The 55,326-nt window shown below is 45.0% G+C and overlaps 4 protein-coding genes across 6 annotated transcripts; 2 read left to right on the forward strand and 2 right to left on the reverse strand.

The window, feature by feature from the left end:
- Positions 1 to 3,184: 3,184 nt before the first annotated feature.
- On the reverse strand, positions 3,185 to 17,131 carry LOC103049949 (uncharacterized). 2 transcript variants are annotated; one of them, XM_088151242.1, is made up of 7 exons: positions 16,751 to 17,131; positions 15,440 to 16,009; positions 12,251 to 12,380; positions 11,392 to 11,474; positions 10,286 to 10,412; positions 9,023 to 9,112; positions 3,185 to 5,559 (listed from the first exon to the last, which is right to left on the reverse strand). In XM_088151242.1, the coding sequence occupies exons 2-7, from the start codon at positions 15,851 to 15,853 to the stop codon at positions 3,254 to 3,256; spliced, it is 3,150 nt and encodes a 1,049-aa protein (XP_088007368.1). In that variant the 5' UTR covers positions 15,854 to 16,009; positions 16,751 to 17,131; the 3' UTR covers positions 3,185 to 3,253. The 2 variants fall into 2 exon arrangements, 1 of the variants encoding a protein (XP_088007368.1); XR_015798006.1 differs by lacking the exon at positions 3,185 to 5,559 and having other exon boundaries at positions 11,392 to 11,596.
- A 10,266-nt stretch (positions 17,132 to 27,397) lies between these two features.
- On the reverse strand, positions 27,398 to 38,202 carry LOC103063465 (zinc finger protein with KRAB and SCAN domains 3-like). Of its 2 annotated transcripts, XR_015798007.1 has the most exons (6): positions 36,898 to 38,202; positions 36,496 to 36,625; positions 35,540 to 35,622; positions 34,446 to 34,572; positions 30,704 to 33,771; positions 27,398 to 27,977 (listed from the first exon to the last, which is right to left on the reverse strand). XR_015798007.1 is itself a non-coding variant. In XM_088151259.1 (4 exons), exons 1-4 carry the CDS (start codon positions 37,327 to 37,329, stop codon positions 34,372 to 34,374), a joined length of 846 nt encoding a protein of 281 aa, XP_088007385.1. In that variant the 5' UTR covers positions 37,330 to 38,202; the 3' UTR covers positions 33,800 to 34,371. The 2 variants fall into 2 exon arrangements, 1 of the variants encoding a protein (XP_088007385.1); XM_088151259.1 differs by lacking the exons at positions 27,398 to 27,977; positions 30,704 to 33,771 and having other exon boundaries at positions 33,800 to 34,572.
- A 269-nt stretch (positions 38,203 to 38,471) lies between these two features.
- On the forward strand, positions 38,472 to 48,898 carry LOC103063929 (uncharacterized). The gene is made up of 6 exons (XM_088151189.1): positions 38,472 to 38,536; positions 42,341 to 43,247; positions 44,042 to 44,168; positions 44,498 to 44,580; positions 46,458 to 46,584; positions 47,991 to 48,898. Exons 1-6 carry the CDS (start codon positions 38,472 to 38,474, stop codon positions 48,896 to 48,898), a joined length of 2,217 nt encoding a protein of 738 aa, XP_088007315.1.
- Positions 48,899 to 48,976: 78 nt separating this feature from the next.
- LOC148214454 (uncharacterized) lies at positions 48,977 to 53,066 on the forward strand. The gene has a single exon (XM_088151432.1). The coding sequence runs from the start codon at positions 48,977 to 48,979 to the stop codon at positions 50,384 to 50,386; it is 1,410 nt and encodes a 469-aa protein (XP_088007558.1). The 3' UTR covers positions 50,387 to 53,066.
- Positions 53,067 to 55,326: the final 2,260 nt, after the last annotated feature.

Here is a 55,326-nt window from a genome sequence, read left to right on the forward strand (position 1 = left end):
CTTTAAAGCCCTTCATGGCATGGGACCAGGTTACCTGGCAGACCGCCTCTCCCCGATTACATCTGCCCGTCCATTCAGGTCTGGCAGAGAAGGCATGCTGCGGGTCCCGTCTGCCAGAGAATTACATTTGGTGGGTCCCAGGAGGTGGGCCTTCTCTGCTGTGGTGCCCACCTTGTGGAGTCTTCTCCCCTCAGAGGTGAGATTAGCTCCATCTCTAACATTCTGCAAGTCTCTCAAGACCTGGCTATGTGATCAGACCTGGGGTTCCCTGGGGACCGGGTAGATTTTGCGATGGCTCCCTTATTAATTTGATCTCTTCCTATTTTGTGTGTTTTTTATTTGTAATTGTTTTTATGTATTTATTCTTTTTAATTGTAGTACGCCACTCAGAGTCACCTTGTGTGAGATGGACAGCTATATAAATATGACAAACAAACAAACGACACTTAGATCCCTATTCAGGTAGGGATCAATGTATGTACTTACACTTAATGCTGCAAGATATATTGGCCCTATTTACCCATTAAAAACTTACTTTAAGGGAGTATCACATTCTAAGAATAATGTATAAATCTCTTCGGAAAAAACTGAATCTCTCACACTCTGTCTCAACTTAGTTCTGAGGAAGTTATTTCTCAGATTTTTGTAGAATTGAAAAACAAGCTTCTTGGCAATTTACTCAGTGTTATTTATTTATATTTCAAATTTGTCAGCCCCATCGCACTGTGGGGTGACTCCGGGTGGTTTATAGTAAAAATAGAATAAACTCAGCGCATTATCAAGGTGCCAGCCATCCCCAGGGTTGATTGTATTTTTCCTCACCCCAGGCAAGTTGCAGAGCCAAGTCTTCAATTCCCTCCAAAAAATTGGGAGGGTAGGGGCCTGCCTCACCTCTGGGGGGAAGAGTCTTCCATAAGGTGGGGGCAACAGCAGAGAAGGCTCTCCTGCTCTCCTCCTAGGACCAGCCAGTCAACATTCTCTCTCTGACGGGATCCGCAACACACCCTCTCTGCCAGACCAGGTGGGACAGGTCAATGTGATGGGGGTAAGACGGTCCCTCAAATAACCTGGACCTGTGCCATGTAGGGCTTTAAAGGTGATAACCAACACCTTGAATTGGACCCGGAAGCAAACTGGAACCAGTGCAGCTCCCACAGCAAAGGTGTTACATGTGCCCTCCTTGGGGTACCCATGATTGCCTGCACCGCTGCATCTTGAACCAGCTGTAGCTTCCGGATACTCTTCAAGGGTAGCCCCACGTAGAGCGGATTGCAATAGTCTAAACGAGAGATGACCAGGGCGTGAGTGACTGACCGGAGGGCCTCCTGATCCAGGAAGGGGCGTAACTGGTCCACAACACGAAGTTGCGCAAAGGCCCTCCGGGCCACGACTTCCACCTGCTCAAGCAGGAGTTGAGTGTCCAGGCCCCCCCCCGCACAGATTATGCACTGGGTCTGTCTGGGACAGTACAGATTTACTTGTACAGTTTGGTACAGATACAATTGCTGCTCTGATGTTTCACAGAGCTTACAGATTTTGGAGAAATTAACTCTGGTTTCTAACCCAGTACAGGTAGTGTTTGGGTTACGACCATTTGTTTAGCGACTGTTCAGTTATGACAGCGCTGAACGAACAGTACATATGATTGGTTCTCGGAGTTCTGGCCATCGCAGCATCCCCATGGTCACATGATTGTGATTTCAAATGTTATCTGCTGGCTTCCCACAAGCAAGTCAATGGGAAAGCCAACCGGAAGTTGGAAGTCGCAATCGCGTGAGGTCCTCGCTTAAGAACGGCAACCTGGACTCCTAGAATTGTTGTTGCTGAGCGACGCAGTCACATGATGTTGTGCTTTACAACCACATCGCTTAGTGATGGGAATTCTGGTCCCAATTGCTGTCATAACCCAATATTTACCTGTAACTCTTTTTAAAGAAGTTGAAAGTTATTTATCTGGCCTCTGGAGTAAACAGCTTACATGTCCTTTCATTGTTTAAAGTGGTTAGATAACTACTTTAAACAATGTATTAGATGAGATTAATGTATTTAAAAATTGCTTCTGGTATACCGAGTGCTTCAGAGAATGTTTAAAAAGAGTTGGTTGTAACTGCCTTCCTGTTGGATGCAATCCAGGAGTGAGACCATCAGCTCTTCCCATATTATCAGCACGTTTTGGGCTGACATGAACAAGGCTGGGTCAAGCATTGTGGGTTAAAGATAGAGATGATGCTTGTGGTTGTACACCCAGTACTTGGAATCTATTAAGATGAATTGTGGATTTTGGGGGGCACAAGGTTTTGCTAAAAGAAATATACACGTAACTAAAAGATGAATCTACATCTGATTTGTACCCATCAACAGTGATAGGGATTATCTGTCAAGGTTTGAATTCATTTTTCTTTCTCCCCCAACAAGAGCAACGAAGGTTCTGGAACAGAAGGTTTCGGAGTTATTCTGTCTATAATAAAGTTTGCCAGCCCTATTTTTCTTTTTTATTATGCTGGTCATTCTGAATTTATCTCATTATTTTTGTTCCATATTTGTATACCTCTGTTAATCAGTCTGATACACTAACACTTAACTACATATCTTTTTGTCTTTCTTAATCCTTTCTGCTAACTTGCACTTTTAGAATATACCTAAGCAGCTATTTTTCCTCTTGCTTCTAACTACTGGTAATTATCAAGGTGGGAAAAAAAGATCACCCCAAAATCTTGTTTCACAAGTTCTGTAAATTAAAAAAGGACTTATTTTCTTCCTATAACATCTTTTATGTTTTCTATAACCATTATTATGGTATAACCTTTATTACTTTTTACACTCCCACATCATGCTTTGTTGTAAGATAACTAAAGGTGTAAATAGCCCGAGTTGCTCCCATGTGACATAGTTTCCTGCACAGTGGTCAGGAGAATCCTGGTCAGTTCTGGTATCTTTTGGCCAGTATAACATGAGCACAACCAAAGCCCAGATCTGCTCCAAACAGAAGTGATCAGGCAAGCCAGGATCACTAAAACTGAGACAGCTTTTCAAGTCAAAATACTGTTGCCCACATCCCACATGCAGTGTTCTGACACTCAAGGAATGCTTACTTTGACGCCGCTTGGCCATTTAGAGACAAAGATGGGAATTAAATTACAAAACAAATATCTAAACTCAGGCGTAAAGCAGTCAGCAGTCAAGATTCAGAAAAAATATTTTTTTAAATTTGTATCAGAAAAAGAAGGGAGCAAACCAAATAAATGTAGTCTTTCTATGGGTTCTCACCTGAGTGGATCCTTGCATGTGAAGTAAGCTGATTGCTCCTTCTGAAACTCTTCCCACATTCAAAGCATTTATATGGTTTCTCCCCTGTGTGGGTCCTTTTATGGGAAGTAAGTTCACCACTTGTCCTGAAACACTTTCCACACTCAACACATTTATATGGCTTTTCCCCTGTATGGAAACTTTTATGAAGAGTAAGTTGATTGTTCCACACGAAACTCTTCCCACACTCCATACATTTATAGGGTTTTTCCCCTGTGTGGACCTTTTTATGGGAAGTAAGTTCACCACCTGCTCTGAAACACTTTCCACACTCCACGCATTTATATGGTTTCTCCCCTGTGTGGACCCTTTGATGTGAATAAAGAGAACTGTTACTCTTGAAACTCTTTCCACACTCAGTGCATTTATATGGTCTCTCCCCTGTGTGGATCCTTTTATGAGAAGCAAGAGAACTGCTACTACTAAAACTCTTTCCACATTCCATACATTTGTATGGTTTCTCCCCTGTGTGGACCCTTTGATGTGAAGAAAGAGAACTCTTACTCCTGAAACTCTTTCCACATTCAGTGCATTTATATGGTCTCTCCCCTGTGTGGATCCTTTTATGAGAAGTAAGAGAACTGTTACTGCTAAACCTCTTTCCACATTCCATACATTTGTATGGTTTCTCCCCTGTGTGGACCCTTTGATGTGAAGAAAGAGAACTGTTACTACTGAAGCTCTTTCCACACTCTGTGCATTTATATGGTTTCTCCCCTGTGTGGATCCTTTTATGAGAAGTTAGAGAACTGTTATGATTGAAACTCTTTCCACACTCCAAGCATTTATATAATTTTTCACCTGTATGGACACGTTTATGCCTACTAAAAGACGAATTATTAGAAAAATTCTTTCCACATTCCATACATATATACGGTTTCTCTCCTGTATGGATCCTTCTATGGGAGATAAGAGAACTGTTACTATTGAAACTTTTTCCACACTCAAAGCATTTATATGGTTTCTCTCCTGTGTGGATCCTTTGATGGTAAGTAAGGTGATGGCTCCACCTGAAGCTCTCCCCACATTCCCTGCATTGATATGGCTTCTCCCCTGTGTGGATCCGTTTATGCTTAGTAAAGGATGAATTATTAGGGAAATACTTCCCACATTCCATACATTTATAAGGTTTCTCCCCTGTGTGAATACTTTTATGGGAAGTTAGGGAACTGCTTTTCCGGAAACTTTTCCCGCACTCAGTGCATGAGTATGGTTTCTCCCCTGTGTGGGTCCTTTTATGAGACGCAAGGTAACAGCTCCACATAAAACTCTTACCACACACCATACATTCATATGGTTTCTTCCCTGTGTGGACTGTTCTATGGCAAATTAGGTAACTGTGCCCTCTGAAACTCATTCCACATTCCATGCATTTATAAGGTTTTTCCCCTGTGTGGAGACTTTTGTGGAAATTAAGTCCACTACTAGTGCAGAAGCTCTTTCCACACTCCATGCATTTATATGGTTTCTCCCCTGTGTGGAGCCTTTTATGGATAGTAAGTCCACTACCTGTCCAGAAGCTCTTCCCACACTCCATGCATTTATATGTTTTCTCCACAGTGTGGATTCTTTTGTGGGAAAAAAGCAGGCTTCTCTTGCTGAAACTCTTCCCACACTCCAAGCATTGATATGGTTTCTCTCCTGTGTGGATCCTTTTATGGGAAGTGAGGTCACTGTTCCACCTGAAGCTCTCTTCACACTCCATGCATTTATATAGTTTCTCCCCTGTATGGATCCTTTGATGCGAAATAAGGTTACATTTTTGACAGAAGCGCTTTCCACACTCCGTGCATTTATATGGCTTCTCCCCCGTGTGGATTCTTTTATGGCGAGTAAGGTTACCGGTGGTGCTGAACCTTTTTCCACACTCCATGCATTCATGTGTTTTCTGTCCCGTTTTGACTTCCTCTTGTACAGAAATAGTCAACGTTGAGTTGTAACTTTTTTCATTCTCCCTGTGCCGATTCTGTTCTCTTTTAATGTGGGTTGTGTAATGTTTTTTTGAATCTGATCTGCCTTTGAATATTTTCACACTTTTTGTGAATGATTTTCTCTGTTTTTCTTCGTGAACTTTTTGCGCAAGAACATCTTGAATTTGGGCACACTGCAAAGTTGAGCTTTTCTTTCTCCCATTTGTTGACTGGTTTCTCTCACTCATTTCTGGTTCTCCTTGATTTGCAAACATCCCTTTTCCCTCTTTATGCATGAAAATTTGGAATGGTTTGTTGCAATTTTCATTCTTACTTTCTTTACCTATTTGAGAGAAAAAGAACAAAAATTGCAGCAAGGCTGGGAGGAGGAAGGAAAAATCATTCTGTAGAAAGTGCTGACCAACATATAATAATTTAATGTATTGTCGAAGGCTTTCACGGCCGGCATACGATGGCTGGTGTGGGTCTTCCGGGCTGTGTGGCCATGTTCTGGAAGTTTTGTTTCCTAATGTTTCGCCAGCATCTGTGACCGGCATCTTCAGAGTGCAGGAGCCCACCAGAAAAATACAACAAGTGCTAAAATCAGCAAAAGACAAAAGGGATCCCTTCACCGCCGCAGGAATATACTGCATACCATGCAGCTGCGGGCAAGCATGCATCGGGACCACAAAATGCAGCATCCATAACAGGATAAAAGAACACAAAAGACACTGCAGACTACAGCAGCCAGAAAAATCTGCAGTAGCTGAACATGCTCTCAAGCACACTGGAGACAAAATCCTATTTGAAAACACAGAGATACTGGACAACACCAACAGCCACTATACCAGGCTATCCCGGGAAGCCATTGAGATTCACAAACACCAGCACAGCTTCAATAAAAAGAGGAGAGTCTAAAAATCAACAAAACCTGGCTACCAATCCTGAAAAATACAGCCTGCAAAAGGTCAACGAACTCAGCTCAACCACCAGGACATGTGAACAGTTCACACAATGAACTTGCTAATCACCCCCAGCAGCCCCTCGTTAACAATTCAATAGAAGAAAAAACCCTGCCTAATCCCCAGGAAGATACACACAAATTCTGACACCAAAACAGCAGCCACTCGTTAACCCAACCCCCCCAAATCCCCCTCCCTTCAGATCTCTATAACCCACAAAAGGGTCACATCATCCTGGGCACAGAGAGAACTGCTCCTGTCTGTGCTCCTGCACTCTGAAGATGCCAGTCACAGATGCTGGCGAAACGTTAGGAAACAAAACTTCCAGAACATGGCCACACAGCCTGGAAGACCCACACCAGCCTTCCAACTAAATTTAATTTGCTTCCTGTTCCACATGCCTTTTGCTATTCTTACTCCTACCTGGCCATAACCTCATAGCTGGCCTATTAATTCCAAATTACATGTTTGTCCAACATCCCAAGGGTCACTAGTACACAGGAAAGCTATCCAAAGTGTCAAAGAAAGGGAAAGAGAGATGATAACCAAACAGCTGGTATGAGAAAACTCCAAAAGTTCAAAGGGCCAACAAGCAGACATATGGCCCAAAACAAGCTGAGGTCATTGTGATAGACATTAGTGTCAGTCACTGTCAGTTAAATTATCGTCTCTTGGTTATTCTGTCATTAATGAGATTAAGCTAAGCATTAACTATGGAAAATCCTAAATTTCAGAAGATAGTCACATGACCTGGTTTCTCCCCTTTGTTGCTTCATTTATAGGTAGACCTGCTTTGCTAATCCTTTTCTCATATTCCATGGATTTCTATGCATCATCATCTGTGCAGTGTGAATTCTTTGATACTAATAAGATCCAAACTCATTTTTTCTATCACTTTTTAACCATCTATTCCACTCCTCTCCTCTCTAAAAGCTCCCCCACATATTCATCTGGTTTCTTCCTTTCGTTTTTTTTCTTCCAAGTATATTAAGTAGGGGCATCATTTACACTGTGCAACAAATGTTCCCAATAATTTACTATATTAACCCTTCAAAATGAGAAATAACAGGCAGTCCTCAACTTACAACCACAATTGGGACTAGAATTTCCATTGTGTGACCACATCACTTAGGAACAGCAATTCTTGCAGTCCTGGTTGCCCTCATTAACTGAATTGTACCAGCTGTTAGGCAAGGCAACTTTCTGCTGACTTCCCACAACCAAAGTCAGTGGGGAAGCTGGCCGGAAGTTGCAAATCCCTGGATGGCAAGAAGAAAAGTGCTGCGGGTAGGGGAGTGAGGGGGGTGCGCGAGGGGTGCTTTGTGTCGGGTAGGTTGCACAGCGATGCACAACTGGCTGGCGCAGCACGAACAAACAGGGGCTAGGGAGGCTGCACAAGTGGGGGACACTTACCCAGCAACTTGCAACCCTCCCTGCCAGCTTCCTCAGTGACTTTCTGGGAATCCAGCAGGGAAAGCTGAAAATGGCGATCACATGATCATGGGGTGCTTGGCAATTGGTGGTAAGTGCAAACGGGTAGGCAAGCGCCCAGATTGTGTTCACATAACTGCAGGGGTGCTGCAATGGCTGTAACTTCAGGGACCAGTCGTAAGTCCCTTTGTTCAGCACTGTTGTAACTTCAAATGGTCACTGAATGAATGGTTGTAAGTCGAGGACTACCTGTATAGTTAACCAGTATTATACCTGCATAGCACCCTTCCCGACCTGCACAGCACCTCTTGTGCACCCTTCCCAACCCACGTGATGCCTCTCGTACACCCAACCCGCATGGGACCTCTTGTGTACCCCCATGCAAACTTCCTGACCCATGGGGCACTTCTTGTGCACTCCCACGCACACATCTTGCGTGTATATTTTTCCTCCCCTGTGTGGTTCTTGTTATGAGAAGTAAGAGTCCTGCTTTCACAAAAATTCTTTCCACATTCTATAGTTGGTCCCTTGGGTGGACCCTTTTATGGGAAATTAAGGTTACAGCTCATCCTGAAGCTCTTCCCACACTTTATGCATTTATAGGATTTCTCTCCTGTATGGAATTTTATGAGAAGTAAGCTCACTGCTTGTGCTGAAGCATACAGGTTCCCCTCCTGTATGGATCCCTTTATGAGGACTAAGGAAACTGTTCATACTGAAACTTTTTCCACAGTCCATGCATTTGTAAAATGAAACGTCTACAAGAAAACAATCAGAGAACCAAGGACTCTACAGTTCAACCCTGAGCTATATATATATATATATTCTCTTCTATTTATAGGATTTTTCCATGACATGCATCCTCCTTTTATGGGAGGTAAGTCATTTCCTTGACTTGAAGTTCTTTCCACACATCATGCATGCATATTTTAATCCCCTGTGTGGCTCGTGCTATGGGAAGTAAGCTCACTGCTTGTGCTGAAGTTCTTCCCACACTCTATGCATTGAAAGGGTTTCTCTCCCGTGTGGATCCTTTTATGAGAAATAAGGGAATCACTCATATAGAAGCTTTTTCCACAGTCTATGCATTTAGAGGGCTTTTCCCCTGAATGGATTCTTTTATGGTTGTTAAGACTACTTCTCCACCTAAAGCTCTTTCCACAGTCCACACATTTATAGGGTTTCTCCTTTGCATGGACCATTTTATGAGGAATAATGCTACTGTTATTGCTGAAGCTCTTTCCAATTTTGCAGTGGTTACTGAAATTGGATTTTGCTTGGAATATTTTCCCACTTCCTTGACACATTCCTGTACTGCTTTTACGTTAGGTCAGGAAGTGATCCATTTCTGCACATTCAAGCGTGGATTTCTGTAAGATTGGTTTTTCTCATATCTCCTCCTTCCCCACTTACCTGCAAAAGCCTCTTCTGGTATTTCAGTTTTGATTATTTCTGATGGCACTACACTTGGCTTTTGGCAATTTTCATTCACCTGCTCATCAACTGCTTGAGGGAGAAGAAAAAGAAATCAGAAAACTCTACAACATACAGTTTGCCACCCCATGCCATTCCCTAGCCTGTATCTATTCCTGGGCATCTGCAGGGGGAGCAAGAGGGGAAATGACAGCATGAATGCTATTTATTAATTGAAAAGATTGGCATGGCCGCTCATCTCATGTGATTCTGGGTGGTTAACAACATTTTAAAACAAGAATACAACACAAAATAACAACCAATACAATGTCCTTCAGCCCAGGTCTTGACATCATGATGTGGCATATGCCCTTGTGTCACATGTGATGCACCTAAGTTGTGTGAGGGGAAAAAGAGCAATAAATAAAGTAAATAAATAAAATTGCTCTGTGGATTAAAGTTTTCAGTCATGGACAGGAAGCCAGACAATAGATGGACAAAGTAAAGTGCTGATAGAAGGAGTGTGACAGGAGAAATGGAACAGGGAAGCGTGTTAAAATTAGCACCAAAGGATGGTAGCATGACCTGGGAGTCATGCTTCTGGTTTGCGGTTTTTAAGGATAAAAAGGATTGCAAGAAGGGGGTTCGAGGCCACACGGCTAACCTGTCTTACCTGACCGCTTGCTCGTGCTGGACTTCATTGCAATGGGATCTTAAGTAAATATGTTATGTTTTGCTTCTTGAACTAAGATCTGTTTATTGAACCATACTTGCTTATTGAACTAACATCTAATAAATACTTTAGAACTTGGAAGTGGTCTGTGTTCTGGTGTGACTGTTTCTCGGGTCTGATGGGGTTTTTCCCCTGACAGTTGCATCTGATGCCACAACATGCATGACATTGCAATATCATTGTGTAAGAAAATATGGCGCTGGTTAGTGCAAGTGAAATAAGCAAAAACATCCCCTCCCTATTTATCTTCCCAGTAGCTGTGCAGTATTGACACAGGCCCCAAAGAAGATCCCAAGACTGCCTTTTCAGACTGACTGGCCCTTTCCAGACCGACTGGTCACCAGACTGATCTCTTTCTTCTAAATGAAACTGTGGTACTCAGAAGACTGGCTGTGGACTGGAATTAAGGTAAGAGGGAAAGAGAAAAATCATTTTAGCAAGACCTGCACAGATCTCCTAAGCTGTAAATAACGGAAAACCATCTAGTCACTTCCCACTCTGACTTAATTTTCCTCCAAAGGATCCTTCACCTAAAGAGGCCACACTCCTAGACGTCTCCAACATGACTTCTCGGTGCAGGGCTTTTTGGCTGGAATCCAGCAGCGACCACTCTTCACTGGTGAAATGAACGGCTACCTCCTCAAACGACACAGGACCCTGAACAAGGAAGAATCCCTATTAGCAGACCTGAGAAGAACTTGCAAGATCTCCTTTAATCTGCAAATCCTAAAAGCACAGAGTTATAATGCTTAATTGGACATTTCCCCAGGTGGACTCAGCATGTTACGTGATAAAACCATCCCCTGATCAATCAAGGGGTGGTTACACACAGCATCCTCTCAATCTAGGCCACGTAGCATGGCAGGTACTCCCTGAAGAAGATGAACATCTGTGGTAAAAAATTGTGTATGAATTGTATTCCTGTCTCCTGAAAGATTTCATGTTATTAGTTACAGAAAATGGGGCCTCAGAAGGTTGCAACTCCAGATGCCCCCAGGTGATCTTCTCAGGTTAGCAGGTTCAGTCCTGGTTAGTCAGGGGATGAGGGACCAATAACTCTGTTATCCCTTTCCTAGACAAAACAGTTGAAAAGGCTGGGAAGAGGCCAGTACACCGCTTCTCTAATGCAGCCAAAAACCAGCATGGATGTAGTTGTTAAAAGCCAAATTGGAGTCATGGGTGCCAAGTGGCATTTTTTGAGTCCAACAGTATGTAACCCCAAAATAATTCAATACATTTCCAAAACAGTCTTGAGAGGTAGGAAGAGTGTGACTGATCACTAACTTAAATCCTAATTTCCCTCTCCCATTGTGATGGAATGGACCTATGAAGGCCAGGCTCAGGGAGATAAGCGTGTTCTTAGCCCCCAACAGAAGTGTGGGAAGTTCAAGAAGATGAGGCTGGCATCTCCCTAAGGAATTCATGGTGTTGTGGCTGGCTGACTTGGGAACTTGGGTTCAGTCTGGTGAGATTTCTGTCTTGAGGTTGAAGCTAATAAATGCAACAGAACTGTATTTGCATTGTCTTTTGGAGTTCTTTGGGCTCAACCTGACACCCATATCACTCAGGATCAGCAGTATCAACTGGAGGTTTCCAACTGCTCCCCCATATTAGACCCTAATCTTTTCTTTCCTACCTGAGCTGGAGGTCTAGCCACTCTTTCAGCTCCACCAGTGCGAGGAGATGATCCAATGAACAACAGTGACTCCATTTTGTTCCCTGGGAAGGAGAGAGATGGGATGGACGAAGGCTTGTTGTTGTCACCAGAAATGGAGCTGACAGGAGAGGGATTAACTCCATCTCTTCTAGCTTGAAGGCACCACTTAACACTTCTTCCTGTCCTGCAGAGGAAATCTCCATCCGTCAGTTCTACCCTCTGCCTTCGGGAGCCATCCACAGGGTCCATCTTGGGAGCCAAGAATAAAAGGAGAAGACCACAACCACACCATGCACCCCAATTGGATCTTTCTCCTAGCCTTTTGGGCAGGAACTATACAAGGAATTATACTCATGGCAATCAAAGCATTCACTCAACCACAGCAGATGCTCCCCTAACCCCCACAGCCTGAAACCATTACTCTCCATGTTTATGGGCAACTGATGAAATTATGTCAGCCCAGGACAGATGGTGTTGGAGATGGTCCAGCACGGGTATGTGTGAAAATTTACTAGAAATTATCTATCAAGAAAGGCCAAAGACAGATTGCTCCCCTCCCCATCTCTGAGGACAAAGAGAAGTAACTCAGGATAGAGGAGTCAGAATGCAACCCAGGGTGTCCCCCAGAAGTCAGTCTTCTGCAAACAGGGAATCATCTGAAGGTAGTACGTGGACTGAAAGGACTTCCTTTGTGGGACTTAAGCCTTCTAGCTTGAAGAGGGTGAGTTAAGTTTTCCTTCCTGAGTCACCTTCTAGTAACATGAGAAGATAAAGAGAATTAAGAATAACTAGAATCTCTCTGGGAAACCTCCAACCACATAAAAAGATGTTCCCTTACCTAGTGAGGCATTCTGACATTGACCTTCCTCCTTGGAGATTCCTCTGAGACACGACACTTGAGAGGGATTTGCGGGATCCACCCTTTCCTCAGGACAATTAGTGCTCACCTCCAGGAAGGGCTTCAGAACCTGAAATACAGGCAAAGAAGAGGAGTTAAAGGAACAGGACATAAGATTTACTGGATTTTCATTTTTAGGCCACAACATTGCAAGCCCTCTTTGTCTATCAGTGGGGATGAGAGAATTGCTCCAAATATGTCCTCTGGAAGAACACAGGAACAATTTCTCTAATGACATTCTCTAAACATCTTGTTGTATTATTAATCCCCAAAACCCTGTTAGGGAGACATTTAAGAACTCAAGCACATTAAGATCCTGTGGAAGAGCAGGCTATTGAGAAACTGTTGCAGGCACCTGCATGCCTTCTTCCTCTCTTATTTCTGCTCCTTCACTTCTGCCTTAGACTGAGCTCTTGTGGTTACTCCCACTACCTTAGCCTCCTCCCTGAAGCCTTTTGTTTGAATCCAACCCTCAGCAATTGGAAAATCTGTTCCAATCACTAGATTACATGGTCATTTAGGGGTTGTGCCTACCATCATTACCTGTTCATTTCCCTTTGCCTGTATTCTTGCTTTAACCAATAGGATCATCTCAGCCTGCACAAACTTGTAAGAGGTTCTTTTCCTATATATACTTTTTTTTTTTTTTACTAAGTAAGAATGTACTAGCATCCTTCTACTCCCAGTATCTACTAAACCTCTGATTGTTGTTGTTGTTGTTCAGTCGTTAAGTCGTGTCCGACTCGTGACCCCATGAACCATATTGCGCCAGGCCTTCCTGTCCTTCACTGCCTCCCTGAGTTTGCTGAGTTTCATGCTCATTGCTTCAGTGATGCTATCTAACCATCTCATCCTCTGCCGTCCTCTTCTCCTTTTGCCTTCAATCTTTCCCAGCATCAGGGTCTTTTCCAAAGACTCCTCTCTTCGCATTAGGTGACCAAAGTATCTGAGCTTGAGCTTCATTATCAGTCCTTCCAATGAGCAATCAGGGTTGAAACTGTTGCTGGAACCCTAATTTTGTTCTCTAGAGGTGCTTGCTTTACTGCAGACATTCCCTTCTTCCTCTGGATTTTACAATCTTTTGCCAAATGTTCACTTTTCCCACAGTTGTAACAACTACAGGCCTCTATCTTCCCAATGTCTTCCTTTCATTTGGGCAAGAGCTAAAGACTTCTTTACACCTTTCTCCTTCAATCCTTCCTGTTCTTTTATGATTTCTGCTTTCTGAAACAGGCTTTCTTATTCTCATTTCTCCTTCTGTATCTCCCTCCCAATCATCCTCTGCTCCTTTTGCTGCCAGGTAATCCTCAGCCAATTTTACTGCCCTTTGCCCTGTTTTTGGGTGATGTTCCCTCACCCAAAATCTCACTTTGGTAGGGAGTATATGTAGAAACTGTTCTAAAATTACTTCTTCTACCTCTTTCTTTGCTCCTTTCATCTGGCCTCAACCATTTCCTACCTAGGCCTTCCAGTCTTGCACACAATTCATGAACCCCTTAATGTTTGTCATATGTGAGACTCCTAAACCACTGCCTATAGGTATAAGGAGTTACATCATACCTGCATAGGGTTACCTCTTTAATATGATAACAACCCCTTATTTCTCTAGCTGGAAGACTGCTATAAGCTCTTAGAGCTTTTCCTGTTAGGCTAGGGGCTAACCTGGCCACCCATTCACTCTCAGGCCATTTACAAGACGTAGCAACCCTTTCAAACATAGTGGAATAGGCTTCTTCCTCTGTTAATTTAGGGATTTTGGTACTTTTGGGACCACTTCCCCTCTCTACATGTTCTCAGGAAACCCTAGCGGTGAATGTGTCCCTCCTGGAGACTAGACCTCTTTAAGTAGGACTATCAGCCCTCTAAACTCTTCCCTCCTTGCCTGTCACTTTCTTCCCATTCTAACCTATCCTTCCTCTCTGTCTTCCTCCAGAGCCGCTCTTCCTCCTCTTTTTTAATCGAAGGCTTTCCTTTTGCTGTTGCCTCAACATTCCTGATACGATATTGGCCCAGGTATCTGGGCCCAGCCCCTTTTTTGGCTGTTCTACCTTTTCCTTTGGTTTAACTACAGGCTTAGGCTGGGCACCTGTCTCTATCGAAGTAGTAGCCTCCTCTGTTTCCAAAGGAGAATCAGCCCTTTCTACCTTTTCCATCCCTGCTTGTTTGATGTAGGGTCTAGTGAGGGGTCTGGTTTCTGCAGAGCTCTTGCCTGCAAAGTCTGCAGTCTGCAAGGGCCAAATTCCCTTCCTTTAGCAACTAAGATTTGTTTTCTTCTCATACACAGTACTTAATGAGTCCCTTGAGTCTGAGCCAATCCCACTTCTGCCACCAATTGTCACATGTTCTTTTTAAAATTTGATTGATTCAGACTCAAAAGATCCACCAAAAGCACTGGATCCCAGACACTTGGATTTTTATTGGGGAGATTTTATTTTGAAAAAATCAAAATACAAAAGTGAAATATGAAACTTATAAGTCTATATGTGTTTTTTATTGCCTCTGTACTATATTCTATTCCATTATTATTTCTATATTACTGTACTAATTACTACCTTAACAATTACAATTAGATTTTAATTGTGAGCAGCCCAGAGTCAGCCTCTGGGGGAGATGGGCGGCATATACTGTACATTTAATAAATAACTAAATAAATAACTATACTCTATTACTATCCAATTACTGTTACAGGATTTCTTCTGTACTCATTGTATAACTCTTCTGTAACAATGTTTTCTTCTTACAAACACTGTTCTGCCTTAATTCCTCTCTCTGGAATTCGGTTTTCTTCTTCTCTGTTACTGGCCAGCATGTAGAGTACTTCCACACTGTGCTGTTATACTTGCACTTTTCCTTGCTCTGCCTCTATATTTTTTTCCTCTGCGCCATCCAGTCTCTGTGAAGGAAAAATGCCTTCTTTTATTTGGCTGCTTTTTCTCTGTTTCTGCTCCTCCAAAACACATCTCCTCCCTTACCTGTTTCAAGGTGGCAGCTTTTATAAGCAACTCTGCCATACTGACACTGGGGAGAAGGCTCAAACAGGAGGGGAAGAAGGCAGCACAGGGACCTGCAACTGCTTCCCAACAGCCTGCTCTTCCACAGACCATATTTCCCAAGATGAGCATCTCTCACCTGGCCCCCTTCCTGCTCCTTCTCTTCTGCCCGGCTCAGGAGGAAGCCTTCGGCCAGGGCTACTGCCTGGGAGCTGGTCTCCGCCTGGCACTCCCGCACCCAGCGCTGCATCTCCATGGGCAGGACAGCTAGAAACTGCTCCAAGATCACCCGGTCTAACATCTGGGCCTTGGTGTGTTTCTCTGGCTGCAGCCACCCCCAGCAAAGGCGGTGAAGGCGGCTGCAAAGCTCTCGCGGCCCCTCGGCCTCCTGAAAGGGACTGTTCCTGAAGCGCCAGTGCTGGATCTCAGAGCTGAGGGCTTCCTCCTCCAGGATCCTCTGCCCGGTTCCTGCCCAGACCTCCCCACAGTTCCCGGGCTGAGCAGCAGCACAGCCTTTTCCCACTCCCTTGCACGCTGGCTGGTTTGCGTCCATGTTCGGTCCGTTCCCTGACACAGATCCAGAAGGGGCCTGCGGATCTCCTGGGTCTCCAAAGGTCTTTTCAGTCCTAGGATCTGCATGAACTGCACAGAGAGGCCGGGAGAAGTTTTTCAAGCCATCCAGCTCTCAAGTGACCTCCAGCTTTGGCATCTGAGGTGGAAAGGAAAGCAAACTTCAGCAATTACACAGACTGTTCTCACTTAGTAACTGATTGCTTCATCAAAATCAAGGCAAAGTAACAGTTTGGAGGGGGGACAAATCAAGAGATGTTTCAGGCTCAGTGCAACGTCTGTCTGTCTGTCCCTCCCTACCTCCCCGCTTTCCAGAGAACACCAGCCCTCATTTTGGTGCAGCTCAGCTCCACTGGCAATGGAAAAAGTCTCGGGGGTCTTTCAAGACATTTGAGGCACAGAATTGGACCTTTCAACCTCCTCCCAAAAGAACTTGAAACAAGACTGTTTGGTGGACAGCGCCAGGCAGGAAATCCCCTTTCCCAGATTCTCGTTTGCTACAAACGGTGGGAAGCAAACCTGGGTTATGCACAATGTGAGCACGCTGTATCTTTCGGCTTCCTACCCTCCCTCCTTCCCTCCCCCCAGTGCTGGACCTCTTGCATGCGCAGGCCAGGAGCAGGAATGGGGGAGTCTCCCCCTCCCCCCAAGCCTCGGGATTCGGAGTCCAGCAAACCCTTTCGGGGAGTCCTGGGTCCCCCCCCCTCTCGCCACCGGCTCCGGGGCTGTTTGCAGGGGAGCCGCACTCTCCCCCTCCCTCTGCAAGAAACGGCCGGGGAGGCTCAGCCCACGGGTGGAAGGGGGCAGTTCCCCCCCAGGGAGGCTCTGGGTCGCGGGACCCGTCCTGCCCGACCCCCAAAGATTCCCGGGCGCAACTCACAGCCGGTCCTCCCGAGCCAGGCAGTCGGGGCGGAGCATGCGCAGTGGCGCTCGGCGGCGAGGAGCGCGCCCCCTGGCGGGGCCTGCGGGCAGTGCCCGGGCCTCTGGAGGGGGGGCCCGGAAGGGGACCTCAGAGCCCCTCAGGCCGGCCCCGCTCCGGGCAGGACGCGCGGGGGAGATCGAGCTCCGCCAGGCGGCATCAGGCAGGAGTGCCCGGACCTTTCGGGGGCTCCTGGCAGGCGACGCACCGCAGAAGCTGAAGCCCTCGAACGGGGCCCTCCTCTGCGCGCCCCCCCGGCGAAGACTCTGAGCGAAGCTCCTCACGCGCTGCGCCCTGGCCAGGCTCTGCCCTGCGCGGGCCCTGCGAGCATCCAGAGGGGCCCCTTACGCGGCAGCTCTTTCCCATCCCGACGTCCATTTATGGGTCGCCCCCCCGGACTGGAAGGCTGGCCCCGCCGGGCCCTCCGCCGCCTTCCCGCGGAGACCGGGGGGTTACAGCGAGCGAGCGAGCGAGCGAGCGCGGAGTCCTAGAGCGGCCAGGCGTCGGGCGCCGCCCCGCCTCCCTCCCGGCCGCGGCCCCGAGGGCGCGCGCATGCCCAGTGCCCCTCCGCCGTGGCCCCGCAGGCTCTGGGCGGCGGGCGTCCTGGGGTGGTGGGGGCGGGGGAAGGCGGGGCGCGGGAAGGGCTGCTGGGGGCGGGGCGCCGAGCCCGCTGGCCCCGTGACCCTGGCGAGCCAATGGCGGGCGAGGAGCGCCTGTCAGGTTTGGGCGGGAAGGGAGCCGCTGCGTCGGGCGGCCCGCTCCTCTGCCGGGCGCGGGTCTCCCTCGGGGGCGCCGGGCTTTCCGGGGCCAGGGGAGGCCTGCAGGGCGGCCGGCCTCGGGGGCCTCCCGGTGGCCTCCCTTCCGATCCCGACAGAGGGGGGCCCCGGACCCTTGGCCCGCGCAAGAGCCTGCGAAGTCCATTTACGCGGCTGTCCTGAAGCGCTTCGTTCCGCAGAGACAGACTCTCCTCCGGGGAGGGCGGCACCGCCCGCCTGGGCCCCCGGTCTGAGGCCCCAGGGCGGGAGAGCAGCGTGGGCAGGAGCGACCCCGAGGGGCCTCCTGGGCCCCTGAGAAGGCGCGCCCTGGCCAGGGATCGGTGGGCCTTGCGCGTCCCCTCAGGCCCCTGGAAGGCGTTTGGCACTTCCCCGTGCGGCTGTGGGATCTCCTGGTGGTCTCCCAGTTGGGCCCCAACGGAGAAGAGAGGCTAAATTCTTGTTCCAGGCTGGGGCTTTTGGAATAAGCTCCCCTTTCTCAGCTCCCTCCAGGCAGAGGGTCGGAGAAAGAGCCATTCCCCGAAACCCACCGAAAAGCAGAATGGGGCACTGCGAGGGAGAAGAGGACGACGAGCTGCCAGGCGGATGGACGCGGCTGCGGTGGCAGTGGGGCGCCATTGGAAAACCTGAAGGACCCAGCGAGGGACGGATCGCCTTGGACAAAATCTCCCTATGTGGCCGCTAAGAGCTGACCCTGACTTGAGGGCACAAAATCAAAATCCGATGTCAAACCATCCGTTGATCTCTGTCCTGCATCCCAGCGCTGTGGTGACAAAGCCTTGGAAAACGGCCTCAGTTTTAGCCCTTAAAGTGGGCGAAAGTTGGCTTTTCGTTACTTGAAGCAAGGATGTCCTCAACATCCTACCCCATGCTTCCAGCTTTGCAATCAAGAAGGCTTTGCAGCTAAACTCACCTTAGGCCATCAAGAGGATCACAATACAGGTGAAACTCAAAAAATTAGAATATCGTGCAAATGTTCATTTATGTCAGTAAGGCAACTCAAAAGGTGAAACCAATATATGAGATAGACGCATTACATGCAAACCGAGATATGTCAAGCCTTACTTTGGTATAATTGTGATGATTATGGCGTACAGCTTATGAAAACCCCAAATTCACAATCTCAGAAAATTAGAATAGTGTGAAAAGGTTCAATATTCTAGGCTCAAAGTGTCCCACTCTAATCAGCTAATGAATCCATGACACCTGCAAAGGGTTCCTGAGCCTTTAAATGGTCTCTCAGGCTGGTTCAGTAGGAATCACAAGCATGGGGAAGACTTCTGACCCGACAGTTGTGCAGAAAACCATCATTGACACCCTCCATAAGGAGGGAAAGCCCCAAAAGGTAATTGCAAAAGAAGTTGGATGTTCCCAAAGTGCTGTATCAAAGCACATCAATAGAAGGTTATGTGGAAGGGAAAAGTGTGGTAGAAAAAGGTGCACAAGCAGCAGGGATGACCGCAGCCTGGAGAAGATTGTCAGGAAAAGGCCATTCAAAAGTGTTGGGGACTTTCACAAGGAGTGGACTGAGGCTGGAGTTAGTGCATCAAGAGCCACCACACACAGATGGATCCTGGACATGGGCTTCAAATGTCGTATTCCTCTTGTCAAGCCGCTCCTGAACAACAAACAACGTTAGAAGCGTCTTACCTGGGCTACAGAAAAAAAGAACTGGTCCAAAGTCCTCTTTTCTGATGAGAGCAACTTTTGCATCTCATTTGGGAACCAAGGACCCAGAGTCTAGAGGAGGAATGGAGAGGCACACAATGCACAGTGCTTGAAGTCCAGTGTGAAGTTTCCACAGTCTGTGTTGATTTGGGGAGCCATATATTCTGCTGGTGTTGATCCACTGTGCTTCATTAAGTCCAGGGTCAACGCAGCCGTCTACCAGGAGATTTTGGAGCACTTCATGCTTCCTTCCGCAGACGAGCTTTATGGGGATGCTGACTTCATTTTCCAGCAGGACTTGGCACCTGCCCACACTGCCAAAAGTACCAAAACCTGGTTCAATGACCATGGGATTACTGTGCTTGATTGGCTAGCAAACTCGCCTGACCTGAACCCCATAGAGAATCTATGGGGCATTGCCAAGAGAAAGATGAGGGACATGAGACCGAACAATGCAGTGGAGGTGAAGGCCGCTATTGAAGGATCCTGGTCGTCCATAACACCTCAGCAGTGCCACAGGCTGATAGCATCCATCCCACGCCGCATTGCGGCAGTCATTGCTGCAAAAGGGGCCCAAACCAAGTACTGAGTACATATGCATGCTTATACTTTGCAGAGGTCCGATATTGTTCTATTTCCAATCCTTGTGTTATTGATGTCATGTAATATTCTAATTTTCTGAGATTGTGAATTTGGGGTTTTCATAAGCTATACGCCATAATCATCACAATTATACCAAAGTAAGGCTTGACATATCTCGCTTTGCATGTAATGCGTCTATCTCATATTGGTTTCACCTTTTGAGTTGCCTTACTGACATAAATGAACATTTGCACGATATTCTAATTTTTCGAGTTTCACCTGTAAATGTAAACCAGAAACATAAAGAGATAACACCTCAGGCTTTCTTGCACATCTTTGCTTTTTAGTCTAGATGAATTTCTGATCTATTCAAGTTAGAGAACAAAAAGGAGGGTTTTTTTAATGCTATTCAAGGCAAAACTTTTAAGATCTCCAGGTGCAGTTTTTCCTTGGATTGTAGGAGTTTCTTCAGATTCCTCAATAAAGAGAGTTGCCAGAAGATAAATTCTCATTCTTCCCTGTGTTGGAGATGTGCAGAAAGGAGACAGTTTTGTGGCAGAGGGTGGACTGTAATCTGGGTCTCCCTGTTCCTTGCCAGACATCTTTGTCACTGCATCGCAGAAGTGGGCATTATATTATAAATGGGCATTGCACTATAATGCAAATACTGTATCTCCATAACTGAACATGTGTTAGTACATTCTACAGCCAGCAAGATTGTTTCTGACTGCAGTGGAATAGAACATTTTAAATATTTTTTTTTTAATTTCAAAATTAACCATAAAAATAAAACAGCATTAATCTCTATTAATGCTCATGATAAAAGAAGCAGTTTTTGTCTCTTCTATGCTGGAAGGAAAACAAAGTAACAATGTCTGTGCATTCCATCTTAAAAACAGGCAGGCCAGATGTAGGCTTGATATTATCTGGGGTGGAGTGAGTCTGGTACATTGTGAGACACCATGTTACCTTGGTGTTAAATTGGATCGAACATTAACTTTTTAAAAGACATTGTTGCAATTTAAAGCAAAAGATATCCACCGATAATAATCTCAGAAAGTCAGCTGGAACTAGCTGGGGTGCCCATCCTATTACTCTACGAATGGCTGCCCTTGCATTGTGGTACTCGGCAGCAGAGTGTGCCTGCCCCGTTTGGGGCCGGTCTGCGCATTCTGTACATGTGGACAGGGCACTTAGTGATACATGTCATATTGTTATTGGATGTTTGCACCCCACTCCACTTGATAAACTCTATATCTTGGCGGGAATAACCCCGCCAGGCATTAGAAGGAAAGTGGCACAAGACGTGGAATATGGAAAGGTGTTACATGATCCGGCACACCCATTATTTGGCCAAGTACCTCCCACAAAAAGATTGAAATCAAGGAGGAGCTTTTTAGATTGCACCGAGGAGATTGCTACCACACCTCAAACAGAACGATTTAAAAATGGAAATCTCAAGCAAAACATCTTTAGGATTGGATAGAACCGCTTGAGGAGTTGCCTGGAGGTTCGGAGGAGGAGTGGACGGTTTGGAGATGTTTAAATAGACTGCGCACTGGTTTGGGTAGAACTGAAGATCAAATGGAAAAATGGGGGTTTCTTCCTGAGGACAAGGATATTTATTGTGAATATGGTGCTATTCAAACAATTACCCATCTTTTGCAGTGCCCCTTGGGACTAACATGCACACAGAATGACTTGCTGGTCAGAAATACCTTTGCCATCAATGTGGCCTGGCATTGGGCAGGAATTATATAAATCTATATTTTTATTAAAGTTTTTAATTTTTTAAAATTTAGATTAATAGTTATCTCCCAGTTCCTGCATTTCTGACACGAGATGAGACGAGCAATCTGTGGATCAGTCTTACAGTGGACAATTTACTTCATATTAGAAGCTTTACTATGGGATGAGTTTCTACTTGCCTTAGGGTATGGAATGGTTAATATTCCTATTTAGAAAAGTCAGACAAATTTATTTGAGAGCAGAAAGAACTTTTACTTCTTTACAAAAAAACTTAAGGATCATGAATGCTCCAAGAAAGTAAAATAAAGACTATACATAATATAGCAACGAGCAGACTTTGATGCCACATACCAATTTCTAAGCACTAAACCTTAAATTATAATCTAAGCCACACCAAAAATATTCACAGTATTACAACAGGCACAACTGAAAAGGTTGAGAAAACATGTCACATTCTGTGTTCCCTTTATTTTATTCAAGTGTGCGCACATTTTCACTAATTGGCTGCCAAGAAGCACTTGCAAGGTTTGTGCAGAGGTAAAGATGACGAACAACTTCAGGGGTTTTAATACAGATGTACTTCAAAGCTTTTGCCCATGAAACTCCTGGTGAGCTGTTAACAAAGTCACCTCATTAGCTTCTGCTAATAAGATTGGTTTTTGTGCTTCATGTTTAAGGGTGAGTTCAACCTTTAACAACTGGTTATCAAACTCCACAGTGTAGTTAGAAATACATAAAGATAAGCCTGCTTTAGCATTGTTCCTGGAAAGCTAGCCTTCAGGAGTGTCTGACCAGCAATAACAACAGAACTGATGAACTGTATTTTGAATATGATCTCCTGACATACTATCTGATCTAGAGTTAAAATAGTTTATTTTAATCATTATAATGTAATATATGTAAGTTCTTTTCTGACCCTATATCCACGACTGTATTTTTCCCTGTTTGTACTGTATTGTGTTTGCATTTCAGTATTAAAATTAATAGTAATGCCATTGCAGAATAACAACTATCTTCTGGCCAGTGAGCTTCCAAGTCTAATTTTAAGTATCCTTGTACAGCACAGCTCCTAGTGAGATTAGGAACCACTGTGTCCAATATCAATTTTTGCCCATCCTGCTGTAGGGCCCACCCCTGCAAGAGGGCAGTTATGTTGGAATGATTTTGCTTTATCAAGTACACCTCCCAGAGCTGTTCAAGTTTGTCAGGACTGGAGCTATTCAGGTGAGTTCACAAGAACCCAAGAACTTCTGATCTTGAAGAAAAGTTGGGAAGCTGGAATGAAAGAATTCTAGTGATTGCTGTGTTACAATATCAAGCTCTGTTTATAAAACTGATACTCAAATCCTTTTGCTGCTCTCTCTCCACCCTATCTAACTTAGTGGGAGGACTGTTTTCCATCTGTTCCTCATCTGGCAACAAACAAACCTTTTCTCATATGGTTTTCATCTGATGCTGTGAGCGCTTATTCTCACAGTGTGGATGGTATGAAAATTTATTCTGTAAATAAATAACCTTCCTAATTTAATTTTAAATTGCCAGTATTCATTAATATATTAGGAATCTGTGTATTCTTCAAGGATGTTTAAAGCCATTATTAGTTTTATAAATTAGTCTTCATACAGAAGTACACACATTCACATTCCCAATCCACACACCACTAACAACACAAGCATTCTTTATATGTCACCCATCTACCGAACTCCCTACTTAGTGCCTTATCCTTTCCTACATATTCCATTTATTGACATAGCACATATGAAACAACTCCATAGTCACCCAGAGGATTCCCTAAAAACCTGCTACAGACTTTCATTCAGACCTTTGTAAGTGACCTGTTAAAGAGAAAATATTTGGCCTACACAATCCCTGAACCAGTGCTCTTCTCCATTTTTGCTCATTCTCACTGCTTGTTCCAGTTCAATTAGAACTCTACAACATACAGTAGGGTCTGGCCAGATGGGTCTTATCAGCAGTGGGAGGAAAACGGCAAGCGTCAGCTGGGCATGGTGGAGCCTGTGGAACATGGGGGAGCAAGGGCAACTGGGGCTTTGCATGATGATGCTCAGGTGGCTGGCTGTGGCGTTGAGCTTGAGGCGGCATTTCTCAGTGGCAGCACTAGTGTTGGGGCTGAAGTAGAGGCCTGGGGAACAATGGCAGCTGGCTGAGACTGCTGAAGGCCCTGGGCCTCTACTTCACCCCCAGTGCTGCTGACAAGTGCCGCTGTGCAGGGTGACCAAAAGAGCATAGATGGAGGGAAGATGGGTGGGGGGAGTTGCAGTGCCCCTGTGGTCATAAGTGCCCAAATTTTGATCACAACTGCAGGGGCACTGCAATGGCTGTAACTTCAGGCACAGGTCATAAGTCCTTTTTTTCAGCACTGTTATAATTTCAAACAGTCGCTGAATGAATGGTTGTTAAGTTAGGACTACCTGTACTTACACTTAATGCTGCAAGATATATTGGCTCACAGATATGGTTTTGACCTATTTACCCATTAAAAAAATTAAAAGAGTATCACATTCTAAGAGTAACTTGTAAATCTCTTGGGGAAAAACTGAACCTCTTGCACTGTGTCTCAACTTAGTTCTGAGGAAGTTATTTCTCAAATTTTTGTAGAATTGAAAAACAAACTTCTTGACAGTTTATTCAATGTTATATATTTGGTACACATGCAACTGCTGCTCTGACATTTCACACAGCTTACAGGTTTTGGAGGAATTAACTCTGGCAGAACAGGTAGTTCTCGGGTTGCAACCATTTGTTCAGTGACCATTTAGAGTTCCGTTGATGCAGAATGAATGGTACTTATGACTGGTCCTCAGAGTTCTGACTGTCACAGCATCCCTGTGGTCAATTTCCAATGTTCCCTGCTGGCTTCCAACAAGCAAAGTCAATGGGGAAGCTGACTGGAAGTCGCAATCATGTGAGATCCTTGCTTAACAGCAGCAACCAGGGCTGTCAGAATTGCCATCTATAAGTGATGCAGTCATGTTGTTATGCTTTACAACCTCATCACTTAGCGACGGAAATTCCAGTCCCAATTGCCGTCATAACCTGAGGTCTACCTATCACCTTTTTTAAAGAAATTGAAAGTTATCTATGTGACCTCTGGAGTAAACAGCTTGTCTGTCCTTTCATTGTTTAAGATAGTTAGATAAACTTTAAACAATGTATTAAATGAGATTAATGTATTAAAAAATTGCTTCTTGTATATTGAGTGCTTCAGAGAATGTTTAAAAAGAGTTGGTTGTAACTGCCTTCCTGTTGGATGCAATCCAGGAGTGAGACCATTAGCTCTTCCCATATTATCAGCACGTTTTGGGCTGACATGAACAAGGTTGGGTCAAGCATTGTGGGTTAAAGATAGAGATGATGCTTGTGGTTGTACACCTAGTAATTGGAATCTATTAACATGAATTGTGGATTTTTAGGGGCATAGGGTTTTGCTAAAAAAATTATCATACCTTTACTAAAAACATGTACCAATTAACATGACATGTACCAATTAACAGCTGATAAGGGTTATCTATCAAGGTTTGAATTTGATTTTTCTTTCCCCCTCCCCCAACAAAAGAGCAAGGAAGGTTCTGGAACAGGTTTTGGAGTTTTTCTGTCCCCCATTTTTTCCTTTTTTTATTATTCTGGTTATTCTGAAGTTATCTCATTATTTTTGTTCCATATTTGTATACCTTTGTTAATAAGTCTAACATTTAAGTACATATATTTTTGTCTTTCTTAATCCTTTCTGCTAACTTGCGTTTTTAGAATATACCTAAGCAGCTATTTTTCCTTTTGCTTCTAACTACTGGTAGTTATCAAGGTGGGAAAGAAGATACTCCCAAAATCTTTGTTTCACACGTTCTGTACAGTACATTAAAAAAGGGCTTATTTTGTTCCTATAACATTTTTTGTTTCCTATAACCATTATTATGGTATCATAATCTTTATTAATTTTTACACTTCCACATCATGCTTTGTGGTAAGATACCTGAAGATGTAATAGCCTGAGTTGCTCTCATGTGACATAGAGTTTCCTGCATAGTGGTCAGGAGAATCCTGGTCAGTTCTGGTACGTTTTGGCCAGTACAACATGAACTATGACCAAAGCCCAGTTCTGCTCCAAACAGGGTCAGGCAAGCCAGGATCTCTAAAACTGAGACAGCTTTTCAGGTCAAAATACTGTTGCCCACATCCCACATGCAGTGTTCAGACACTCAAGGAACACTTACTTTGACGCCGCTTGGCCATTTAGAGACAAAGATGGGAATTAAATTACAAAACAAATATCTAAGCTCAGGCGTAAAGCAGTGAGCATTCAAGATTCAGAGGAAGTTTTTTTTTTTTTTTAATTTGTATCAAAAAGAGCGGATACACAAGCAATACACCAAATAACTTTAGTCTTTCTATGGATTCTCACCTGAGTCAATCCTTGTGGGTGAAGTAAGCTGATTCCTCCTTCTGAAGCTCTTTCCACACTCAAAGTATTTATATGGTTTCTCCACTCTGTGGATTCTTTTACGGGAAATAAGTTCATCACCTGCTCTGAAACACATTCCACACTCCACACATTTATATGGCCTTTCCCCTGTAGGGATACTTTTATGAAGAGTAACTTGATTGCTCCATCGGAAGGTCTTTCCATACTCCATACGTTTATATGATTTTTCTCCTGTGTGAATGTCACAGGTTCTTTTTTAAACCATGCCCAGTTGGACTGACTCTATTCCTTAGTATTACTAGTCAATATACTATACTCTATTACTATTACCAATTATTTATTATTCCTATTTGTTGTTAAGTCGTGCCCGAGTCTTCGTGACCCCATGAACCATATCGTGCCAGGGCTTCCTGTCCTTCACTGCCTCCCTGAGTTTGCTCAGTTTCATGGTCATTGCTTCAGTGATGCTATCTAACCATCTCATCCTCTGCCGTCCCCTTCTCCTTTGGCCTTCAATCTTTCCCAGCATCAGGGTCTTTTCCAGAGTTACATTGTTAATATAGTTAATTATATTAAGTATAATATAGTTAATTATTACTATTACCAATTATTTATTACTAGTATGCATCATTGTTTCTTTCTTAAGCCTGTTCTATCTTAAGTCCCCTGAGATTTCTTCTTTTTCTCTTAATGGCCAGCATGTAGTATTCTTACATTTATATGATTTTTCTCCTGTGTGAATTCTTTTGTGTTTTGTAAAGGATGAATTATTAGGGAAGTACTTTCCACACTGCACACATTTATATGGTTTCTCCCCTGTGTGGATCCTTTGATGTGAACTGTTACACCTTAAACTCTTTCCACACTTGATGCATTTACACATTTCTCCTGTGTATGGACCCTTTTATGAGAAGGGAACTGTTACTATTAAAACTCTTTCCACACTCCAAGCATTTATAGAGTTTCTCCCCTGTATGAATATTTTTATGAGAAGTTAGGGAACTGCTTTTCCAGAAACTTTTCTCTCATTGCATGACTATGGTTTCTCCCCCATGTAAGTCCTTTTATGAGACACAAGGTACCAGCTCCACATGAAACTCTTACTGCACATTACCTTCCCTGTGTGGACTGTTCTATGGCAAATTAGGTAACTGTGCCCTCTGAAGCTCATCCCACATTCCATGCTTTTATAGGGTTTTTCCCATGTGGAGACTTTTGTGAAAATTGAGTCCACTACTAGTGCAGAAGCTCTTCCCACACTCCATGCATTTATATGTTTTCTCCACAGTGCGGATTCTTTTGTGGGAAAAAAGCAGGCTTCTCTTGCTGAAACTCTTCCTACACTCCAAGCATTGACAGAGTTTCTCTCCTGTGTGGATCCTTTTATGAGGTCACTGTTCCACCTGAAGCTCTCTCCATACTCCATGGATTTATATAGTTTCTCCCCTGTATGGATCCTTTGATGCGAAATAAGGTTACATTTTTGACAGAAGCGCTTTCCACACTCCTTGCATTTATATGGCTTCTCCCCCATGTGGATTCTTTTATGGCGAGTAAGGTTACTGCTAGTGCTGAACCTTTTCCACACTCCATGCATTCATGTGTTTTCTTTCCCATCTTGACTCTCTCTTGTAAAGAAATAGTCAACGTTGAATTGTAACTTTTTTCATTCTCCCTGTGCCAATCCTGTTCCCTTTTAATGTGGGCTGTGTAATTTTTTTTTTTTTAATCTGATTTGTCTTTGAATATTTTCACACTTTTCTCTAATTATTTTCTCCATTTTCTTTGTGAACTTTTTGGGCAAGAACATCTCGAATTTGAACACATTGCAAAGTTGAGTTTTTCTTACTCCCATTTGTTGACTGGTTTCTCTCACTCATTTCTGGTTCTCCTTGATTTGCAAACATCCCTTTTCCCTCTTTATGCATGAAAATTTGGAATGGTTTGTTGCAATTTTCATTCTTACTTTCTTTACCTATTTGAGAGAAAAAGAACAAAAATTGCAGCAAGGCTGGGAGAAGGAAAAATCAATCTGTAGAAAGCAATTTTTGAAGTTGCTGACCAACGTATAATAATTTCATCTCATCTTTAACAAATTTGAGCTAATGCAAGTTATGACCAAGTTCATATAAAAAACTGCAGAGTAGGGAAATGGATAGCATTTTTATAAACTCTAGAAGTTTTCAGAAATGTTTAATCTCCTTAAAGCGAGCACTCCCCTTCTGTTATAATTTTTCTTTCATTAAATTAATTCTCTTTACATGTTTCTATCCAGTTTCAGGAGGCTGAAGACAGAGAGGAATTGGGAAACAAGCTTTCAAAACTTATTCTAGTGGTATGCATAAGGATAACTGGAATGGACGGCAAAGCCAATTAAATTTAATTGGCTTCCTGTCCCACATGCCTTTTGCTATTCTTACTCCTACCTGGCCATAACCTCATAGCTGGCCTATTAATTCCAAATTACATGTTTGTCCAACATCCCAAGGGTCACTAGTCCACAGGAAAGCTATCCAAAGTGTCAAAGAAAGGGAAAGAGAGATGATAACCAAACAGCTGGTATTAGAAAACTTCAAAAGTTCAAAGGGCCAACAAGTAGTCATATGGCCCCAAACAAGCTGAGGTCATTGTGAGAGACATCAACGTCAGTCACTGTCAATTAAATCATCAGCTCTTGGTTATTCTGTCATTAGTGAGATTAAGCTAACCATTAACTATGGAAAATCCTAACTTTCAGAAGATAGTCACATGATCTGTTTTCCCCCCTTTGTTGCTTCATTTATAGGTAGATCTGCTTTGCTCATTCCATGGATTTCTATGCATCATCATCTGTGCAGTGTGAATTCTTTGATACTAGTAAGATCTGAATTCATTCCACCTCCTTCTACCACTTTCTAACTATTAGTCGATTCTGCTCCTCTCCCCTCACTAAAGGTTCTCCCACATATTCATCTGGTTTCTTCCTTTAGCTTTTTTCTTCCATGTATATTAAGTAGGGACATCATTTACACTATGCAATAATTGGTCCCAATAATTTACTATATTAAACCTTCAAAATGAGAAATATAGTTAATAATTAGGACATAACAATTTTTTTTAAAAAAGCTATATTCAGATAAAAAGCACAGAGAGTCACAAATGCCAGTAAGACAAGGTTTCTCCAATTTGCAATGCCATTGTCTCCTAAAATGAGTAGGAGTGTAGTGTAGTGGTTAAGGTGCTGGCCTAGAATCCAGGAGACTGTGAGTTCTAGTTCCGCCTTAGGCATGAAAGCCAGCTGGGTGACTTTGGGCCAACCACTCTTTCTCAGCCAACCCACCTCACAGGGTTGGTGTTGTGGGGAAAAAAGGAGGAAGAAGCATTATGTATGTTCACTGCCTTGAGTTATTTATAAAAAAATAATAAAGGTGGGATAAAAATCTAATAAATAAATAAATAGGATTGACTTTTCATACTACTTGATATCACAAATTCAGGAATCTGTTTTATGTAATACAGTGGCACTAAAAAACCTTGAGAAATGCAGTGGTTTTGGAATGTAACACAGAAAAAAAATCCATAAAGGATTCCTTTTGAGCTGAATATTTTTTGATAATAAAAGGTTAAAAAATATGGTTCTGGTTGCTCTACTCAGAGAACTGAAGACATAAAGAGAAAAAGCTTGATTTATCTCCCTCCTTTTAAAAAAAATATTGCTCATATGGTACACTACTGCATCAGTAAAACCATTTTTAACGTAAAGAGGAAACAGCTGCAATCATAAACTCACTGGCGACACTTCTGCTTTCAGCAGGATTAATACAACTTTCACCCAGAGATCTTCTAAGCTAAATAGGCATACAGGTAGTCCTCGACTTATCACCACAGTTGGGATGAGAATTTCCATCACTAAGCGATGTGGTTGTAAAGCAACATGTCATGCGACCGCATCGCATTGCGACAGTAATCTCACCACTCCCATGCAGTCGTTAAGTGAATTCTGCCAGTTGTTAGCCAAGGACCCACCCTAATCCAAGCCATTCCGGGCTTGATCCCTCCCATCCCCAAGGTTCAGTAAGGTAAGAGACTACCTCCAACTCCCCCCACCCACCTATCCCCCCCATCTCTGCCCTTTTGGCCAACCTGTACCCCCCCTTGTGGGGCAAGTAGCCCCCAAACCATGTGGCTCTGGGGCTGCTTGCCACACCCTGGGAAGCCGGAGTCACCCTTGCCACCTTGCACTCCAAGACCCATGCCACCTCAGCTGACCTTTGCCATCTTCTTGCTCCCACTGCTGAGGAGGCATGCCCAGCCTGGCTGCCAGCTTTGCATTGTGCTGCAGCTGCTTTTTGCAGCCCCAGAGTTGCAGCTTGCCAAAAAGCCCCTCTGTGCGAAGCCCAGGAGCGTGGCACAAACCAGCTTTTTGGCGCACCATGACTCTGGGGCTGCCCCAGAGCTGCAGCATAGCACACAGTGCAATGCAGCACACAGCACAAAGCGCAGCCCCAGTCTGGCCTAGGAGCATGGTGCAAAGGGGCTCCTTGGTGTGCCATGGCTCTGGGGCTGCCCCAGAGCCACAGTGCACCACAAAACCCATCTCCAGCCTGGCCCAGCAGGGCAGCACAAAGCCACAGCCACCACAGCCCAGTCCATGCCACAGTCGCCTTTGCCATCTTACACTCTGAGACCTCTGCCCCCCTGCACTCCACTGCCCCAGCTGACCTTTGCCATCTTCTTGCTTCCACTGCTGACGAGGCGTGCCCAGCCTGGTTCTTCATGAGGGTTAGCTCAACAGGCTCACTCTTTGTGTTCCATACATTTATACTGTCTCTTCTGCATGGAACTTTTTCTGGGAAATAAGAAAGCTCCTTGTATTGAAGTTCTTATTACACTTCTTCCACTTATACAGTTTCTCCTTTCATGGAAAGTAAGACTCCAGCTGTGTCTTCTCCCAGACACACATTTCCATGTAGATCCTTTCATGTGAACTAAGGGAATTGCTCTTGCTGAAATTCTTCCCACCCTCCTTGCATTCACAGGATTTCTCTCCCAAGTGGATACTTCCTTTTCAAACTGTTCCCACATTCTATGCATTATAAAGTTTCTCCCCCACCCACCTCCAATACCTTATTTATGGAAAATAAGGGTCCTATTCCACTTGAAAGAAACAGTTTGGTGTAGTGGTTAGTGCACCAGGCTAGAAACCAGGAGACCATGAATTTTAGTTCTGCCCTAATAACAAATCCAGCTGGGTGACCTTGGCCCAGTCACTCTCAGCCCTAGGAAGAAGGCAATGGCAAACCACTTCCAAAAAACCTTGCCAAGAAAACTGCAGGGACTAGTCCAGGCAGTCACCAGGAGTCAAAAACTACCTTGAAGGCACACACGTACATATACAAAATCCACTTGAAGCTCTTCACATGCTACATGCATGCATGTTATTTCCCTCATGTGGAGCCTGTTAAGAGAAATCAGTTCACAATTCTTGACTGAAGCTCTGTTTGCATTCCATCCCTTTCTATGTTTCCCTATATGGGTCCTTTTATGGGAAGTAAGTAGATTGCACCATATTTTTTCCACACATCATGCATGTATATTTTTTTCTCTCCAATATGGATACTGTTATGAGAAGTAAGGGTCCTGTTTTCACAAAAACTTTTTTCTACATTGAGGACATTTCTATGGTCGCTCCCCTGGGTGAAGCCTTTTATGGGAAGTAAGGTCACTGCTTGTGCTGAAGCTCTTCCCACATTCTATGCATTTATAGGGTTTCTCTCCTACATGGATCCTTTTATGGGAAGTAAGATTACACCTTGTCCTGAAGCTCTTCCCACACTCCATGCATTTGTAAGGTTTCTCTTCCATATGGATCCTTTTATGGGAAGTAAGGTTACAGCTTGTCCTGAAGTTCTTCCCACACTCCATACATTTATAGGGTTTCTCTCCCGTATGTATCCTTTTATGGGAAGTAAGGTTACATCCTGTGCTGAAGCTCTTCCCACATTCTATGCATTTATAGGGTTTCTCTCCCGTATGGATCCTTTTATGAGAAGTAAGGGAACTGCTCATACTGAAGCTCTTTCCACACTCTATGCATTTATAGGGTTTCTCTCCTGTATGGATCCTTTTATGAGAAGTAAGGGAACTGTTCTTACTGAAACTCTTTCCACACTCTATGCATTGATAGGGTTTCTCTCCTGTGTGGACCGTATAATGGGAAGTAAGCTCACTGCTTCTGCTGAAGTTCTTCCCACACTCCATGCATTGATATGGTTTCTCTCCTGTATGGACCCTTTTATGAGAAGTAAGGGAACTGTTCTTACTGAAACTTTTTCCACACTCTATGCATTGATAGGGTTTCTCTCCTGTATGGATCCTTTTATGAGAAGTAAGGGAACTGTTCATACTGAAGCTTTTTCCACAGTCCATGCATTTATAGGGTTTTTCCCCTGTATGCATTGTTTTATGGGAAGTAAGTTGATTGCTCCACATGAAGCTCTTTCCACACACCATGCATGCATATTTTTTCTCTCCTGTATGGATCCTTTTATGACAAGTAAGGGAACTGTTCATACTGAAGCTCTTTCCACACTCCAGGCATTGATAGGGTTTCTCTCCTGTGTGGACCCTTTTATGGGAAGTAAGGTCATTGGTTGTGTTGAAGTTCTTCCCACACTCTATGCATTGATAGGGTTTCTCTCCCATATGGATTCTTTTATGAGAACTAAGGAAACTGTTCATACTGAAGCTTTTTCCACAGTCCGTGCACTTATAGGGTTTTTCCGCTGTATGCATCCTCCTTTTATGGGAAGTAAGTTGTTTCCTTGACCTGAAGTTCTTTCCACACATCATGCATGCATATTTTTTCTCCCCTGTGTGGATTGTGCTATGGGAATTAAGGTCACTGCTTGTGCTAAAGTTCTTTCCACACTCTATGCATTGAAAGGGTTTCTCTCCCGTATGGATCCTTTTATGAGAAATAAGGGAACTCTTCATACTGAAGCTTTTTCCACAGTCTGTGCATTTATAAGGTTTTTCCCCTGAATGGATCCTGCTATGCGAAGTAAGGGAACCACTATAACTGAAGCTCTTTCCACACTCTGTGCATTTATAGGGTTTCTCTCCTGTGTGGACCCTTTTATGGGAAGTAAGGGAACTGCTTTGGCTGAACCTCTTCCCACACTCTATACACTGATATGGTTTCTCCCCTGTATGGATCCTTTTATGATAACTAAGGGAATTGCTTATACTGAAGCTTTTCCCACAATCTACGCATTTATAGGGTTTCTCTCCCGTATGGATCCTTTTATGAAAAATAAGGGAACTGTTCATACGGAAGCTTTTTCCACAATCTATGCATTTATAGGGCTTTTCCCCTGAATGGATCCTTTTATGGGAGGTTAGATTACTACTCCACCTAAAGCTCTTTCCACAGTTCACACATTTATAGGGCTTCTCCCTTCCATGGATCATTTTGTGGGGAATAATGTTATTGCTGAAGCTCTTTCCAATTTTGCAGTGATTATTTGAAATGGATTTTGCTTGGACTACTTCACCACTTCTTCGACACTTTCCCACACTGCTTTCTTTGCAATCATGTTGGGTGAGAAAGTGATCCATTTCCTCACATTCAATAGTGGATTTTTCTCTCCAGTTGTAGGATTGGTTTTTCTCATATCTCCTCCTTCCCCACTTATCTGCAAAAGTCTCTTCTGGTATTTCAGTTTTGATTATTTCTGATGGCACTACACTTGGCTCTTGGCAATTTTCATTCACCTCCTCATCAACTGCTTGAGGGGGAAAAAAGAAAAAAGAAATCAGAAAACTCTACAACATAGAATTTGCTATCCCCGTGCCAGTCCCTAGCCTGCATCAATTCCGGGGATCTGCAGGGGGAGCAATGGGGGAAATGACAGAATGAATGTTATTTATTAATTTAAACAATTGGCATGGCTGCTCATCTCATGATATTCTGGGTGATCAACAACAATTTAAAACAAGAACATAACAAAGAATAACACAGTGCCCTGCAGCCCAGGTCTTGTCATCATATTATGGCATAAGCACTGGTGTCAAATGTGATGCACCTAAGTTGCATCCGATGCCACAACATGCATGACATTGCAATATCATTGTGTAAGAAAATATGGCGCTGATTAGTGCAAGTGAAATAAGCAAGAACATCCCCTCCCTATTTATCTTCCCAGTAGCTGTGCAGTATTGACACAGGCCCCAAAGAAGATCCCAAGACTGCCTGTCAACCCTTTCCAGACTGATCTCTTTCTTCTAAATGAAACTGTGGTACTTAGAAGACTGCAGACGTGGACTGTAATTAATGTAAGAGGAAAAGAGAAAGATGACATCATTTTAACAAGACCTGCACTGAGAGTCTAAACTGTAAATAGCAGAAAACAGTCTAGTGACTCCTCACTTTGACTTAATTTTCCTCCAGAGGTACCCTTACCTAAGGAGGCCACGCTCCTAGACGTCTCCAACATGACTTCTCGGTGCAGGGCTTTTTGGCTGGAATCCAGCAGCGACCACTCTTCACTGGTGAAATGAACGGCCACCTCCTCAAAGGACACAGGACCCTGAACAAGGAAGAATCCCTATTAGCTGACTCGAGAACTTGCAAGATCTCCTTTAATCTGCAAATCCTAAAAGCACAGAGTTATAATGCTTAATTGGACATTTTCCTAGCTGGACTCAACATGTTATATGATAAAACCATCCCCTGATCTCTCAAGAGGTGGTTGCACACAGCATCCTCTATATCTAGCCCATGTAGCATGGCAGGTTCTCCCCAAAGATGATGATCCCTGAGGTAACGAAATTGTGCATTAATTGTACTCCTGTCTCCTGAAAGATTTAGTTATGGAAAAGGGGGCCTCAGCAGGTGGCAACTCCAGATGCCCTCAGGTGATCTTCTCAAGTAAGCAGATTCAGGCCTGGGTTACTCAATGGATGAGGGACCACTACATCTCTTTCCTAGACAAAACAGTTGAAAAAGCTGGGAAGAGTATATACAAAAGCACTTCTGTAATGCAGCTCAGAAACAGCACAGATGCAGTTGTTAAAAGCCAAGCCGGAGTTGGGGTGTCTTCGGTCCTAACCCTTTATTGTAAACCTCCTTATACTCCAGAAAGCTCTGAACATTTTGAAAAGAAGGAATAACTCTCAGTGTAGATCTTTTATCCCACTTTGTTTCTGCAAATTAAGTTGGTAGTCTCATTATTGGCCTTCCAAAAATGATCAAAGATGGTACTGTTCCAGAGGAGATCATCATTTTGCCTGTTAGTTTTGTTTTATTGGTTCTTATGTTTTATAGTGTGAACTGCCAGGTGTCATTTTTTGAGTCCAGCAGTACATAACCACAAAAGAATTCAATATATTTCCAAAACTGTCTTCAGAGGTAAGCTGAGTGTGACTGATCACTAACTTGAATCCTAAGTTCCCTGTTTGTGTGGCTCAGGAACACCAGTATCATATATTGAGGTCCCAAATGAAAGGGATCTCCAACTACTCCCCCATTTTAGCCCCAAATCTTTTCCTTCCTACCTGAGCTGGAGGTCCAGCTGCTCTTTCAGCTTCACCAGTACAAGTAGATGATCCAATGAATAACAGTGACTCCATTTTGTTCTCTGGGAAGGAGAGAGACGGGATGGAAGAAGAGTTGTGGTTGTCACCAGAAATGGAGCTGACAGGAAAGGGATAAACTCCAGCTTGACGGCACGACTTAAAACTTCTTCCTGTCCTGCATAGGAAATCTCCATTTGTCAGTCCTACCCTCCGCCTTCAGTGGCTGTCTACGGGCCCCATCATGGGAGCCAAGAATAAAAGAAGACCACAGCCAAACCACACACTGACTGATCAGCACATCAGTCAGAGGCTGCAGCTGGTTGAGCAGCCCAGAAAATGTGAAAAAGAGCATGGGGAACAAACCCTAATTGGACCTCTCTTCTTACCTTTTGGGCAGGAAGGAGACAAAGAAGTATACTCTTGGCAACTAAAGCATTCACTCAACCATGTAGATGCTCCCCACCACCCCACAGCTTGAAAGCATTACGTTCCATGTGGATGGGCAACTGATAAAATTGTGGCACCTCAGTAAGATGCCTGCAAGAGTAGATGGTGTCGGAGATGGTCCAACAGGGATATGTGTGAGAATTTTCTAAAAATTTTCTATCAAGAAAGGCCAAAGAGAGATTGCTCCTCTCTCCATATCTGAGAACAAAGGGAAATATCTCTAAGATGGAGGAGTCAGAATGCAGTCCAGGGCATTCCTCAGAAGAGGTCATTCTTCTGCAAATGGGGAATCATCTGAAGGTAGTGCATTGACTGAAGGGAAGGACTTCCTTTGTGGGACTTAAGCCTTCTAGCTTGAAGAGTTAAGTCTTTCTCGTTCAGTCACCTTCTAGTAAGTCCAACCACTAGACACGAGAAGTTGCAGAGAATTAAGAATAACTAGAATCTCTCTGGAAAACCTCCAACCATGTAGAAGGATCTTCCCTTACCTAATGAGGTGTCCTGATGTTGGCCCTCCTCTTTGGAGATCCCTCTGAAATATGACTCCTGACAGGGATTTACAGGATCCACCCTTTCCTTCGGACAATTAACGCCTACCTCCTGGAAGGCCCTAGGAACCTGAAATATAGGCAAAGAAGAGGAGTAAGAGAACAGAAGAGGAACTGGATTTTCATTTTTTTCCCACAACATTGCAAGCCCTCTTTGTCCATTCGTGGGGATGGGAGAATTGCTCCAAATATGTCCCCTGGAAGAACACAGGAACAATTTCTCTAATGATGTTCTGTAAATATCTTGTTGTATTATGAATTGCAAAAATTCTATTAGGGAGAGATTTAAGAATTCAAACACATTAGTACCCCTTCATATTTCCCAAAATGAGCATCTCTCACCTGGCGCCCTTCCTGCTCCTCCTCCGCCAGGCTCAGGAGGAAGCCTTCGGCCAGGGCCACCGCCTGGGAGCTGGTCTCCACTCGGCACTCCCGTACCCAGCACTGCATCTCCATGGGCAGGACAGCCAGAAACTGCTCCAAGATCACCCGGTCTAACATCTGGGCCTTGGTGTGTTTCTCTGGCTGCAGCCACCCCCAGCAAAGGCGGTGAAGGCGGCTGCAAAGCTCTCGCGGCCCCTCAGCCTCCTGAAAGGGACTGTTCCTGAAGCGCCAGTGCTGGATCTCAGAGCTGAGGGCTTCCTCCTCCAGGATCTTCTGCCCGGTTCCTGTCCAGACCTCCCCACAGCTCCCGGGCTGAGCAGCAGCACGGCCTTTTCCCACTCCCTCGCACGCTGGCTGGTTTGCGTCCATGTTCAGTCCGTTCTCTAACATAGATCCAGAAGGGGCCTGCGGATCTCCTGGGCCTCCAAAGGTCTTTTCAGTCCTAGGATCTGCATGAATTGCACAGAGAGGCCAGGAGAAGTTTTTCAAGTCATTCAGCTCCCAAGTGACCTCCAGCTTTTATTTCTGAGGTGGAAAGGAAAGCAAACTTCAGGAATTACACAGATTGTTCTCACTTAGTAACTGTGATTGTTTAATCAAAATCAAGACAAAGTAACAGTTTGGAGGGGGGACAAAATCAAGATATGTTTTAGGCTCAGTGCAACATCTGTCCCTCCCTCCCATCATCCCTTGCTCCCCTGCCCTCATTTTGGGGGGTGTCTTCTGGGGAAGTGCAGCTCAGCTCCACTGGCAGCTGAAAGATTCTTGGGGGTCTTTCCAGCCCCACCATGAAAGACATTTGAGGCACCAAACTGAACCTTTCCAACACTCCCCAGGAAAAGCTTGAAACAGGACCATTTGGAGAGGGTGGAGGAACGCCAGGGGGAGAAATCCGCTTTCTCAGATTCCTGTTTGCTAGAAATGCTGGGAAGCAAACCTAGTTTATGCACAATGTGAGTTCCTTTAGGCTTCCTACCCTCCGCCCCACTCTTTCCCTCCCTCCCTCCCCCCTCAGGGTCCGATCTCTTGCGTGCACAGGCCAGGAGCGGTAATGGGTGGGGGGGTCTCCCCCTCCCTCCAAGGCTCGGGATTAGGAGTCCAGCAAACCCTTTCGGGGAATCCGCGGTCCCTCCCTCTTGCCACCGGCTCCGGGGCTGTGTGGGGGAGCCGCACTTTCTCGCTCCTCTCTGGGAAGGCTCTGCCTACGGGTGGAAGGGGGGCTGCTCGCCGCTGCCCGGAGGCTCCTGCCAGCCCCCCACCGCTTCCCACAGTGCAACTCACAGCCAATCCTCCCGAGCCAGGCAGCCGGGCGGAGCATGCCCGGTGGCGGTCAGCAGGTCGGCCGCGGGGAGAGCGCCCCCTGGTGGGTCCTGCGGGCAGCGCCTGTGGAGGCGAGGGCGCGAGGCCGCCGTAGAGGCCGTCCAGGCCGCCCCTGCTCAGGGGCGCTTGCCGGCCTCAGGGCAGCCAGCTGCCAGTCAAACAGAGGTGCTGGGCAGGAGACGAGGAGGAGGCAGGCGGGGAGGGGGGCCAAGATGGCTGCCTGGCAGCTCTGCCGCCGCAGGCCTCACGAGGAAGAGGCTGAATACGCAGAGCCAAAGTAAGGGATGCAGTTAAAAGATGAGGAGAGGCAGCCGCCGAGAAGCCTGGGGGGAGAGAGGCGGTTCTTGTCTCCCCTCAGAACCGGCGCGAGGGAAGAGTCTCCCTCAGAGGCAGCCGAGAGTGTGGAAAGGAGGAGAGTCCGGGCGCCCAGCCGGGGAGAAACCGGCAGAAAAGACGAAGAAAAAATTAAAGACTTTGACAGGGCAGAAATAGAAGAGAGAAACTAATACAAGTAAAAGACACAATCAAATTGGGTAGAAAAAGGAGTAATACGTTAATAAATAAATTAATAAATATACAGGAATTAAGAAGCAGAAATGTAGAAGTCAGCCATAAAACAATATGTTGCAGATATAGAATAGAAAGATATGAAAATATACTGAAATTGGGCTTTAAAGCATATAGTGTAGATAAAGAGTTAAAATAGAAAATAGTTTTATTATTAAGGTTCATTTCTACATTAGTCTTCAACTTCGTTTCTTTTATTCATAAGTTTTCCTTTTGTAAAATAAAAGTTTCCCCCCGGCCACTGAAGGGAGACACAAAAACCCGAACAACTGTCCATATTGCCAGTCCTTTGCATTGGACTGGAATCCAAACGGCCTGGAATCCTACGGAGTCTGATTTGCTGTTTCAAAAAAAGAACCTGCAACGGAATCCACAGATATTCTGTGTATCTGCCCAGGATGGTGCAGAGATACAAAAGAGGACAAACATTTAATAAGACATACAGGTAATCCTCTATGACAGCAATTGGGACGGGAATTTCTGTCGCAAAGCAGTGTGATTGTAAAGCGCAACCACTTCACTTAGCGAAGGCAATCCCTGCTGTCCCGGTTGCAGTCGTTAAACTGAATCCCATGGTCGTTAGGCGAGGCAACTTCCTGCTGGCTTCCCACAACCAAAGTCAGTGGGGAAGCTGGTAAGAAGTTGCAAGTCCCAGAGTAAGAGGCTGCTGCTGGGTGGGGTAGGGAGCGAGGGGGTGTGGGAGAGGTGCAGTGAGTGTGTGAGGGAGGGTCAAGGACAGTGTGTGGGGTCAGGGAATGTGTGCGGGGGTACGGCGAGGGCCAGAAGGTGTGCGAGGGTGCAGGTCGGGGAGGATGTGCGGGGGTGCAGCACAGGTCAGGAAGGTGCACAGGGCTGCGGTTTGGGGAGGGTGTATGAGAGGCCAGCATGGCGCGAGTGCAGAGGGGCTGGGAGAGGGTGCAAGGGTGGGGGAAACTTATCCTAGCAACTTGTGACCTTCACTGCCAGCTTCCCCATTGACTTCCCCATTAACTTTCTGGGGAAGCCAGCAGGGAAGGTTGTAAATGGTGATCATGTGATCATGGGGCACTTGGCAACTGATTGTAAGTGTGAACCCATTGCCAAGCGCCTAGATCGCAATCATGTGACCACGGGAGTGCTGGGACAGCTGGAACTTCAAGGACCAATTGTAACCACAATTTGTTCAGTGCCATCATAACTTCAAACGGTCACTGAATGAATTGTCATAGGTTGAGGACAATCTGTATCATCAGACAAAATCTGATAAAAGCATTGAATTCCATCAGGAAAATAATAAGCCCAACAATTTCACTGATAAAGACACAGCAAGAATTACTCAGTGAAGGCCAGAATATATTATGGTTGATGTACTTACAAATTGCCAGAAGGATAAAATCTGATCTTAAGAGTGAGGGAGGGATGCTAAGAAAAATGAAAGAATTTGAAATGCTCATACAAAACCAATACCATCTGTTAGGGTGCATATATAAACTACTATGACCTGCAGACAGAAGAAATAAAAAGTGCATGATAAAATGGATGCAACATTTTAAACATTTACAGCACAACAATGGGAAGAATTATGGACCAACTCTAATTTATAATCTAAAAGAAAACTGGTATAAAATGTTTTATAGATGGTACACAACTTCATCAGTCATTTCCAAGATCATATTTATTTGCAAATGTTGGAAATGCTATGAAACAGAAGGAACATTTTACCATGGTGGACATGTAAAAAAACTCAAAAGTATTGGCAAGATAATATACATAACATCATTCAGAGAATTTTGGAAATTAAATTTGAAATGAAGACACATTTTTTTTATTAGGTATAATCCCAGAATGTATCAACAAGAAATATCGTAATTTATTGAGATACATGCTCACAGCTACAAGAACACAGAAGAGAAGCAAAGGAAGGCTGTTTCCAAAGACAGGGCCAGGACTCCACACAAAGCATCCTGCATTGGTGGGTGGTAGTTGCCACGCACCCTCCCCCAGAAGCATCCTGCGTTGGGGTCATACTGCCCCCGAACACGTAGTCCTGGGGCACTGATACAAGCCTGCCATTTTAGCAAGCCTGATGTTTGCCCAAGCAGTCACTCTTCAGATGGACATAGCCATTGGAAAGAAGAAAAAAAATGGCTGTGGAGGGCCTGCTCTCCTTTGCTGCCAAAACCGCAGCCTGAGCAGGAAGCTGTGTGGAGGATCCTGTAGAAACACACTCATCACAGCGTTCCCTTTTGGGTTAAGCATTTGTATACAGAGCATTAAAAAAGGAGTAAGAAATAGTTCAGGCAGTCCCCAGGTTAGGAACCTGACTTATGGACAGTTTGTACTTACAAACAGGCTGCCTATTCCGAAAAATGGCAGACGGCATTCTCCTTCCTCAAGCCAATGAACCGCTGAGGCCACACATTTTTAATATACAGCCTGTTTCCAGCGGTTCATGAAAACATTCTGCGGCTTCAGCAGCTTGTCGGCTTGAGGAAGAATGCTGTCTGCCATTTTTAGTAATAGGCAGCCCATTTATAAGTACGAGTTCCGACTTACATACAAATTGGAGTTAAAGATAGACTTAGGAACAGATTTTGTTCTTAACCCGGGGACTGTCTGTAACCCAAAGAAATTAAAGATATAAGAAAAAGAAAAGGAAATATAGCAAGAACTAGTTTACAGCAACAGCATTCACTGCCTTTCTGTCCTTCCAAAGCATCCTATACTGCTTCATATGTGGCATTTTGTTCGTACAAAGGGATGTTCATACACCCAGCCATTTTTGCTTATTTCAATAAACATTCCTTACAAAAGGCCACCTACTACCCACTGCTTTCCCACCAAGATTTGCACACCTTCAAATTTGTGGTTTTCCTGGAAAAATACAGGCGCGCCTTCTTTTGCACAGTATGAACGGATGCCTTTGCCACTGTCCTCAGGTGATCCTCCGCCTCTGGCACCTTCCTCTATCGCTGCTGCCCAAGAGAGGTGCCTGTTGGCTTTAGCTGGGCAGCTGGGATGGCCTTCCCACCTTGGTCGAGTGGGCTAAGAGTAGGTATATACCCTTGGCGCACATTCTTGGCGTTTCCACTCTTCCTGCCCAGGGACACCAACCCAACCTAGTTTTTCTATGGGTTCTCAGTTGAGCAGATCCTTGTTTGTGAGCTAAGATGGCTGGTTTTGCTCTTGGTTCCGTCCACACGTGCCAGCTTTTTCAGTCCGAGCCAGAAAAGGTACTTTCTCTGAATCCAGACTCCCTTAAGCGCGACTCCCTCCCTTTATTAAGGCGTTGACAGGGGCAGGGTTATTACAAGGAATGGAGGTGGGCGGCATAGACATTTAATTAATTGATTAATTAATAATTAATTAATAATTGATTGATTGATTAATTAATAACTAGACATTTCAGGCATCTCCGGTTCTGTGCCGTGCCAGGTTACAAACATCTGTTCAGCCCGGTCTATGCGTATGGTTTTACAAACGAGTCCCGTGCTCTGCACGCTGCTCGACAGTGCGGCTTGCTATTGATTTGAAGGCAGCCCAGCCGCGCCTCCAGCATCCTGAACCCCGCCCCAGAGGACCAAGCAAGCGGATCCCCTGAGTGGAGACCCGAGGGAAGCCCGCGACCCCGCTCCCCCTCCTCGCTACGGACTTTAGCGCGCCCTCGTGGCTGGAGCGGGGAAGGGAGCGCGCGCGGCCGCGGCGGAGGCGCAGGCGGAGGCGGAGGCGGGCTGGACCAGCGGGTCTCCGAGCCGGTCCGGGCGCGCTGGCGCTGGGGGGCGAACCTGGGCCGGCCGAGCCCGCAGCGTTTCCGGGCGCAGCTGAGCGAGGCCCGGCGCGGCAGCGACGCCCTCCTGGCCCGGGACGCGGCGCCCTCGGCGGCGGAGCAGCCGCGGTTCCAGGGCTTCCTGCGGCTGGAGATGGCGCTGCCCCGCCGGTGCCAGGCGCGCGGCGAGAGGGAGGCGGCCTCTCCCCCCAGCCGCGAAGGAAGCGCGCTCCGGCCGGCCCTGCAGCGAGCTCCGCCAGAGGTGCGCGAGCGGGAGGCGCGTCTCCTGCGGGGAGAAAAGGACACGTGGCCTGAGCCCCGGGCAGAGGCCGAGGGGGACGCCCGGCGCGCGGCGCGCCAGGATCCGCTGCGGGGCGCCCCGAGGGAACCCCCGGCAGGGAACCTCCGCGCGCTCCCCTGCCCCCCGGGGCCGCGCGCCGTTTGCAGCCGCCTGCACCGCCTGTGCCGGGCGTGGCTGCAGCCCGAGCGGCGCAGCAAGGCGCAGATGCTGGACCTGGTGCTGCTGGAGCGGCTGCTGGCCGCGCTGCCCGCCGAGGTGGCGCGCTGGGTGCGCGAGTGCGGCGCGGAGAGCAGCGCGCAGGCCGTGGCCCTGGCCGAGGGCTGCCTGCTGAGCCGGGCCGAGGAGCGGAAGGAGCGGCCGCGGGGGGGGCGCCAGGTGAGGCAGGGCGTCCGGAGAGCGCAGGCGGGTCGGAGGGCGCGTTTCGCGGAGCGCAGAGCGCCGCGGAGGCGACTTGGGCCGGGCGCCCAGAAACGTTTGGGCCAACAGGTGCGTTACGGCCAGGGAAGCGGGACGGTGCGAGGAGACTCAGACCGGCACGCGCGCGCGCAACACACGCACACTCTCCCCCCCCCGCCCCCCGGGGTAGAAGAGGGAGGAAGGGAAAGGCGGGCAGACTCGGAGGGTTCAGTCCCTGCAGCGCATCTCGCCAGAGTTCGGCTCTCTTCCTGCGGGGTCAGTTTTCTGATCCGGCCTGCCTCCTGGGGTTCTTAGCTGTCTTCGTGCCCCTTCTTTGGGCTTTATTAATAAAGAGGTTTCCCTCTGAAGGCAGATTGCCCACGCCCAAGGGTGGATTTGGGAGAATTCTTCCCTTGTCGCTTCTCCACTGGTGGAGATGGGCTGCTCTAAAGTTTAGGGCCCAGAACAACCATCTCTTTCTTCTGGGTTTCACTTTGTTTTTTGGTGCTTTTGAGTCAGTGTTGACTCCTGGCAAGTGCCTGGACCAGTCCCTGCAGTTTTCTTGGCAAGGTTTTTCCGAGCGGTTTTCCATTGCCTGCTTCCTAGGGCTGCAAGTGAGCGGCTGGCCCAAGTCCCCCGGTTGGCACTGTGCATGAGGTAGGACTAGAATTCATGGTCTCCCGGTTTCTAGCCAGGTGCCTTAACCACTATGCCAAGCTGGCTCTTCTCCTGTGCTGTTATGTTATTCCCCTGCTGTGCTTCTACTGATACAGGTCCAGGCGCCCCTCTTGCAGACCATCACTGAACATCTGGATGGAAGGAGGGGGATGTCGAACTCCTCTCAGAAGCTGCTCTCGCAGGGGATCTCCCAGTCAGACTCGAGTCAGGACACTTCTCCAGGTAAGGGAAGGGTCTTCCAAGCCGTGTGACGTTCCACAGAGAGATTCCAGCTTGCTCTCATTCTCTGGGACCACTTGTGTATGATTGATTGATTGATTGATTGATTATGTGGCATCTAGTTGTCGTCAACTCTTAGGGACCACATAGATACGTTTCTCCAAGATGATCTGCCCCTAACCTGGTCTTTTGTATCTTCCAGTGGTCGTGTGTATGATACACCGCAGTGAGATGGGCGGTGACAAATTTGAAACATAAATAAATAAAGTAAATAAATATCTCCCTGTATTTTGGGGGAAAGCCTGCTTCCACCACTTTTATCTTCTTCGCAGAGAATGGAATGACATCCCTGACATTTGTAGGATTGCCTCCTTTTTCTGATGAAAGCGAAAGAGCGCCTGATCCTCCAACTCAGGTAGGAAAAGAGAAGACATAGAGAACCATTTGGAAATGTCCTATTTTGTTTTGTGGCCCAGTCTGTTAATATCGCTGTCGCGGAGCAACATGCAATGGAGACGTTGGGATCAATTATACCCAGCTTACCTACTGTTCAAGATTGTTGCAGAGAATAAAATATATACACTGAGCAATTCTTGTTAAACAATTGAATTAATCTTTTCAAAACTTCATGACTTTCTCCTCTTCTGCATGAGGTAGTTTACAATAAAATGTAAAGACACCCTCAGCTCCTGGTTCTTTCATCTACTCCGATTTCTTAGCACCATTACGGACATGGCTTGCCTTTGGTTTTCCTGGGATTTTTAAAAAAATTATTATTATTTCCCAGTTTATCCAATTACCTTGGAATTTCCAGGCAGTCCACATAAGCAGTGCTAATTAGGACTGATGCTATATGGCTTCCAGCATCGACTAAGGCTTTCCATCTGCTGAGTTTATAAGAACAGAGTTTATAAGAATATATTTTATTGATTGATTGATTGATTGATTGATTGAATTTTTCAACCACCCATCTCCCCCCAATGGGGGAACTCTGGGCGATTCACAACAAACATTAAAAACATAAAATATATAAATACATAAAACCTTAATTAAAAAATTACTAAAAAGAAGAAGGAGAGACCAAGAGGATGAAAAATGTGAGGTTGAAGGCAGAAGGCCTCTATGGGGCTAGCCATCCCCATGCTTGAGGTATTCCCACCCCACCCCAGGCCAGGTGGCAGAACCAGGTCTTCAAAGCCTTACGGAAGGCCAGGAGTGTGAGGGCTAATCGCACCTCCGGGGGCAGGATGTTCCAAAGAGCAGGGGCTACCGCAGAGAAGGCCCGCCTTCTGGACCCCGCCAGTCGAAGTTCTTTCACTGAGGGGGTCCGAAGCGTGCCCTCTCTGTGTGATCGGGTGGGACGGGTTGAAGTCATAGGGGAGAGGCGATCCCTTAGATAACCTGGTCCCATGCCATGTAGGGCTTTAAAGGTGATAACCAACACCTTGAATTGGACCCGGAAGCAAACTGGCACCTAATGCAGCTTGCGGAGCAGAGGTGTTACATGGGCCCTCCTTGGGGCTCCAACAACATGAAATAAATAAATATGAAGAGCCCGGAAAAACATGGCAGCTATAGTTAACAGTTACGAGGAGTCAGCCTTTTTAAAAATTCCTTTGGAGGTTTTTAATTTCATTCATCCAAATGCATTTACAATGTGCTGCACTGCTCAGAAGCAGTTAAATGATCAAATTTGCTAATTAGAGATCGGAAAAGCTTCATTTCAAATTAGTGAATAGAAAAAAAAGTAGAGTTCTATAAAAATCTATAAAATGGCAGGTAATATGGCAAGTAGAATAGATTTTTCTACTATCTTTTTAAAAAATATCTAATGAAAATGCCATATAGAAAATTCTCCAGAAAAGTGTATCCCAAGATCTTATAATCCAACCACGTGGGAATTTCATAGCAACTTCTAAGCATCTGGTTTCTGATTGGATTTGAATACCAACCAGTGCTACCCGCAACGTCAGCATAATTTTCTCCCCAACCCAACTTCATTAGTTCCCATCCGGCTTCCTTGGAATCTAGTTAGGAACCGAAATAGGGCTGTGTCTCATGGTGTTCCACACAGATCCCTAGATACGCTCTCTCAGCACTTTCAAGAAAGTTTTGAGCATGGACAGGATTCTTCCTGGGGGGACCCAATGATCCATTGAGTAAAATGTCAGACACTTCATTCTGCAGCTGTGAAGAAGGCCTTCAGCCACTGGTGTCTCCAAAGCCCTTTTTGTGAACTAAGGAAGAGAATCCTTCAATTCCTTCCTGGACCTTTCTGTTTTCCGTTTTCAGAGTCCTGTGTCCTTTGAGGAGGTGGCCGTGTATTTCTCTGAGGAGGAGTGGTCACAACTGAATCCTGACCAGAAAGCCCTGCATGGGGAAGTCATGCTGGAAAATTCTAGGAATGTGGCTTCTCTGGGTATGGTCTCCGCTCTTCATTCAGATACTTAGAGGAGGCATCTGGTGGCCAGTCGTGACCACCTTTTCCACATAAAACATTACCTAGCCAGATTCCTTCTTCTGCACCAAAGAAGAAAGGAGGTCAATAGTAGTCTGCTTAGATATTTCATGTAACTATTCCTCATCTAATATTTGAGAGGATTCTCCATAGTGAATTCTTCGGTCTCACCAACCACAGACTATCTGCTTGGCTTTGGACGATAAATGAAATTAGTCTGACCTTCTTACCACCTGATCTCCATTTGTCTTGAACCAGCTGCCTCCTCGTTTGTCCTACGAAGCATTGGTGTTTTCTTAGGCAGGCTACTGATTGATGCATCATCGTCTTCTGGGTGAAATTGGCGGGGAGGGGCTGTTCTCTGTGTAAACAAGTGAAAGGCCTAAGCCCTAAGCCATTAACATCTATGGGACAGTGACCAACATCTTGATTTCACTTGGAAATATACTGTTACATAGTGCAGATCCCACAGCAACAGAGTAGCATGGTAGTATCAAGACTGACCAGTAAGCACGTAGGTCACTACATTTTGGACAAGCTAAAATTTTAGGGTGGCCTTCAAGGGAAGCCCCATGTAGAGTGATCTGAATGAGAGATGGCAAGGACATAAATCACTGTCCTTCGTGCATCTGTGAGAGCAACCAGTGCAGTTTCTATTTCATGCCTGGGCTTAAATCCAGATTGCCAGGGGTCTAGATAACTAAGGTCCTCCAGAGTGGCTGTAGCCCTACCTCTTTCTCCACATCCTTCCCCAAGAAGGGGTAGTTGGAAATAGGATGAATGTTGTTCATTTCTGTTGGAACCAGGCCCACCCAGGTCACCTACCTGAATCAAACCTTCCCTCAAAATCCCACTGTCTAGCCTGAATACTACTCCTAAACCTTTCTCTGGCTGCTTTCACCAAGCAGCTGTGCAGGAGCACAACACGTGTCAAGGATAAGGCACAGAGAAATGTGCTGCTTCCTTGATATCCTCAAGCTCAAAACCTCCCAGGCAGCATCTTATCATTTCAGTAGATTCCATCCATCTAGCTTCCAGTTTGGAGCCCACGCAAGTGATTATGTCCACAAAATGGTTGGCCAAATTACACTAATTTGTTCTTCCAGTTCCTCTTTCCCTAAAAGAGTCGAAGTCACTTAGAATAATGCAGTAGGCCAGCATTCCTCAGATACACTAAGGGTGATCATTCCACACAAAGAATTAGATCAGAACCTCTTTCATCAGAATCCCAAAGTAAATCTTAGAGATTGTTTTATGTTGGTCAGGAGAACAGACTTTGAAAATACCGGAGAGTCAATTTCTACATTCCCATACTCAATTTTTAACTTAGTTTTGCTATAACTTTCACTCTTTCTTTTTATCTCAAGGAGCTAAGGGGCAGGAGAATGAGAATTACAGGGAACCATTCCAGAAGATCAGGAATGAAGAGAGAAAAGAGGATTTTGCAGAAGCAAAAAGACAGGAGAAAATCCAATCAGCAAACGGGAGGAAGAAAAGCACAACTTCTGATTCTGCACTTATTCAAGCCAACGTTCTTGCCCAAGAAAGTCACAATGGAAAACAAAAGAGAAAGTATTTAGGGAAAAGTGTGAAAATATTCAAAGACAAATTGTATTTAAACAAAAATTATAGAACCTGTGCTAAAGGGGAAGATCAATGCAAGGAGGACAAAAAAAATTGCAATCAGATACTCACCATTTCTTTACATGAAAAAATAAACATGGAAGAAAAAACATATAAATGTTTTGATTGTGGAAAGAACTTTAACCGGAAGTGTGACCTAAATTATCATAAAAGGATCCACACAGGAGAAAAACCATATAAATGTGTGGAATGTGGGAAGAACTTCAGGTGGAGCAGTGATCTTACTTCCCATAAAAGGATCCACACAGGGGAGAAGCCATATAAATGCATGGAATGTAGGAAGACCTTCAGGACAAGCAGTGAACTTATTTTGCATAAAAGGATCCACACAGGGGAGAAACCATATAAATGCATCGAGTGTGAGAAGAGCTTCAGGACAAGTGGTGAACTTACCTCCCATAAAAGGAACCATATGGGGGAAAAATCATATAAATGCATGGAATGTGGGAAGAGCTTCACGTGCAATATTCAGCTCAGTTCCCATAAGAGGCTCCACACAGGAGAGAAACCATATAAATGCATCGAGTGTGGGAAGACCTTTAAGGGAAACAGTGAACTTGTTTTCCATAAAAGGATCCACAGAGGGGAGAAGCCATACAAATGTATGGACTGTGGGAAAAGCTTCAGGTGAAGCTGCTACCTTAGTTCCCATAAAAGGCTCCACACAGGAGAGAAACCATATAAATGTACAGACTGTGGGAAGAGCTTCATGCGGAGTACTCAACTTACATCCCATAAAAGAACTCACATGGGCGAGGAGCCATATAAATGTACTGACTGTGGAAAGAGCTTCCGTGAAAATTGGTCCCTTACTAGACATAAAAGGATCCATACAGGGGAGAAACCATATCAATGCATTGAGTGTGGAATAAGCTTCAGGTGGAGCCATCAGCTAACTTCCCATAAAAGAATCCATTCTAAGGATAAACCATATAAATGCATGGAATGTGGAAAGAGCTTCTGTGAAAATAGTCCCCTTAATCTTCATAAAAGCATCCACAGAGGGGGAAAACCATATAAATGCATGGATTGTGGGAACAGTTTCATGTGCAGCAATCAACTTATATCCCATAGAAGGATCCACACAGGAGAAAAACCTTTTAAATGCATGGAATGTGAAAAATGCTTCCGATGGAGTCAACAGCTTACATCTCATAAAAGGGTCCATTCAGAGGAGAAACCATATAAATGTGGTGAGTGTGGAAAGAGCTTCCGTTGGAGTCAACAGCTTACATCTCATAAAAGGGTCCATTCAGAGGAGAAACCATATAAATGTGGTGAGTGTGGAAAGAACTTTAGGTGGAGAAATCAACTTAGTTCACATAAAATGATCCACACGGGGGAGAAACCCTATAAATGTATGGAATGCGGAAAGAGTTTCAACAGGAGTGCTAACCTTATTTCCCATAGAAGGGTCCACACAGGAGAGAAACCATATACGTGTGTGGAATGTGGGAAGAGCTTCAGGTGGAGCTATCACCTTACTTCCCATAAAAGTATCCACACGGGGGAGAAGCCATATAAATGCACAGAATGTGGGAAGAGCTTCCGTGAAAATAGGGTACTTAATAGTCATAAAATGAGCCATAGAGGGGAAAAACTATATAAATGTATGGAATGTGGGAAGAGTTTTGGCTGGAGCCATCAACTAGCTTCCCACAGAAAGATCCATTCAGAGGAGAATGAGTATAAATGTCTGGATTGCGGAAAGTGCTTCAGCACAAGAAGTAATCTTAATTCTCATAAAAGGCTCCATACAGGGGAGAAACCATATAAATGTATGGAGTGTGGGAAGTGTTTCAGCAGGAGTGATTACCTTACTTCCCATAAAAGTATTCACACTGGGGAGAAGCCATATAAATGCTGGGAGTGTGGAAAAAGTTTCAAAGAAAGCAGTAAACTTACTTGCCATAAAAGAATCCACACAGGGGAGAAGCCATATACATGCACAGAGTGTGGAAAGAGCTTCAGGTGGAGCAATTATCTTACTTCCCATAAAAGGATCCACACAGGGGAGAAACCATATAAATGCACAGAGTGTGGGAAGAGCTTCCGGAGGAGCAGTCAGCTAACTTCCCACGCAAAGGTCCACTCAGGTGCTAATCCACAAAAAGCCTAGACTTCCTTGGTTCAGACCACACGTACTTGTCTTTCACATTTTCTGACTCCTGACTCTCTTAAGCCATACTTAAGGCTTGATAGGAATGGCCACAAACAATTAATTTATTGAGGAAAGATTCATACAGTCATTCTTCTTTATCTATTTCTTGTCAATCTGATCCTCATTCTTTGCTTCTGTATCACTGCACTACCTCAGTGTGCTGCTTTTGTGCGTGTCTCTTACGCCACTATGTATCAGTGCACTGCATGTACCTTCAAACTGGTGATATGTGGGCGACACTATGTAATTTTATTTGCATGAAATAGTGTGAGCATGCTTGAAGTAAAACTGGGTTTTGGTTGCACGTGTGACAGATTGGCTAAAATTAGCCGGTAAAGTACACCTTGTCGGTAAGGTGATGTAGAGAGTGAGGAAGACGACTTTGACAGAGGTAGGCAAGATCCATTACCAAAGCAACAAGGGGGAAAATGCATATTAAGTCCACAACAAGCAGCAAATATGCAGGAGAGGTTCAGACAGACACTCCCTAATTCACATGAGTATAAGAAGGGGAGGAGGTACAGCACAATCAGGCTGGCAAGATTGTGTTGTTATAGCCACTCTCATTAAAAGTAATTTTAGCCTTCCTGTGGAGTTGAGTCTGGTCTACCTAGTGGGGCTGAGAAGTCCTTAACCTCAGCAGGGAAGGCTGATTGTGGCAATGGTTCAGCTATGGCTAGTGCTCTCACGTACACCTTCTGTATCTTACTGAATAGCATAATGTGGAAGTGTAAATAATAATGGTTATGAATAATCACAGGAATAAATCATCCTTTCCGATGAACAGAACCTAGCCAATACCTAACAAGGAAACAGAGGCACAAATATGTTTTAGAAGTGCAATTCAGTGATTCATAGAAGTTTTGAAAGGCCTGCATTGTTTTTCCTTGTCTCTTTCTACCTTCAGTGTTTTTACAGATGTCATAATATTGCTTTTGTGTTTTACCAGTTCTCAAATGGGCAGTTCATGGTCTGTTCCCCAGTCAGCCCCTGGCACTGTCTTCGCCGTTATAACTGAGCTCTTCTACCTTTTGTAGCAATAATGTAGTCAGTTTAATTTCTGTGTACAAGTAGTTTTTGTTTACCAGTGGTAATTGAGACTGGGAACTCTGTTCTAAGTGACACAGTCATAAGGTGTGATGTCACATGACCGTGCCGACTTACAGCGGCAGTTCTGGTGGTCCCAGTTGCCATCATTAGGCAAATCCTGCACAGTCACAGCATCCCGCAGTCACGTGATCACCATTTGTGACCTCTTGCCAGCTTTGCCATTGACTTTGCTTGTTTGAAGCCAGCAGTGAAAGTTGCAAATGGTGATGACTTGACCACAGGACAATGAGATCATTGTAATTGCCAGCCGGTTGCCAAGCACCTGAGTCACAATCATATGATCGTGGGGATGCTGTGACGGCTTCAACCATGAGGATTGGTCATTAAGTACCTTTTGTTCAGTGCCGTTGTAACTTTGAATGGTTGCTGAACAAGTGGACATTAAACGAGGACTACCTGTATTTCCAGCTTTGGCATTCCAGTCTCTAACCAGAAGCAGCACATGTTCTGTCAAATTTCAGATTGCACCTCACCATAAAACTCGTCACCCTCTTTTTCTTCTGCATTAGTGGTTGATGCAGAAACTTGGATAGCCGTCATATTAAAGGGTTGTCTGCAAAATCTTACTGATGTTATTCAGTCATTGATTGCATTGTAGCCAAGTATTGTTCTTGCTGTACCTTTCCTAACTATAAAACCAACTCTGCTGTTTTTCATGTCATGAGTGGTAATCTGTCCAATTTTGATTTGCTGATGCCTAAGATGTCAATGTGCAGTTGATTCATTTCATTTTTCACTATGTTGAGCTTTCCCAAGTTCATGTTTATTATGTTCCATGTTTCCACTGTAATTTTGTCTTTGCAGTGTCAGAGTTTCTTTTCCTATATGGCAACATCCACAACTAGATGTTGTGCAGGCTCTAATTTAGCCACATCATAAATTGCATTACTACTCTGAATGACCTTCAGCATTTCCACACTAGCATGCTGAGTGCCATCTGACGAGAGGGGCCCTCCTCTGCCACTACGTCACCCATCACCGTATACTGTCTATCCATGTGGATTTCTTGATAGAAATACAGGAATGGTTTACCCTTGCCTTTTCATGCCCAGAATGAATGGAACCTTTGCCATTGTCATTAAAGTGATCTTCCATCTCCAGCATCTTCCTGTATTGCCGTTGCCCAATATAAGCACCCTGCTTGCTTTAGCTAGCAGCTGGGATGACCTTCATGCTTTAAGGAGAATATATTTTTGACATGCTTCTGCCATTCCCTGCTCATCCACTCCAAGAGTAACCCACCGCAACAAGGAGGCAACGTGGCAGGACTTGGGGGAATTTTTGCAAAGATACTATATATCATAATAAAGAGAGATTTCAAAATTTGGCTGTCAGTCTGGCTGCTACTAGCAGGTTAATTTAAAAAAACGTTCATTTTCTCAATTCTGACAACATACAGCTTAACCTTGATAAGAAACCAGAGAGAATTAATTTACTGAGGAAAATACTGGCATCTATTGGATCTTGCTGCATTTGGCCTCCCTGTGTTGTGATGCAAATTCTACCCCATTTGGATTTGTGTGTGTGTGCACGCGCAACATTGAAACACACAGAAAAAAGGGAACCTGCACTACAATGCTGCTTATTGACGGACCCCATTGCCCTCCCAGATGCTGTCAAAAGAAAAGTTTATAGCTAATTTATTTATTTAAAGCATTTATATGGCCACCATGGCTCTGGGCAGCATACAAAAATCATCCAGCAGCAAATGCAAAAGAAAACACTGTTAAAAAACAACTAATGTAACAAAATGGCAATCAGAAGTAAAATATACATCTCACCTAATTGGGAACTCCACTGCAATGTTACGCAGAGTGCAGAAAATAAGAAATATTAAACCAATGGTAAATACATGTGGTATAGAAAGGATAAAGTATAAGCAATAGCCTTCCTTCTCAAAAAGATTTACATAGTGGAAAAATGAAGTACATCTGCAGACTCTGGAAACAGTATTATGCAAAATGCAGTAAAAATAGTAGTAAATGAAAAAGGGTAAAAAGAGGTTTAATAGCAGGGGTTCCCTTTCTTTCCACAAAAGGAATCACGTAGGAAAAACTACATGAGTGAACTGTCAGAGCTTTACAAACAGAATCTCCAAAGTGAGGAAACATTGAAATCTTAGCATAAAATAACTCAAATGGAGAAAACAGATATGAAGTATGAGGAAAGTTTCAAGAATACTAGTTGAAACCCCACATAAATTTAGGGAAATTAGAGAGGCGTTGAATGTTTGTAATTACTATACCTGGCTTCATGTAAAAGAAGGCACAGAAGGATGGGGAGGAACAGTGGGATGTGGAAGGTGGCTTGGTGGGAAGATCATCTCTCTTTGCACGAATGAACCAATCTGGGGAGAAGCGACATCAGGTGAGATGTGTGACAGCCAAGAGAATTATTCTTTGCATGATTTTCAGGGGTCTGGAAAAAACAGCCCCAGATTGTATCATTTACATTTAATTTACATTTATCATTTACGTGCATCATTTACATTTAATTAGGTTACATTCATTAAATATATTGTAATTTGTGGGGGAGGAGTGTAAGTTACTTTGCCTAAGGAAAGAACTCGCTGGTCGTCCTCCTGAACTGGAGTTTGCGACGGTCCCAAAGATTTCTTCTGGCACCTTGGGAGAGGACTGCCCAGTGGCACGGCTGCCTAGCCCGTTTTGTTGGAAGGAAAATAATCCTTTCCTGTGTTCAGTTCCAGGCCAGGAAGAAGATGCCGGAAGACACTTGTGGAGAATCAAGTTTTTCTTTATTAAAAGAGCCCAAACAGAGCAAGTGAGCAAGGTTGGGCGCAGGGCCACTGCCACATACCCCCTATATATTTTGCTGTTTCTTTTTAGCATGTGCATCGCAGTAGGCGCATACTTGTTCAGGACTTTCAGCTGCAGACTTGCTTCTTTATCTCACCTCTGCCCACGTCTACGTGATCCTCCCACCTTGCTCAAATGGTGTCTCTACGCCTTCCGTTCTGAAATGTTACTTTCCCTGAATATTCTAACAGCGCCCTCTTTATTCCTCCCTGGCGTTCCCCTCACTTTAAGGGAGCCGGCCATTGAAGGGGTGCCTGTGGAAGCTGTGGGCAGGGGGTGAAACATGCAGGGAAAAAAGCTCCTCCCGTCACCTCGGCGGAGGGAGAAAGCCCAGGTCAACTACGGCAGAAACCGGTATCTGTGTAAAAATAAATAAATAGCCGCCCAGAGCCGCTTGGTGTGGCTATATAAATACGATGCATAAACAAATAAGCGAAGCGGCTCTCAAGGCAGGGCGCACCTTGTCAGGGACTCTCTCGCTCTGGGGCCTCAGACCCAGGGGCCAGCCGGGCAGTGCCACCCCTCCCCTCCCCTCCCCAGAGGAGAGTCTGTCTCTGCAGACAACAAACTATAATAGTGCACAGAGTGTGGGAACAGCTTCAGGTTGAAAAGTCACCTAACTTCTCATAAAAGAATCCACACAGGGGAGAAACCATAGAAATGGTCTGAATGTAGAAGGAGTTTTTGTGAAAACAGGACCCTTACTTCTCATGAAGGAATCCGCAGAGGGGAGAAAAAGATATGCATGCATGGAGTATGGAAAGAACTTCAGGTGGAACAATCAACTTACTTCCCATAAAAGGATGCATTCATGCGAAAAACCCTTTAAATGCGTAGACTGTGGGAAGAGCTTCAGTATAAACAGTTCCCTTACTTCCCATAAAAGGATCCATACAGGAGAGAAACTCTTTAAATGCATAGAGTGTGGGAAGAGCTTCAGTTCAAATGGTTCCCTTACTTCTCATAAAAGAA

The sequence above is a fragment of the Python bivittatus genome, unplaced genomic scaffold, assembly GCF_059951505.1.
Source record: "Python bivittatus isolate LINGU-HERP-01145 unplaced genomic scaffold, Pbiv_v1 ctg000650_np1212, whole genome shotgun sequence".
Lineage (NCBI taxonomy): Eukaryota > Metazoa > Chordata > Lepidosauria > Squamata > Pythonidae > Python > Python bivittatus.

What these genes read in the sequence shown, in the direction of transcription:
- LOC103063929 (XM_088151189.1), top strand. Translation starts at nt 38,472, where the DNA reads ATGGCTGCCTGGCAGCTCTGCCGCCGCAGGCCTCACGAGGAAGAGGCT. An exon ending in GAGTCAGGACACTTCTCCAG is followed by an intron (nt 44,169 to 44,497) that starts GTAAGGGAAGGG and finishes TCTTCTTCGCAG; the next exon opens with AGAATGGAATGACATCCCTG. An exon ending in CGCCTGATCCTCCAACTCAG is followed by an intron (nt 44,581 to 46,457) that starts GTAGGAAAAGAG and finishes TTCCGTTTTCAG; the next exon opens with AGTCCTGTGTCCTTTGAGGA.
- LOC103063465 (XM_088151259.1), bottom strand. Translation starts at nt 37,329, where the DNA reads ATGTTAGAGAACGGACTGAACATGGACGCAAACCAGCCAGCGTGCGAG. An exon ending in ACATCAGGACACCTCATTAG is followed by an intron (nt 35,623 to 36,495) that starts GTAAGGGAAGAT and finishes TCTCCTTCCCAG; the next exon opens with AGAACAAAATGGAGTCACTG. An exon ending in CAGCTGGACCTCCAGCTCAG is followed by an intron (nt 34,573 to 35,539) that starts GTAGGAAGGAAA and finishes TTCCTTGTTCAG; the next exon opens with GGTCCTGTGTCCTTTGAGGA.
- LOC103049949 (XM_088151242.1), bottom strand. Translation starts at nt 15,853, where the DNA reads ATGGACGCAAACCAGCCAGCGTGCAAGGGAGTGGGAAAAGGCTGTGCT. An exon ending in ATGTCAGAATGCCTCACTAG is followed by an intron (nt 11,475 to 12,250) that starts GTAAGGGAACAT and finishes TCTCCTTCCCAG; the next exon opens with GGAACAAAATGGAGTCACTG. An exon ending in ACCAGAAGAGGCTTTTGCAG is followed by an intron (nt 5,560 to 9,022) that starts GTAAGTGGGGAA and finishes TCTCTCAAATAG; the next exon opens with GTAAAGAAAGTAAGAATGAA.
- LOC148214454 (XM_088151432.1), top strand. Translation starts at nt 48,977, where the DNA reads ATGCGGAGTACTCAACTTACATCCCATAAAAGAACTCACATGGGCGAG.